Raw genomic sequence first — 72,089 nt, forward strand, 5'->3', positions numbered from 1 at the left:
AAAAAAGAAATGAGGAAACAATCCCAGATATAGTATCATTAAAAACAGGAGCCAGTGTCCTCCAGCACTCTTAGGGATTAATAAAACATACAATCTTAACAATCTTAATAAAACATACAATCTTAACAAAAATGTCAAGGTGGTCTTTCTCCTTAGATGTTCTCTTTTTAAATGATTTATCTACTTATTTGAAAGGCAGACTTACAGAAAGAGGGAGAAAGCATACTTTCCATCCACTCATTTATTTCTCAAATGGCCACAACAGCTGGGGCTGGCTTGGTCCTTCCATGTGGGGTATAGGAGCCCAAGCACTGAGGCCATCTTCTCTTGCTTTCCCAGGCACACTGGAAGTAGCTAGATTGGAAGTGGAACAGCCAGAACTCATATTGGATGCCAGTGTCTCAGCAGTAGCTTAACTTGCTGTACCACAATGAAGGCCACTCATTTATTTTATGTGTGGTTTCTTTCTTTCTTTCTTTCTTTCTTTCTTTCTTTCTTTCTTTCTTTCTTTCTTTCTTTCTTTTTTTTTTTTTTTTTGAAAGATACACTTATTTCTTTGACAGGCCTTATGTTATTAAAATTGATGAAAATTATTTAAAACCAAAGCAATAAGCTATCCTAGAGAGAGAAGGAGAGACAGAAAAAGAGAGAGGTCATCCACCCACTGGTTCATCCCCCAAATGGCTGCAACAGCAAGGGCTGGGCCAAGTTAAAGCAAGCAGCTTCATCTGGGTCTCCATATGAGAGCCAGATCCCAAGTACTTGGACCATCTTCTACTGCTTTTACTGCTTTCTCAGGCATATTAGCAAGATCTGGATTAGGAGTGGAAGAATCAGGGTTCAAACTGGTGTATGATATTACAATATGTAATATTGGCATGGCAGGTAGTGGCCTGACCTGCTATCCCACAATGCCAGCTCCCCCCTTGGATTTTCTAATCAGTCCTTACATGACTGACAACTAAGTAGTCAGGTGTTCTGAAAATGCCAGTAATGTAAAACTAACCTTTAAGCCAGATGGAAGGATCTTTACACTGTTTAACTCATTGTTAATACAGTTGTCAAATTACTGGCAGGATGTTCAACTCTGCATCTGTGGCTCACAGTTAAAACACAGAATGGGGGTGGGATTTAGCCTAGCAATACAGAAGCCTGTGTTCTTCACTGGAGTACCTGGGTTCAATTTCTGGATACAGATATGGCCCATGACTCCAGCTTCCTCCTAATGCAGATCCTAAGAAGCCATGGTGATGGCTCAAGTGGTTAAGCTCATGAAACCCACATGGAAAATATGGATTTAATTTCCAGCTCCCAATGTTGTCTTGCCCCTAACATGGCAGTTGTGAGCATCTGGGGAGTAATTCTGTGGATAGGAAGTCTCTGTAAGTCTCTCAAACAAATAAACAGAAAAGGAATTAATTCCAGAAAAAGAGAAACATAATCTTAGATGTCAGATCACATAAAGCAGGTTTTTTTAAGATTTATTCATTCACTTGAAAGGTAGACTTAGAGAGAGAAAGAGAGAGGGAGAAAGAAATCTATTTGCTGGTTCACTCTCCAAATGGCCTCAACAGTCAAAGCTGGGCCAGTCAAATGCCAGGATCCAGGAAATTCTTCTGGTCTCCCATGCGGATGTAGGGGCCCATGGACTTGGGACATATTTCAATTCTTTCCCAGGCACATTAGCAGAGAACTGGATTGGCAGCAGAGCAGCTGGGACTCAAACTGGTGCCCCTAAGGGATGCCAGTGTCACAGGCAGTGGCTTTACCTGCCTGCAATGCCAGATCTTATAACCCCATGAGCATCAATCCAATTCTTGGCTGCTCCACTTCTGGTCCTATTCTCTGCTAATGACCTGGGAAAGCAACAGAGGATAGGCCAAGTGGTTGGGCCCCAGCATCCACATGGGGTAACCAGAAGAAGCCCCTAGACATTGCAGTCATTTGGGGGTGAACCAGCAAATGGAATGCCTCTCTTTCTCACTCTAATTCTGCCTTTCAAATATATTAAATAAACCTTAAAATAGTGAGAAGAGAGGAGTAGGCATAGCATAATTACCTGAAATGTCCTCATCCCATATTAGAGTATCTGTTTGAGTCCAGGTTCTACTCCCAATTCCAGCTTCCTGCTAATACACACTCTGTGAGAAGCAAGAGATGGCTCAAATACTTTGATCCCTGTCTACTCTAAGATCAAGGCATTGGCCAGGCCCAGCCCAAACTATTGCAGGCATTTGGGGAGTGACCCAGCAGATGGTGCATCTCTCTATCTCTCTATGCTTCAAATATGATAAATAATGAAACAGAAATGTGTTTTAAAAATAAAAATAAAGGCAGAAATTATTTTAAAAACAAAAACTGTAGTGGGTGTTTGGTATGTTAGTTAAGATGCCCATTTGTGATGATCACAACCTATATTGAAGTTCCTGGATTTAGTTTGGTTACATGGTTTCTGATTCAACTTTCTGTTAATGCACATCCTAGAAGGCACCAGGTAATGGCTCAAATACTTGGGTTATTCCATACAGGTAGGAGTTTCTGTCTCCTGACTTTACTGGCCTAGCCATGACTGTTGGAGTGATATGGGGGGTGAAATAGCATATGGAAGATCTTTCTCTGTCTTTCATATAAACAAAAAATAAGATTTTAGGAAAATAAGAACTAGAACAAAAATAATTATGGGAAATATTAATCCAACTATATCAATAACCTTAAATGTATATTATCTAAATGTATCAAAAAATACAGTAGCAGGTGCCAGCACTGTGGCACAGTGGTTAAGTCAATGCCAACATCCCCTTTGGGCAGTGGTTCAAGTCCAGCTGTTCTACTTCCAATCCAGTTCCCTGCTAATGCACCTGGAAAAGCAGAAAAATATGAAACCAGGTACTTGTGTTTCCTGTACCCACAATGAGAGACTGAGAGGAAGCTTCTGGCTCCTGGTTTCATCCTGGCCCAGCCCTGGCCATTATGGCCATTTGAGGAGTGGACCAGCAGATGAAGATCTCTTTCTCTCTATCTTTGCCTCTCTCTGTAAACTCTACCTTTAAAATAAATACATCTTTAAAAAAGTAACAAGAAAATTAAAAGTACAACATTATGTTGTCTACAAAAATATTAAATATAGAGGGAATTTGAGATCACATTGGTCAAAGGAGAATGAATTTCATTTGTGTAAGAGGAATATGTTCAAGAGATCTGATGTACAATACAATGACAATAATTAATAACAATGTACTCTATTATGGAAATTAACTAAGAGATTAGAATTTAAGTGTTTTCACCATAAGAAATATAGGTATGTGGGGCTAGCATTTTGGCATAGTGGGTTAAGCCACCATCTGCCATACTGACATTCCATGAGGACTGGTTCAGGTCCTAGTTGCTTCACTTCTGATCTGGTTCCTTGCTAATTCACCTGGGAAGGCAGCGAAGATGACCCAAGTCCCTGAGCCCCTGCCACTCATGTGGGAGACCCAGATGGAGTTCCAGTCTGCTGGCTTTGGCCTGGTCTAGCCCTGTCCATGTGGCCTTTGGGGAGTTAACCAACAGAAGAAAGATTTCTCTCTCTGCCTCCTCTGCTTCTTTCTCTCTCTGTAACTTTGCCTTTTAAATAAATAATAAACCTTTAAAAATAGGTATGTGATAATATACATATAATTAGCTTAATGTATCTGTTCTACAATGTATAAGTATTTCCAAACTTCATTTTATATGGTAAACTTATGTTTGTCAACTTAAGTTATATAAATATGTATTTTAAAAGGTAAGCATAGGTGCTGGCATGGTGGCATCATGGGTAAAGCCACCACCTGCGATGTCAGTATCTGATATGGGTGCCAGTTCATGTCCCGGCTACTCCACTTCCAATCCAGCTCTCTGCTAATGGACTAGAAAAAGCAGAGGAGGATGGCCCAAGTGCTTAGGCCATGCCACCTGCATAGGAGACCTCAAAGAAGTTCCTGTCTTGGACCTAACCATTCCCAGGCATTGTAGCCATCTGGAGAGTGAATCAGCATATGGAAAATCTCTCTCTCTCTCTCTCTCTCTCTCTCTCTCTCTCTCTCTCTCAATCTTTAAAAAAAGATATAAGCATAAAGATACAAATTTAAATACATACAGAAATATAGACCATTATAACACCAGTCCAAACGAACTTGGAATATCTATATCCATTTCAGACAAATCAGGATTTAGACCAGAAAAAATTTGCAAAGGTTGCATAAGATACAGCAGGCAGTTGTCTAAAAAGGAATTACAATGCTTCATAACTATACATGTAGCAGAGCATCATACTAATTAAGGCAAAAACTTACAGAATTGCAAAGCAAAATATTGACACACCATTGTTAAACATATAAACACAACAGTACACATAACAAGCAAGTGATTCCTATTATTTAGTGTAATCATTCAGAGACGCTAGTTAACACAAGATGGGAAAATCAATAATTAAGTCCACTCTAAGTTTTGGCAAATTGTAAAACAAATAAATACATATATGAAAAGTTATATATTAATCTATCAACACTTCCTACTAAATTTGAACTTATTCACCATGTACGAAACAACAAAATTTTCCCAAAGCTTTACCATGCATTAGTTCTTCAAGAATTAAAAAAAAAAAACACTGTCATCAACATCAAATATAAACTTAAAACAAGCCAAATGCCATAAAATACAGAAGCGATGAGAGAATTTGGTGAACCACAGCCTCAAACAGCAGCATGCTGCATGTGAAAAATTTTGAGGGAAGCAGCATTACTTTAGTATCAATAGGTTAACATGAAATTGGACAGTTCACAAAAGGCAGAGGAGCTGGTGTCATGGCATAGCAGGTAAAGCCACCACCTGCAGTGTCAGCATCCCATATGGGCACTGGTTTGAGTCCGGCTGCTCCACTTTCAATCCAGCTCTCTGCTATGGCCTGGGAAAGCAGTAGAAGATGGCCCAAGGTCTTGGCCCCTGCACCTGTGTGGGAGACCCAGAAGAAGCTCTTGGCTCTTGGCTTTGGACTGGCTCAGCTCCAGCCATTGCAGCCAACTGGGGAATGAACCAGTGAATGGAAGACCTCTCTCTCTCTCTCTGCCTCTCCTCTCTCTGTGTACCTCTGACCTTCAAATAAATAAATAAAATCTTTAAAAAAAGGTAGAAACTGACAATAAGCTACAAAGAACATCCCGAAGAATCAAGATTTGATCATCTACGGGTGGAGAAATAGAAAGGATCAGGAAGACACCTAAACTGACCAAGGCCAATTTATCCTGGGGACAACACTATGGATGTTTATATGTTCTTGAAACTTGGCAGAAAAGAAAGATGTCAAGCATTCTCTTTCCCTGGGGCTGGCGCTGTGACATAGTAGGTAAAACCCCTTACTGCAGTACTAGTGTCCCATATGGACACTCAATTTCCAGTCCAGCTCTCTAATTCACCTGGAAATCAGCATAAGATGGCCCAAATGCTTGGGTCCCTGCTCCCATGTGGGATGCCCAGAAGTTTCTGGCTCCTGGCTATGGACTGACACAGCACTAGCCTTTCTAGCCATTGGGGTATGAGCCAAGTAGATGGGAGATTTCTCTGTCTCTGCCTCTCTCTCTGTAACTTTGCATTTCAAATAAATAAATAAATACATAAAAAAATCTTTAAAAAATTCTCTTTCCCTTTTCATGCCTTATTGAATAAACTCAGGTTCCATGCAAGAACATAAAAATCTAACACTCAAATCATGGTACATAATTCCTAAATAATTGGGCAAAGTGTAATTAGATTGCAGCAAGCTTCTACAAAGCACATAAAGGAGAATGGCTCTGAGAAGCAGCCTGCTTAATCCACAGTTCACAAAGGAACCCAAATGCAGAAGCTTAAACAGGTTTCCAAGCCTTGACAATCACTCTGACTGTGGAGATGTGAAGCTTATGTCAGCTGGAGAATGAATGAAACATTAACAACCAGAAAATGTAACTCTGGAGGCTGCACACTTTCAGTAATGCGGAATCATCCAAAACTAGAGTAGCAGCTCAACACTCACCCAAAATGAGTTTAAGGTTCTGACCCAGGGTGTCTTTGACATTAGTTTTAACATCAAACATGAGATGTTTGTTGAACACTAACCAATTCTCCAATACCTATTAATTGCCAAACAATTCAGTTGTACCACCATCTAGAGTCAGCAGAGGCCTCAAGGCTAAGTGCTTGGTGCCACAACAGTCCTCCCGCAGATGCCAGTGGAAAAGCCAGTGTTTGCTTTTTCTGGTTACTGGTCTCCATTGTGATGTTATCTAGGGATCCTTCCCAGTCACCTCATTAGCATAAACAGCTACTATCTTAAAAGTATGTGTCATGCAGAATCAAAACCACCCCCTTCAGATCAGAGCACAGCTCCACCTGCTGTTGTGGTCATCCGAGGGGTGAACTAGTGGATGGAAGACCTCTCTCTCTATTTCTCTGCCATTCCTTCTCTCTTTGTGTAACTCTGACTTTCAAATAAGTAAATAATTTTTTTTTAAAAAAAGCCACCCCTATCACTCAGGAAATTTCCAGTGTCTCTGGATCTGGATGTCTGTGCCAGAAAGTTAAGGCAAGTCCAAACAAATATTTTATTATACCAGGAACTGAAATAAACTCTTTAAATTCACAAATTTTTCTCATCCAACAGAATCTGATCTTCCTATTCTCCATTTATACAAACCATGCTCTGATAAGATCAACTCTGTAAATGTAAAATCAAACTGCTGTGCATCCAAAGTCCATTTGCTTTCTAGGTTTCACATCACTTAGCTATGATGGTTTTCTTCTGCTTTTGTCAAAGTTTTATTTTTTCCCTTCACAAAGCTGAGAGAATACAGAGTGCATGAATTACTTCTATCTTGTCTCTTGAATATGAGCCTTTAAATTAGCTGACAGTGTCTCTGAGGAATAGGAACCACAGTAAGGAGGAAAAAGTTTTACTTTCCCAAGGTGTAAGCTATCTAGGTGGAGGGTATACAGCAGAGGCCCCAGTCTCAGGGACCCAGCTACTCCCATGACAAGTTCTTCCTCCTGCTGTTCTCCAAGTAGACTGACACAGAAGCTGCTATGCACGCCACACTCCTAGGGGCTTTGATCACTGGGGGCATCTCGGGTCATTACCAACAGATGGTTTTAAAACCCAGACAATGGCAGAGTAGAGGGTTTATTGAGAAGACATCACTTTAAATTTTCCAAGGAAAGCCTCAACTCTATGTCATGCTGATAAGACATCAGCACGTAGATAGAGAAATGGAGAGGTGCCCAGATTTTTTAAAAATTTATTTATTTTAATTTGAATGGCAGAGAAAGACAGATTTTCCATCTACTGGTTCACTCCTCCAAATGCCTGAAATGGCCAGACTAGACCAGAGTGAAGACAGGGGACTGAAACCAAATCTACAGTTTGCCTGTGAGCAGCAAAGATCCAAGAACTTGAGCCATCATCACCTACAGTCAGAGAATGAATTAGCAGGAAACTGGATTTGAACCATGGGAAGACCTCAGACACTCTGATATGGGATGTGGCTATCCCAAGCAGCCTCTTAATCAAACATCTGCTCAAATGTCCACTCCAGGACTTCATATATATATATATACATATATATACACACACACACATATATATATATATAATTTACACATTATATATACACATACATTATACATATTATACATAACATAATGTATGTGTATAATATACACATTATACACATTATATATATGTGTGTATATATATATATTACACTGGAGTTTCTACTTTTTCTCCTAGTAAATACAAACAGAAAATAAACCTTTCAAAGACTTATTGATTATTCTATAGAAAAAATCAATTAAAATACAGAAGCTTAAGCTTAATTAAATATATCAAGGGGAAAATATTTTGTAGTGTTGAAATTTCAGTAGGGAACTTGGCATTTGGCAAGGTGGGGAAGAGAGATGAACATTTAGGGATTTACTGCCAGGCTTTACAGTATGGCTTAACATGGTTTATCCCATCTGAAACCCACAGAAAAATAAATGCAATTATGAGCTATCAATGAGTGGTACCAGGTGGGACTTTATAAAAAGTGTTTAATGGGTTTTCAACAGGGTGTCTACTATAGAAGCCTTTTTACATTGGCCTCTCCCCTACTGGCCACATGGTCTCTGAGCCACCTCAGGGCTCTGTCAATAAGAAGGTCATCATCAGATGCTGCCCCTCCAAATTAGACCAAAACCGTAAGACGAATAAAACTGTTTTCTGTAACTTGCGCAGTCTGTGATACTGTGTTACTAGCAACAGAAAGTGGGCCCAGATTCCTAGAAGAGCTATGCTGGGAGGACCAGGTTGTAGGCTTGAGATCCTGATTCCCCCAACTCTGTCCCTCAGAAAGGAGGGACAGAGGATCCCAGAGATCATGGTTCCTCCTCACAGGAACACCACACATGCATTCTGAATTCTCCCTGAGGACAGTTCCGTCCTCCCCACACAAATTGAGGGGACCCCAAGCAGCATGGAAGGAGCTCTAGGTCTGAGCTGAAGTCTCTGAGTGCCGAGTGAGACAAAATGGCCAGTGTCCAGGCTGTAGGCTGAGCTCACAGCCTGCAGGCCAAGTGGAATGGCCCCACACACTCACCCTTTCCCAGCTTCCAAGGCCTCCCCCTGCACTTCTGAGGACTGCAGTTGTGCGAGATGTTCACAGAACGACAAGCCTCACCCACCTGGGGCCTTTCTCAGCAGCAGAGTTGGAAAGCCCAGTATAACCGAGCCAGCAAAGAAGATCACCATGGTTATGCAGTGTTGTCCCGGTGCACTGAATAGACAGTTCTCACAGCCAGTAAGCGCACATGACATCAGAGGAGATGCAACCAATCAGAATCACCCTTGGCATGGGGGCAGTCACTGGGGTCATGCAGAGTGAGGACAGTGAGGGATGAAGCCTGGACTAGAGTCTGAAGCCATCTCACCCTCCTATGGCCTTACTCTTCAGACAGCAGGGGGCTGGGTCACCTCCCGGTGACCCCACGCACTGGGGTCCTGTAAACTGCAACAACAAAGTGCTCATGAGTTGCAACTTACAAATGTCTATTGGATCCAGGGCCTTTCTTTGTCTTCATAGTCTTGTTCTATTCTGCCCTTAGGTCACTTGAATATATATTAAGAATATTTAAAGATATTACATTTGTTTCATTTCCCTTAAGAATTTCTTTCCTGGTCTGTATTTGGTCACTTACAATTGCTTCCTGTTTGTTTCTTGCTGGCACATAATGACCCACCTGATTGCATATATTGCTTGCTAATCCAGTAATTTTGCTTAATTCACTTATCAGTTTGGATTTACTTTTGGACTATTTTGGATTATCTTTGTAGATAATAGTGTCATCTTCATATATTGACAATTTAGCTTCTTAAAAATTTTTCCTTATATCTAACATTTTCTTTATGTTTTATTTTCCTGACCACATCTCCACTACATTTGTTGAGGAGAGACTGTGAGAGGCTCTCTAGCCCATGGAAAAGGTTTCAATGTTCTTTGTTTATTGTGCTGTTAGTTTTTTGTTTTAAAGAAGATTTTATTTATTTATTTTACAGATAGAGTTACAGAGAGAGAGAGAGAAAGGCTTTCCTTCCACTGGTTCACTCCCCAGGTGGCTGCAATGGCCGGAACTGTACTGATCTGAAGCCGGGAGCCAAGTGCTTCTTCCTGGTCTACCATGCAAGTGCAGGGGAAAGCAATTGGGCCATCTTCTACTGCTTTTCTAGGCCACAGCAGAGAGCTGGATTGGAAGAGGAGTAGCCAGGACTAGAACTGGTGCCCATATGGGATGCTGGCACCACAGAGGATTAACCTACTGTGCCACAGAGCCAGCCCCAAGACAGTCTTTTTTTAAAGATTTATTTATTTATTTGAAAGGCAGAGTTACAAAGAGAAAGAGGCAGATGCAGAGAGAGAGAAGAAGAGAGAGAGAGACAGAGAGAGAGGTCTTCCATCAGCTTGTTCACTCCCCAAATGGCAGTAACAGCCAGAGCTGTGCTGATCTGATCTGAAACCAGGAGCCAGGAGCTTCCTCCAGGTCTCCCATGTGGGTGCAGGGGCCCAAGCACTTCAGCCATCTTCTACTGTTTTCCCAGGACATAGAAGAGATCTAGATCAGAAGTAGAGTAGCCAGGACTTGAACAGGCACCCATATGGGATCCTGACACTATGCCACAGTCTACCCTCTGTTTCTTTCTATGTTTCTTATTTTAATTATAAGAATGAACCCAAAATGACTGATTTTGCCTTTGATTCCAACATATTTACTGAAGCATATAAATTTTCTCCAAGAACTGATTTATATGGAATCCCAGGTATTCCTACCTTTGCTTCTACATCCTATACCTGCAGACCCCATCTGCCTCCCAATGGCCCCAACCCCATGTGCCTGTAACTATGCCAGACTCTGTGTGTCTCTAATCATGATCCTGAAACCAGTATATTCTCTGAAGTATACCATTTTATGTGACTGTGAACCCTGTCAGTCCTTTAGCTTTTGTCATTGAAGAATCTTTGTCTGTCATCCAGCCCAGCTCTTAGAAGACTCTTTCAATTGTGCCTGCAGCATGTGCTGGCTGAATGAGTCTGCCACTTACAAGAATGACTGCTTCCCTTGTCCATATAGCCCACTTCAGGACTTCAGTGTCTCTAACCTTTCTGACCTACAGGATGACTTTTTTTTTTGTCCTGCAGTCTCTTCATTCCCTGTGTCTCAGCTCATATGAGCATTTGGTGACATATGTCCTTTGTCTGAGAGAGCATGCATTCCTTCGGTGGCTCTGTGCCATTTATCTGTGTCCACTTTATGTTTCTTCCTTTTCTATTGGTCCCCATGCCAAGTGGCTGCACATTAAGGATCTTCTGCCTCACAAGTCTTTACCTAGTGTGACAATTTGATTATCTGTTAACCTACTGAAAGAATCTTTATGTCTTAAAAGTTAGGTCTTGGTAAATAAAGCCATTGGGTTATATGTGGGCATAAGTTTGTTTTCATGAGAATTGGATAAATAAATAGGGACATGGTTGCTGCATTGTATGTTGATACTATTGTAGCCTTTATGAGAGCATGTCAAGATATCTTGTAAAGCACCACTATATATTCTCACCTGCCATGAATAAGACTTTCTGGTGTTTTGTATACTTGTAAAGCATAGTCATTGTCATTGATGTTTTATATTGTTAACACCCTTATAGGTGTGTACTTCCTCTGTTTTATTGATATGTGAATTTTCATTCACTTAATGTATAGTTCATGCTTTCTCATTATAATTCCCTAATGGTCAGCATATTTTTTTTTTTATTCAGATTTTACTAAAGTTTTATCTTTCACAATAAGAGCAAATTTCAGGTGATTTAGAACATTTGTTAAGTTGGGTTCCCAAATCACTTTTTATTGTTTCCATATAGAACTTGATAACTTCAAATTTCCATGCCTCTGTATAATTTGAAAATCCATTTTTAATTTATCAAGTGTAAGTTTATGGATAAAACTACTAACACTTTGAGTGGATCTTCACTGACAAATGAATCATGAATCTTCACAGACTCATTTTTCATGGAGAAATATGGTATTGTAGCATTTCACTGGAGTTCTATAAACTGTTAATGTGAGAAGAGAACACAAAACTGCAGTGACATGTAAATAAATACTCAGGGATCACCTCACTCAGTAGCTGTAGTAGACTCATATCTATGCTATAACCTCACACTGAGGGCCACACAACCTCATGAAAAGCAAAATTACAAGTTACTGTATATTATATACAATCTTTCAAAATTCAGCTAAATTCTTGTACTAAATCTGCCATGTCAAGAGTTTTCTATACCAGATTATATCCATCCTTGAGATTGTACCTCAGAACAGTTTTTCCCCATTTTGATTAGCATTGGGTTTATTCACATAGGATGTGTTCCTGTGTGCCCTTTTACCCTGTAATGTGCACAACAGACATTTCAATACTTTCAAAGTTTCCCAATGCTAGCATAGCAGATTACATAGCAATTGCTCTCTTCTCCCTCTTTCAGTGGAAGGACTTTGAGCTGCTAGTCTCCTGTGAAGAAGACTTTCAGAGATTTATATAAAGCATTTTTGAATGATGCAACAAAATTTCAGCCCTTTCATTCCAAGAGGGTAGAGCTGATTTCTGTGATCTCCTCTAGCAATTTGCTCTTTGTAGCACTCCCTCTCTGTCACCAGGCCTTTGATAGTCTTCTGAAATAGACTTATAAATCTCTTTTTTTAAAAAATGATTTATTTATTTATTTGAAAGTCAGAGTTACACACAGAGAGATAAGGAGAGGCAGAGAGAGAGAGAAAGAGAGAGAGAGTGAGTTAGAGAGAGAAAGGTCTTCCATCTGCTGGCTCACTCCCTAATTGGCCACAACAGCTGGAGCTGCATGGATCTGAAACCGGGAGCCAGGAACTTCTTCCAGGTCTCCCACACAGGTGCAGGGGCCCAAGGACTTGGGCCATCTTCTATTGCTTTCCCTGGCCACATCAGAGAGCTGGATCAGAAATGGGTAGCTGGATTTGAACCAGCACCCATATGGGATGCTGGCATTGCAAGCATCAGCTTTGCCCGCTAAACCACAGTGCCTGCCCCGGCTTTTTAATCTTTTAGTTCAAGCTCTTCATTTCCTTATGTAATTGTCCCAAGCCATGCTGATCTTCCTGGTTCTTTCTTCACCATCTCACTGATCATCAGCAGTCTCTGTACTGAGACTCTTTCCTTTTCAATAGACATGTCCTCCTATGCTCTATCACTACAATTAATCTACCTGTCAATGGTTGTTCTGAACTTTGGATCATTTATAAATTTGGTAATACATGGATTATATCACAACAGAGTAACTTTTCTTTGAGGTTATAAGTTATACACAATTTTTTACATTTGTAGTATTCAAACTACAGTCAGTACTAAATGTGACTTGATAAACAAATTTTGACTGCTTCTTATGATATGCAGTCTGTATTTTGCGCTATTATTAAGAGTCACATTTAGAAATTAACCCTAAAATATGTTGAATTTCAAGTCTTTTATTTGTGTTCAAGGGGGCAGAGCTGTTTAATTTCTTGGAATTTATTATCATAGAACAAAAAGGCTTCCTTATGATACCACAATATTTCAAAATGAAGAATTTTTAAAGATGTTATTTATTTATTTGAGAGGTAGAGTTACAGATAGAGATAGGAAGACACAGGGATAAAGGTTTTCCGTCCATTGGTTCATTCCTCAAACAGCCACTATGGCTGGAGCTGGGCTGATCTGAAGCCAGGAGCCAGGAGTTTTTTGGGGGTTTCCCATACAAGTGCAGAGGCCCAAGTGCTTGGGCCACTTTCCACTGCTTTTCTTTGCCATAGCAAAGAGCTGGATCAAAAGAGGGGCAGGACATGAACCTGCACCAATATAGGATACCAGCACCACAGGCAGAGATTTAGTTTACTGCAAAACATCAATGGACCCCATAGGCAGAATTCTAAACTCCTGAGTCTCATAGAAAAAAAATGATAGCAATTTGAAAAAGAAACAATTTTCAACTTTCTTTGGAAAAAAATTGACTTCATATAACATGAGACTTTGGAAAAAGCTAATCTACAGCTGGACATGAGAGTGAAAAGATTATTTTTAAAAAGAGCATTATGCTTAAGATTGAAATGTGTTATGATTAACATTTACTTCTTTAGCAATTATTTTACAATGGACTTATAGCATGTGATATAAATCAGTCTCAACAGAATATTCTCTGGGACATTTGCTGAAGATTTATATATATTATTTATATTTATATATATTATTTATATATATTTATATATATATATATAGAAGAAACATAAAGTGGACACATATATATATATATATATATATAAAGCTAGTATTCTGGGAGTGCTAGGTGGTATTCTGCTAGACAAGATTTATCAGAGGGGATCTTGTCTAAGAGGAGATTGCTGTCAAATGTGCATGTCCAGAACTGTACCAGGCTGAAGCCAGAAGTGAAGAATGCAATCCATGTCTCACACTTAGGCATAAGACTTACTTGAGACATTTCCACTGCCTCCCAGAGTCTGCAAGTATGAATAAGCCTTGTTCAAAGTAGAGACAAATGAGACTGTCCATTTCTTTTGTCTTCATGAGATTTAGAGGACAATCTATGAGAAAGCTGGAGGGCCAGTGCCACAGCTCACTAGGCTAATCCTCTGCCTTGCAGCACTGGCACACCAGGTTCTAGTCCTGGTCGGGGCACTGGATTCTGTCCCGGTTGCCCCTCTTCCAGGCCAGCTCTCTGCTGTGGCCAGGGAGTGCAGTGGAGGATAGCCTAAGTGCTTGGGCCCTGCACCCCATGGGAGACCAGGATAAGTACTTGGCTCCTGCCATCGGATCAGCATGGTGCGCCGGCTGCAGCACACCAGCTGCGGTGGCCATTGGAGGGTGAACCAATGGCAAAGAAAGACCTTTCTCTCTCTGTCTCTCTCTCTCACTGTCCACTCTGCCTGTCAAAAAAAAAAAAGCTGGAAATCAGTGCTCAAGAGTGGTTCCAGTTTGCTGCATCTATTCACTTATTTCTAATATGTATATTTGATGTGAAAGTGACCAATCCAGCTCTCTGCTATGGCCTGGGATAGCAGAACATGACCCAGGTCCTTGGGCCCCTGCACCCACATGGGAGACCAAGAAGAAGCACCTGGATCCTGGCTTCAGATTGGCACAGCTCCAGCCATTGTGGCCATTTGGGAGTGAACCAACAGAAGGAAGACCTTTCTCTCTGACTCTCCCTCTCACTGTCTGTAACTCTACCTTTCAAATAAATAAATAAAATCTTTAAAAGAAAGTGACTTTTCACATTTTTATCAACTGTTTAAATTGAAGAGTTTATTTTCTTACTGTTGATTAAGTTTTTGATAAATTTTAAATACAATTCCTCTACTGTTTCCTCACATGGCACTTGTCTTCCACTATTTGAACTGTATCTTTTCAAATATTCATTCATTCATTTATTCATTCATTCATTTGAAAGGGATAGCAACACACATGGAGAGAGAGTGAGAGTGATAGCGCAAGAGAGAGAGAGAAAAGAGGAAAGAGGAGAGATAGGGAAATATCTTCCATCTGCTGGTTCACTCCCCAATGCCCACAATAACTAGGTCTGGGCCAAGCATAAGCCAGGAGCCAGGAAGTTTATTCTGGTCTCCTACATGGGTAGCAGCAACCCAAGAATTTGGGGCAATTTCTTCTGACTTCTCAGGCACATTTCAAGGAGGCTAAATGGTGATCATTGAGACTATAAATGTTGGCTTTTATTTCTGAGGCAGGCATTCTGAGTATGCACTGTCATGATGTCTGCAACTCTGAAGTGGTTCACAGAAAATGCACACATAAATAGATGAAGCAAAACCCACAAAACTGTAGCAAGTATTGAACTTAGTGAAGGTGCATGGGTGCTCATTGTGTTTTCCTTACTTTAAAAAAATTTAGGGTGTACAACTTCATACATTTCATATATACAAATTTGGGAGCACAGTGATTCCCTTCACCCTATCCTCCCTCCTGCCCATACTCCCACCCTTCTTCCTCCCTCTACTATTTCTATTCTTATTTTTTTGTTGAAAAGGTATCTCTGTTACAGTGCAACATTTTATAAGAAATACATGTCTACAAAGAAGTGAAACAATATAGATGTGCCTTACATCAACAGATACTCTTCTTACTCTGAAAATAATTGACCCACTGTAAATGATATGAATCAGTCAAAAATATGTTTAACAGAGTCCTACAGGGCACCTATATAAGACAACACTCAATGTAGATATATTTGACACTGTCCAAGTGAGGATATTAATTTTTGAAGAACATTAGACACAACTTGAGGTCTTTTATTCCATGAACGATTGAGGTAGGAGTCTCCATGTATCGCCATTTTCACAGATACATCTTAAGTCAAATGAAAGTTCCCAAAAAGACAGAAATCTCCAAAACTGAACCATCAGACTATGTACCAAGTCTTTCTTTCTTTAGATGAACAAGGTTAGGAATTCTACGTGCATCAAAAGATTTACTAAAGATAATACAAGTAGTAATATAGTTTGTAGACATGTTTGTAAATAATACCACAAATTTCAATTAGGATTTTATGTGTTAAAAAGCTTTGAAAGTGTTTAAAAATAAATAGCACAAACATTCATGATAAAACAAATAGTACTGTGCCTGTTGAAATGTGTTTCCATGTCTATTATAAAAGAAACAACTGCTGTTTCTTGCTGTCAATCAGCAACTTCTCACCTTTTTTTTAGTGTCATATTTTTAGGTAACCATGGCCAGTTTAATTCTAATAAAATAACCTTAGGATGTGAACTTAAACTATTTTTTCCATTTCCTTAACCCAAAGAATGATCATATGAAGCATACATCATATATACTCATTTTTGTATATTATGAAAAAGGTGAAAATAAATGAAGATTCAGATTAAATGAACTGCTTTTAATAAGTTATAAGTTTAACATTTTAATATGTTATATGTCTTAAAGTAAACATTATTAAAAGTAAATTTTAATTAATTAAAAACAAAATAGTAAAGCCACTGCTAAAATTAAAAAAAAATAAAAGAATGAAGAAAAACCACATCATGATGTAGAAAAATCTACTTGATTTGCATCATTTGGTATCATTAAGTAGAAGAATATTTAATCAGACAAGTTTCATAACAGACCTCTTCATGGTCAAAAATGCTTTCTATTAAATATTAACATGTAATGAAGGATACAGAAACTCAGGAGGTCAGACTCCAAAGAAGCATCCACACTTCCAGAGTGTGTGGTTGACCAGAAAAGTGCTTAGTCAGCTGTAATTTAAGAAGTAAGAGAACCAATAGATCTTTGCCTATTCCAGATAAAAAGACTATTACAAAGTTCAGATTTACATCTGGCTGTAAAAAACTAAGATTCAGAAAGACCATAAAAGTTTTATTTTAACCACATATTTACAAAAAAAAAAAAAGCAATTCATACATGAAAACTGGGTTTCCCTTGGCTTTAATACATCAAAAGGACATAATCTAATCTAACTCATGCAACACTTTCAAAGGTACAATGCATTGGAAATATATTTGCCATTGTAGTGGACATTTCTACAAAGCAAATGCCTATGGGTGCTTCTGAACTTGCAAAAAAAAAAAAAAATCAGGCACCACAGTTCTCGAAGATGGCTGTGTTTCATACATGGTGGAAACAATGAAGACAGCCTTCAGGAGTCTCAATACCCATTGCAACATGATTTCCTCTCCCTCAGTTTGCTTGCTGACTTCCGGTCACTTGATTAGAAGGCCTATTTTTTCATTGCTTCTTTGCTAACTGCTGTTGGTACTTTGTAGGCTATACATTTTAAACTTATGTAAAGAACATTAAAAGCTACTTCATGAAATTTAATTTTGTGCTGAATATTCTTCAAAGAACTTTATAAATAATATTTTAAATGATTCTTCAAATTCACTTTTTGTTATATCATATTGTTGCTTTCTCCAACTTTATTCACAAATGATCTAGTTCCAGGTAAATTTCAGAGGTATCCAAGCACTGGCACTCTTCTAATAAAGCCAACCACCACAGGAAAAGCCCCTGAACAAGAGAAAGAATCCATAAGTTTTGAAAAACACACCTACCAAAGGCCAACTGATGAGGACTACAAATACACCACCCAGGAAAAATCCAGTGGCTTTCATTTTATGTGTTTGAAAGAAGAATCTGAATATTCTTTCTAAACCAATTACAAAAACCAAGCCAGCCACAAACAAAATGTTTCAATAGGAAGTAACACTTTGTCAAAAAAAGAACCATTCCAATGAACAGGAAAAACACTCCAAATCCTGTAATCCCATTCCAATTTTCTGGGTGTCTGTTAAGGAGATCATGGCTGTGGTAGTAAGGGCAGCAGTGGCAGCAGCTCGGAATGCCAATGGTGGGAAGCTGAGTCAGGAGAAATGAACCCATTTTTATTTGTAATCTCAGATTCAAATGGACACTCAACACTGGTGAGTATTACACTATACTTCCCAAGGACATTGGTTTCTCCACTATCCATGTTACTTTTCCAAACCCTTTTCCTCCTCAAATTTGTATCAACCCTGACTGTCCCTTACTGTCTACTGATGACCTGGCTCATACTTCATTGAGCAAGTATAATGAATGAGTTGGGAACTCTAATATTCCTACCATGCAAGACACCTTCCCCACATATAAATTCTACCTTCTCTCTCCTCTTTCAACAGATGATGTGTTCCTAATTCTATAGGCTTCTCACTTGGGTTTTGGATGACACCCTCAACTACTTCTGCAAAAAATTCCCCTCTCTATTAAGTATTTATGCAGAAAAGAAGGAAGGAAAGAAGGAAAAAAAGGGAGGAAGGGAGGGAGGAAAAAGGAGAGGGGGAGGAGGGAGGGAAGAGAAAAAGATGTTTCCTTGATCACACCTCCTTTAGAGTTACAACTTCAATTCTCTCCTTTCTTTCCCTAAAGTGCTTTCTACAGTCATTCTTTCATTCCCTCACTTTTTATCCTCTCATCAGTCTGCTCTAACTGGACTTTATCCTCATCATTTCATAGAAGCTGTGCTAAGCAATATCGCCAACAACTTCAATCTTGTCTAAGTCAATGTCACTTCCCTGCCTTTATCTTAAACTCGCAACAGCATTCAGCTGTTTTGCTACATTCGTCTCCTTGGACCATTTTCTTTCTTTTTCTTTTTTTTTAAGATTTTTTTTTATTTACCTGAAAGGCAGAGTTACAGAGAGGCAGAGGCAGTGAAAGAGAGAGAAAGAGAGAGAGAGAGAGAGAGAGAGAGAGAGAGAGAGAGAGAGAATCTTCCATCCACTGATTTACTTCCCAAATGGCCACAACACCCAGAGCTATGCAAATCTGAAGCCAGGAGCCAGGAGCTTCTTCTGGGTCTCACACACAGGCGCAGGGGACCAAGGAGCTGGGCCACCTTCTACTGCTTTCCCAGGACATGACAGGGAGCTTGATTGAAAAAAGAGCAGCCGGGACTAGAAGTGATGCCCATATGGGATGCTGGCACTGCAGGAGGTGGCTTTAGCCAATATCCCATGGCGCCAGCCCTGAAACATTTTCATTCTCTTATTGTACCACATTATCTCAGCATTCCCCTCCTCATTCTCCTCTTCCTTATTATTTTTTGTTATTCTTCTTGCTTAACTAATTGTGCATGCACAGTTAGTTCACAACATTAGATACAACTTTTTAAAAAAGATTTATTTATTTGAAAGGTAATGTTACACATAGAGAGAGGGACAGACAGAAAGGTCTTCTAGCCACCGGTTCACTCCCAAATGGCTGAGTGCTGGAGCTGTGCCCATCTGAAACCAGGAGCCAGGAGCTTCTTCTGGGCCTCCCATGCGGGTGCAGGGGCTCAAGGACTTGGGCCATCTTCTACCGCTTCCCCAGGCAGTAGCAGAGTGCTGCATTGGAAGCGGAGCAACCGGGACTTGAACCAGTTCCCATATGGGATGTCAGCACTGCAAACAGCGGCTTTACTCACTAGGACACAGTGATGCCTGACTTACCAATCATTTTAAGGCTGCAGGAGTAGGGAGGGGGTGGTGGTTTCTGAAGAATTCACAAATGCAGCTCATTCAAGTAAAGTGCTCCCACCCCACCGCACCACTATATACGTTGTTTTTGTTAATTAAAGGTTCTGGTGAGTTCTAAGCTGGCCAGCAGTGACAGGAGGCGAGCTTGTCTCTTTGCACTGCTAGACTCCAAAGACCTCAGTACGCCCAAGTTCGGAGCTCACTGCGCCTCACTCACCCTTCCTCGTCACCAGGACGCCAGCTCCCAGTGCTGCCAGGAGGCGATGATTAGCCCCACGGGCCCAGGAGCACAGATGTCCACCCAGAGCCCACCCAAAAGCAGGCCCACCTCAGGTGTCACCTTCAGACAGTCACTGTCTCCTGCTGCTGAAGACTACCCGGCCCCGTGTTGCAGGGTTCCTGGTTCTCCTGCCCACTAAGGAGGGAAGCAGAGGCACAGCTGTGCTTTCCGGAAATCTGCTCAGCTAGGGGGCAGAGATTCCCCAGGCTGGGGGAAAGGAGAGCCTGAGCCTGCCTGCGCCATAACTCTGTGGCCTGGAAAAATTCATCGCCTTCTGCAGGCCTGCAGGTTGTGGCATCTCGCCAGATGGCGCTCTAAGCGGTAGCTCAGATGTCAACAGCTCCCTGGCTTCCAGCCAGTTCGCGGGCTTCAGTGCCCAGCACCGGCTCAGGCTCTGCCCCTGCCATAGGCCTTCAGCCAATCATCTCTCTAGAAGGGCGGGGCTGGCCCCGAGAGACCCGCCTCCATGCCAGCGGGCTGTAAAGGCTGCAGCCCGCTGAGGGCTGCGGGTTAGTAGTCTGTGTGTGCGGGGACTGGTACCGCATGACACCAAGAGTGTGGAAAAGCTGGAGAAGATGAACTGGTCCTCGTGAGTACATGCGGCTTGCTACACACGCGGCACTTTGGGATATCCTGTAACCTGAATGTCTGCAGAAAAGCCAAGTGCACAATACAAATTTACTCTGGGAAATTGTATCTATGAGGGCTGTGCTCGCTTTGTGAGTGTGGACACTCGGGGAGGGCTTGCAAGGAGGCAGGTGGAGCGGCCTTGTGTGTGGCTGAGAACCGTTTCGTCCCAGGAACCCTGGCCACGCTGTGCTCTTGATCATCCTGTGCTGCTGCTGGGGGGGAGGGGGTGGGCAGGACATCGTTTACCTTTATTTTAAAATCAAGATTGATATATTGAGGGTCCTTGTCTATTTAGATAAGAATTCTAAATATTGGGTTTCTGTAAATGAGAAAACATGGTACAGTCTAGCATTTAGAGTGTGAGAGAAATACACAGGAAGGTGAGGGATTTACCAAGAGGAAGGGGGTCAGAAATTGAAAGCGGCTGTGGCACACCAGGCTTTTCCAGGGAGTAGACCAGAGGCTGCAAAGGAGAGAGAGCATGTGGGCAGGAGAGCAGCGGCGGGGCAAGCCAGGAGGCTCCAGAGGCAGCCAGAAGGCCCCACACCAAGAGACGTGGGGTGAACAAGGGCCATGTACAAGCCTTCACAGTCCAGAGCCACGGGGAGAGGAAAAACTGCAGGTGGGAATGACCACAAAACCACGTGGTGTGGGCAGACAGTGGAGGGGCTGCTAAAAAGCTGTGTGCCTGAAGGCTTGTGAGGGCAAAGGCAGGCCAGAGGGCTCCATGCTTTCTATGCACTCCCCAAAGGGGCGTAATTAGTTGTCTGCTTGGCAAGTTGGGAATACAGGTGGAATACATAGGGGTTGGGGCCATAGTTTTCCAGCTCATGAATCTGATTAACTTAATCTTGTATGCCTGCTCATATCAGGGGATGTGCTTTTGCTGGCTGAAGACTTCCTTTTGAGTCCTTTCTCACTTTTTCATGATAAAGCCGTTCTCACACAGTCATGACTGTGGAACAAATCATAGTTCTGCAGTGTCTTCCTCAAAGGAGTGTTGTGGGTCAGAGGGGTGCGAGGCTGGGGCCAGTCGTCACTCATCACTCCCTATGCATGGTCTCTGGTGCATCCAGGACCGAAGGTGCAAAGCAATTAACCTTGCAAAGAAACTGCCACTGTTTGTGGGCCAAAAATAGCATCTTTTTTTTTTAAGGTTTTTTGAAAGTCAGAGTTACAGAGAGGGAGAGGCAGAACAAGGGAAGTCTTCCAACCTCTGGTTCACTCCCCTAAATGGCCACAAGGACCAGGGGCTGGGTGAGGCTGAGACAGGAGTTTCTTCTGTATCTTGGACTAGGGCTTAAGGGTCCAAGGACTTGGGGCATCCGCCACTGCTTTCCCAGCTGCATTAGCAGGGAACTGAATTGAAAGTGGAGCAGCCTAGATTCAAACCATTGCCAATATGGGGTGGGTGCCTTAATTCATGGTGCCAGGTCCCATCATCTGCTGTTTGGACTGTACAATATATTAAGATATCTTTGTGATGGGGATGGTGCTGTGGTGTAACAGGTAAAGCCACTCCCTGCAGTGGTGCATTCCCATATGGTGTGGGTTCAAGTCCTGGCTGCTCCTCTTCCAATCCAGCTCTCTGCTATGGCCTGGGAAAGCAGTAGTAGATGGCCCAAGTCCTTGGGTCCCTGTACCCATGTAGGAAACCTGGAAGAAGCTCCTTACTTCGAATCAGCACAGCTCCACCTATTGCAGCCAATTGGGGAGTGAACCAGTGGATGGAAGATCTCTCCCTCTCTCTTTTCCTCTCCTCTCTCTGTGTACTTCTGACTTTCAAATAAACAAATACATCTTTAAAAAATGATATCTTTGTGATTTTAAGGTAATTCTGACCTTTACTCTTAACATTAGTAGTTACAGTCTGAGGAACTGAGGAAACTTCAGTAATTCAATGCTGAGCTTAAATATTAGGTCGATAAGATTGCTACTTGTTTTTGTCTCATTTGGTTTGTCTGTAGCTACTAGACAGCTTTATTGGATAAAAGTATATTCAGCTGTAGTTGTGCTTTCAAACCTGTCTGCTTAGTGATTTTTTTTTTAAGATTAAAAGATTGGAAGACATGATTGAGTTATTTCTTGCAAAAATTCTTCCATTCCTGGGAAGCCCAAAACCAGCAAGAAAAGCAAACAATAAACTTTCATTAATTAAATTGAGAATCCTGTGCTCACAAACCTGAACAGCTGAGCTGGAAAGGGGACCTGATATGTGCCCTCTTAACTGCAGAACTTCTCTTGCAGGCCTCCCCCAGAGGAAGCACTGCTGTGGTCAGAAGGATTCGAGGAGCTGCAGGCCAGCAAATGTGAGTAAACCTTGAATTTGATTTACTGAAAATATTGCGAGAGTCTAGAAAGGTTGTGTCCCCACAACAAATGAGCAGCTCACAAGAGGAGAAATAGACTCAACAGTCACAGGAGCCTAGAACAACTTTTTAACCCCTTATTTCTTAGCATATTGACTCCAAGTGGGGAAGACAAATTAGCCTTAAACAGCACAGTGGCTGTGTTCTTGGTTGAGCTTGAGTCTGCTTTTCCATTGCATATGTTTACAAGATGCTTAGTTCCGAGAGAATTTGTCATTCCCCTGTGGACTTTTTTTTTTTTTTTTTGCATCAACAGCAAACATAAGTATTTGTCTTTGTACTTAAGCATTTTGCCTACTGGCATCTTTGTCTTTAAGATTTGTTAAAATTTTATGTAAGTTATGTAACTTTCATGTATTTCATATGTATAGGTTTTGGAACATCATGATACTTCCCACTCTATCCTCCCTCCCACCCATTCTCCAATTCTTCTTCCTTCGCCATTCCCTTTCTTAATTTTTTACAAAAAGCTAATTTCAGTTTATTTAATGATCATTCAGTTAATCCTACACTAAGTAAAGGAGTTCAACAAATAGTACGAAAAAAAAAAAAAAACTGTTCCTCAATGAAAGAGACATGCTGTAAGTAATTATTGATTCTCAAAATGTTCACTTCACTCCAATGCATTACATTTCAGGTACTCTATAAGTTACCTCAGATCAGGGAAAACATAGTATCTGTGTTTTTAAGACTGACTTATTTGACTAAGTATAATGGTTTCTGGTTGCATCCATTTTGTTGCAAAAGACATATTTTTTACAGGTTATTAGTAATCCATAGTGTGTGTATATATATATATATATATATCTCATATATATATCTCATAATTTCTTTATCCAGTCACCAGTTGATGGAGAACTTGATTGATTCCATATCTTAGCTCTTGTGAATTGTGCTGCAGTGAACATGGTAGAACAGATAAGTTTTTCATAGGCTGATTTCTTTTTGTTTGGGTAAATTCTAGAAGTGGGATGGTGTATCATATGATTGGTATATATTCAGATTTCTGAGGTATCTCCATATTTTCTTCCATAGTGGTTGTACCAGCTTACATTCTCACCAGCTGTGGAATAGGGCACCTTTCTCACCACATCCTTCCCAACATTTGTTGTTTAATTTCTGTATGAGAGCCTGTTGAGGTGAAATATCACTGTGGTTTTGATTTGCATTTCCCTGATGGTTAGTGATCCTGAGCATGTTTTCAAATGTCTGTTGGAACCATTTGAATTTCCTCTCTGGACAAATGCCTGAAAAGTCCTTTGCTCATTTCTTAACTGGATTTTTTTGTTGTTATTGAATTTCTTGAGCACTTTATAGATTCTGGATATTAACCCTTTATTAGTTGCATATTTCTTCCCATTCTGTCAGTTGCCCCCTTCACTTTGCTGAGTGTTTCTTTTGCAGTGTGGAAGCTTCTCAGATTAATATAATCTCACTTGTCAATATTTATTTGATTGCCTGTGTTTCTGGGATCTTTCCAAGAATCTTTATCTGTGTCAATGTCAAGCAGAGTTTCCCCAATATTCTCTAAGAATTTGACGGTATTGGGTCATAGCTTCAGGTCTTTGACCCATTTTGAGTGGATTTTTGGGTAAGGTATAAAGTAGGGGTCTAGTTTAATACTCTACATGTGGAGATCCAGATTATCCAGCACATTTTTTAAGAGACTGTCTTTGTTCTAGGTTTTCATTGTAGCTCTGTTGTCAAAGATAAGTTGGTTGTAGGTGTGTGGATTGACTTTTGGAGTTTATGTTCTGTTCCATTGGTCTACACGTCTGTTTTTGTGCCAATATCAGGCTGTTTTGATTATAACTGACCTGTAGCATGACTTGAAATCAGGTATTGTGATGCCTCCAGCTTAGTTTTTGTTGTATAATATCTCTTTAGCTATTCAAGGTCTCCTGTGTTATTATGGAATTATTTTTATGGAATCACTTTTTATTTTATGGAATCATTTTTTTTATTTTTATGGAATCATTTTTTCTAGAGCTGAGAAGAATCTTACTGGTAATTTGATTGGCATGGCATTGAATCTGTGAACTGCTTTTGGTAGCACAGGTGTTTTGATGATGTTTTCTTCTAATCCATGAAAATGGAAGACTTTTCCATTTTACTTATTCTACTTATTTCTTTAATGTTTTGTAATTTTCATATTAATGCTTTCACTGCCTTGGTTAAATTTATTCCAAGGTATTTTTTTGTAAGCATTGTAAATAGGATTGATCTTAAAAGTTATTCCTCAGCCATGACATTGTCTGCTCACTGACCTTTAGGGCCCTTGATATGCTAGCTCCACTGCATGCAGTGCAGTTTTAGTTCTTTCTCACCACTCACAAATCATTGCAGTGGCCACTCTCTCGGGGCAGCATCCTTGATCTATTGAGACGGATTCCCTTTCAGATGTTCTCACAGCACCGTGTTCTCTGGAGTCACATGTTCCCATTAACTTCCATGATCATTTGATAATTTGATGTCTGTACCCACTAGACTGTGGCTGCCAGGACTTGTACTTTTTCCTGCCCACTGCTGCATCATACCACTGAGCATGGTACCTGCTACAATGGAAGCAGTGCAAATCACTGTTGAATGTATGAGTGTTTAATGATCTTGCAGACAGACTTTGGTCAAGCAAGCAATATCTACTAATGCACAGAGAAATAAGGACAAGATTTTAAGAGCCCCATGGACTCAATTGTCTGAGAATATCTGCAAGACATCTTCCTTTTGTTAAAAAAAAAAAAAACACTCATGCTCGTCACATTATGACTTCTGGGCTTTCATGGAATGAGAAGTCAGATGATAACAACAGAAACAAGAGTTTGGACTTTCAGGGCTGCTAAAAGCATATTTTCTCACGTAGTATTTCCCAGTGTTCTCTAGTATGGAACAAGCTGAAATAGATTTAATATGAGAAACCACATAACCCTGCAAGTATACACTACATAATGTTCCTGTCAATTTCTTCATTTTGGTAATGTTTTGTCACTCTGTTTGAAACAGAAATGTTTTAACATAGAGTAATTTCATACAGGCACTCTGAAAAAACAAATAGAACAGTTTATGTTATCTGTCATGACATCACTTGAAACAATCCCCAAAATTTTCACTGGAGCATATCTCTTGTACAGGTGCTGTTATTCAACCACAGTATTTTACTATTCATGGTTCAAATTTCTATCACTGTGTTGGAGAGAAGAGAAACAGTAGTGAATTTCTGGGACATGACAGGTATCATAGATGGAAGTGTACAATATATATTTGGGTGGTGTGGGACAGGGAGGTGCCTACCCTGTGCCAGGTGTCACAGTATTTCTAACTTTGTTTTCCAATGTAAGCCCAAAATTGCAGCTAAAGGAGTTAGCCTGATGTTATAGAGCATCCCTGCCATTGAATCAGTAAGCTTTGACATGTACAGATTCCTCAATTCTGGCTTAGATGCTTTTTGACAGCATAAGAAAGTAATTTACTACATGGTGACTACATTTTTTTTTCCTTTTTTTTTAAAAAAAGATTTTATCCATTTATTTAAGAGGTAGAGTTACAGACAGTGAGAGGAAGAGCCAGAGAGAAAGGTCCTCCATCTGCTGGTTCACTCTCCAAATGGCCACAACAGCCAGAGCTGAGCCGATCTGATCCAGAAGCCAGAAGCCAGGAGCATCTTCTGGGTCTCGCAGGGCCCAAGCACTTGGGCCATATTCCACTGCTCTCTCATGCCATAGCAGTGAGCTGGATTGGAAGAGGAGCATCCAGGACTAGAACCTGTGCCCATATGGGATGTTGGCACCACAGGCAGAGAATTAATCCACTGTGCAGCAGTGCTGGCCCAACCACACAAATTTAACCTGATTTTTAACATCTTAGTTAAGGTGAAGTTTGCAGTCATTCAAGGTGACTGTAACAACTCAAAAGAGCCTCTTCTTGGCCTTACAGATAAAAAGAGGAATCACCTGGAGTAAGAAATGCACTGTAATCTGAGGAAATGGCATTAAGCAAAGGTCTGATTTTTGGCTCATAATCCATCATGACCAGACCATACAATATTTGGAGATAACCCATCTCAATGCAAGTTTACAAAAATAATTCATGGAACTATTTTTATAACATGTAATTATATAATGTAATATTAAATTATAATTATTATGTCTTGCAAGATAGTCAGGACCCATTGCTCACTGATGATATCATTAATTTATTGATTGGCTGAATGATGCACGGACTCTTTAAGATTTATTTGAAAGAAAGAGTTATACAGAGGTGGGGCAGAGAGAGATCCTCCATCTGCTGGTGCACTCAATGGCTGGAGCTGGGCTCAATTTGAAACCAAGAGCCTAGAGTTTCTTCCAGGTAACTGTAGTAGAGAGATGTATTGGAAGCGGACAGCTGGGACTGGAGTCAGAGCACATATTGGATGCTGGAACTGCAGGTGGCAGCTTTACATGCTATGCCACAGTGCCAACCCCCAAAAACTCTTAACTGAAACTGCATGCCCTTGGGGCCAGTACTGTGCAGTAGCTGGTTAAGCCACCACCTGCAGCACTGGCATCCCATATGAGCACAAGTTCGTGTCCTAGCTACCCCACTTCCAATCTAGCTTCCTGCCAATATCCCTAGGAAAACAGTAGACGATGACCCAAGTGCTTGGGCCCCTGCACCCACATAGGAAACCTTGAAGCTTCTGGCTCCTGGCTTTGGCTTGGCCCAATCCCAGCCAGTGTGGTTATTTGAAGTGAACCAGCAGATAGAACACCTCTCTCTCCCTCTCCCTTTCTGTCTCTCTTTCTCCTCTCTCTGTATTTCTGCATTTCAAATATATAATCCAATCAAAAATGTATTCTCTGGCTGCTGCCGCAGCTCACTAGGCTAATCCTCCACTTTGCGGCGCCGGCACACTGGGTTCTAGTCCCGGTCGGGACGCTGGATTCTGTCCCGGTTGCTCCTCTTCCAGGCCAGCTCTCTGCTGTGGCCAGGGAGTGCAGTGGAGGATGGCCTAAGTGCTTGGGCCCTGCACCCCATGGGAGACCAGGGTAAGTACCTGGCTCCTGCATTGGATCAGCGTGGTGCGCCGGCCACAGTGCGCCAGCTATGGCGGCCATTGGAGGGTGAACCAACGGCAAAGGAAGACCTTTCTCCCTGTCTCTCTCTCTTTCACTGTCCACTCTGCCTGTCTGAAAAAAAAATGTATTCTCAAAATGTAACTGCCGGTGCTGTGGCATAGCAAGAAAAGCCACCATCTGCAGTGCTGGCATCCCATATGGGCACCAGTTTGAGACCCAGCTGCTCTGCTTCTGATCCAGCTCTCTGCTATGGCCTGAGAAAGCAGTAGAAGATGGCCCAAGTCCTTGGGCCCCTGCTCCAAAGGAAGGAGACCTGGAAGAAGCTCCTGGCTCCTGGATTTGGATCAGCCCAGTTCTGGCCATTGTGGCCATTTTTGGGAGTGAACCATTGGATAGAAGTCCTTTATTGTTCTCTGTCTCTCTTAATCTGCCTCTCAGTAACTTTGCCTTTCATATAACAAAATGAATCTTTTAAAAAACGTGTAACTGAAAACAAATCATGTAAATATTCTAGGTGGGACTGAACAAAAATATCCTCAGGCCAAAAGCTATTTTCTCCAGAAGAGCCATTGAAACAGTAGCATTGATTTTGTTCTGCTTGTTTACGCTCCAATGTGAATTTGTTCTTTCCCCTTCATATATTCACCACCTCATCAAGGCTTCATTTGTGTCATGCCAGTTTTACTTCCTAGTATTTGTGTATTCCCTTGAATTAGATTCTCTTCCAATATGCCTCAAATATGGAGTCAGATTTATTTTTTTTAAGATTTATTTATTTATTTGAAGGTCAGAGTTCACAGAGAAAAAAGGCAGAAAGAGGGAGAGAGAGAGAGAGAGAGGCCTTCCATCTGCTGGTTCACTCCCCAGTTGGCTGCAATGGCTGGAGCTGAGCCTATCTGAAGCCAGGAGCCAGAAGCTTCTTCCAGGTCTCACACACAGGTGCAGGGGCCCAAACACTTGAGCCATTTCCTACTGCTTTCCCAGGCCATAGCAAAAAGCTGTATTGGAAGTGGAGCAACTAGAACTCAAACTGGTGCCCATTTGGGATTCCAGCACTGCAGGTGGTAGCTTTCCCCACTACACCCCAGCATCAGCCCCAGATTTCTTTCCATAAACACCATTTTACCATATATTGTTCTCTATTAAAATATTTTTGAATTACCTTAGAGCACTGGATTTAAGTTAATGAATAAGATTCTGATGATACAGAATTAACTTTCTGGTTAACCAGGTGACCATCACCCCTCAGTTACTTCACTCTAAGGGAGTTGGCTGGATCCCTAAAAACACTTCCAGCTCCAAAATCCTGTCTGGCTTTGGATGTTCCTTAAAGTCTGTCCCTACCCTGACAACTTTATTTTTTCCCCAAAAGTATCTAATATAAAAACATAGCTTCAATGTTTTTGCTGTTTATTCTAATTGGGAGGGCAGCAAATACTGCTATAAAAGCCATTAGGATTTTACTCTTGATGACCTTCTGTCTGGATTGTTCCCCTTTCCCTTAATCTTCCCTTATCTGATCCATTCTTCAAGATCCAGCTCATCTTCTTAAGGCACAATAGTTCATTAATCTCTGGCCTAAGCTCGCATGCAAAATATACTCGTTGACTGCCTACTCAAACAAGGCCCTACTGACACCCAGAGGAATAAAAGAAATTCCTACCCATGTGGAATGTACAATCTTGTGGGTTCAAATGTCAAGAACAAGTTACCAAATAAAGCAACAAGGTAGTTCTAGATTATGACAAATGCTTGCAAGAAAAACAAACTAAGTGATGAGGCAAATGGGAGACTTGATTGCCTGGGAAGGCACATTCTATATGCTCCATGAATTTGTATTGACTGAATAAACTACAGGCTCTGCCTTTTAATAACAAATCCTCTTTGAATAGGATAAATGTGAAAGTTATTTTAGCTAGGTCACAACTTTCTCTTAGTTCCAAAACAATTTTTGCCTATAAAAACAATATAACCAAAATATAATATGTGATATTTTAAAATTAGGAGTCATTGGTTTATTTACTTTTTAGAATTTATATATGTAATGGGAACAGATTTGATGTATTTCATATATACAATCTTATGAACATAGTGATACATCTCATCCTCCCTTTCTTCCCTATCTCCCTCTTCCTTATTCCAAATGGTCACATCTGCCAGGGCTGAGCTGGGTTGAAGGACACTAGGAGAAAATAGCTTCATCTGGGTCTCCCACATGGGTGCAAGGACCCAGGGACTTGGGCCATATTCTGCTGCTTTCCAAGACACATTAGGGAGGTGGATTGGAAGTAGAGCAGCTGGGACCCAAACCGTTGACCATATGAGATGTCAGTACCATCCACAGCAACTTAACCCACTATGCCATAATGTTGACCCCTTTTCTTCATTTGAGTGGTTACAGTTGCATTAGAGTTTTCATTTTGTTGCCTGTAATTCATTGCTATTTTATACAAATACTACTGAATTTGCTTGTTTATCTTGAACTCTAAGACCTCAATGGATTTATTGGTTTCAGGATTTTATTTTTGTTGATTCTTGAATTTGTTTTGCTTTATGAAGACAATCATTTCTTTTGCAAATACAGGCAGCTGAATGTATAATTGTCATCTTAAACCCTGTCAGATAATTCTAACATCTCTGCTTTCTCATTGTTGGGATCTACTTATTGGGTTCATGCAAGTTGAGATTTGCCTGGTTCTCGGTATGACAAGTGCTTTTCTGAGTCTGAGTGAGTAATTATGATGAGAACCTACATCCTATTTAGCCAAACATGCTGCAGCTGGTTTGGGATGTGCTTTTTCTATAGAAGTGGTCCTGCTTTGTTCTCAGATTGGAGGTAAGTCCAGGTTCTGTGCTGGCTTATGTTGACACCCAACAAGGAGAGACAACCCCAGACAGATCTGTCTTGTGAGGGTGCTCCTTTCCTGATCATTTGGTTTAGGAAATAGAGCCTTAGTTGGGGCATTTTTTGTCTTTCTCCTGGCATTTCTGGGTTACCAGTTGTTGGGGCCCAAGTGTGACATATATTAGGCAAAAGGACAAGCTAGAGAACTTTCCACCATCTCATCTCATTCCTTGGGTCTAGTCTCTGGTTGTTTGTCCTACATCTCTCTATATTTCATCTTTTTTTCTTTTTAAAGATTTATTTTTTAATTTGAAAAATGGTTACAGAAAGAGGAAGAGAGAGATCTTCCATCCATTCGGTCACTCTCCAAATGGCCACAACACTCAGGGATGGGCCAGACTGAAGCCAGGAGATGGAAGCATCTTCAGAGTCTCCCTTGTATGTGGTGGGGACTCAAGCATTTTAGCCATCCTCTGCTGCTCTCCCAGGCACATTGGTAGGGAACTGGATAAGAAGCAGCTGAAACACCAACTAGTTTCCAGATGGGATGCTGGCATTGCAGAAGGCAGCTTAACCCACTATAACACAATGCCGGCTCCTACATTTCAGACTTTCTATGTTTGTTTCCTCCACAATGTACAAACGTTTTAGTTATATTCAAAGGGAAGAAATAGTGAAAAGTGTGTGTATTCTATCTCCAAGGAAGTGAACATCTTCTCTACCATTTTTTTTTTCTTTTTAATATTTTGATTACCATATTTCAACAAATTGGTTTCTTTTTCAATCCTGCATTTTTGTTTATGTGTTTCAGCATATCTGAATCATCAGATAGTCATAGTAGCCTATGGCTCAGGACTACTATCTAAGAGAAAAAAATTTAAAGAAGATCCAAAGGAAGCAACACATAATTATATCCAAGAGTAAATGATTGGTTCAGCCCTTTCTTTAGAGCACACATTAGCTCTTCTAATTTCCAACCTCAGCAAGGCAACTTGGAGAAGGGAAACTATAACCAGAGACAGGGTGGTGGCTTTTTGTAAAGATTCATTTATTCATTTGGAAGGCATAAGTACAGAGACAAAAGGAGACAGAGAGAGATAGGAGAGAGAGAGAAGAGAGATCTTCCATCCACTTGGTCACTCCCCAAAAGGCCGCAATGACCAGGGCTAGGCTAGGCTGAGGCCAGGAGATTTTTCCAGGTCTCCCACATGAGTGCAGGAACTCAGGGAATGGCACCATCCTCTGTTGCCTCCCAGGCTCATTAACAGGAAGTTGGATTGGCAGTGGAGCAGTCAAGACTCAAACCAGTGCCCATATGGAACGCCAGCACAGCAGGCCATGCCTTAACCCACTATGCTGGAGTGCTGGACCCCCAGAGTTATCCCTTTAAGAGGGATGGGAGCTGTCCATCACAATTCAAGGCTGTTGCCCAGAGGACCCCAGTCCTCAGACCTTCCTTCAACTCCAGAACATACCACCCATCACTTTGGTTGAAAAGGAAAGTTAGCCCTTCAGCTCATCGTTTGTGTATGGGCTTGCAGTTGTCCAGCATAGCTCTGTGTCAATGTGCTCCACTGGAAATCTCTGCAATGGCCCAGGAAGGCAAGCCTTGCACTCCACAAGGATGTGGGTCTTTGTCACCTTGATATAAAGTGGTGAGGCAGAAGGAAAAATCCACCCACTGCCATGTTACATTCCAGTTTACATCTATACTTTCACAGGCTGTGAATTCCTCAACAAATATAGACTTGACCTTAATTTTCTTTTCATGCCCAATGTTAAGCACAATAAGAAGCACAAGTTTGATGACCAATAGAGTTCTGTAAATGAACAAATGTAGAATCTATCCCATGGAGAAATGGTATATATTAGGACTTACCAAAGATTATCTGCATATTTCTATTTTGATTAGGAAAATATTCTTGGATTACTAAAACACTGTTAATCACTTCCTGGCTTTCATTACCAATTTTTTCTAATTTATCCATGAATACTAACCTAAGCTTAGGCAACAAAACGTATGCACACTTTCCCCATTTCACACACTAGCTGGCAAAGATGACATGCATGCTGCTACCTCCCTACTGCTCTAATGAATGACATGAGGCTTCCAAGTCAAATAATAACAATGCTACTCCCCTGCTCCACTTCTCAACTCAACCCTGAGTCAAGGAAGTACATCCTGGAACAGTGTGCATAGTAGCATACTAAAACAAGATTGATTTAGTCATCCTGCAATGACTGATTTTAGAAACAGAAAAAAGACAGAAATCTTAATCAGTCACATCAATCTTTAACCCATGTAACCCTCATCAACAGCAAACTCTTCCTGAAAACAATTAACAGTACTTTTTTAAAAAATTACCTATGTGTTCACTAGTTACTAATTAGAATTAAAATAATGAAATGAGTATTACCCAGAGATTGAAATGAAATAACTAAGAATTGGGAAATAGTTCATAGCACCAGGTATGCCAGCTTGGAACAAAGACATTCCATATCTCCTCTCAGTGCAGGGCTTGCAGGATAGCCTATAGACAGTCATATAAGATAAAACTGCACTTGTCTTCCTCCAGCCTGTGGCAAAGAAGGTCCACAGTGAATCAGATAGCTGATTCTGTCAGTGAGGCTGCTGATGACAATAATGAATGAGTAACCCGCTGTAATGCATCATCAAAGATTCAGGAACCACTGAGGAACTAAGAGATTGAGGTCTCAGAGGTGATACTGTCTGCACAACCCAGACAGACAAGGAAAGAGAATGTTTAAAGACAGATAGATTGGCCGGCGCCACGGCTCACTAGGCTAATCCTCCGCCTAGCGGCGCCGGCACACCGGGTTCTAGTCCTGGTCGGGGCGCCGGATTCTGTCCCGGTTGCCCCTCTTCCAGGCCAGCCCTCTGCTGTGGCCAGGGAGTGCAGTGGAGGATGGCCCAGGTGCTTGGGCCCTGCACCCCATGGGAGACCAGGAAAAGCACCTGGCTCCTGGCTCCTGCCATCGGATCAGCGCGGTGCGCCAGCCGCAGCGTGCCGGCCGCGGCGGCCATTGGAGGGTGAACCAACAGCAAAGGAAGACCTTTCTCTCTGTCTCTCTCTCACTGTCCACTCTGCCTGTCAAAAAAAAATAAATAAAAAAAAGACAGATAGATTAATATCAGTGCTTAAATAAAAGTATTTGTGAGCTCAATGAAAATAAAACAACTTTTAAATACAAAGACTTGAAAATACAAAAATATTTAGATAAATTATAAATGTAATGTGTACAAACCATGACTGTTGTAACTGATAAAAATTTAAAACAGTCCTGCTTTGCTGTAGCATTAGCAAAGCTACATAAAATTGATAGCTGTAGTATCAAATTAAGTTGCCCAGAGAGATTAAACTTCTCAATGGATTGATTGCATTCCTAACCAGACTGTGTGTGTGTGTGTGTGTGTGTGTGTGTGTGTGTGTGTATGTGACTGGAGGTGGGTGGCAAGGTGATTAACCACATTTTAAATAACTAAAGATATAAACTTGGATTTACAATTATATTGGTACCTTAAAAACCCAGAAAATAGATAGAGATGCCAAGTAAACCTCAAAGGGTGAGAGTCAGTGACCAGTGCTCCTTTTCCTCCATACAATTTAGGAGAATTCTGGGTTGCATAATAATCTCTTTACTATATAACAAATGCCTTTATCTTTCACCAAATTGTTATACTTTCCAATTTGAATTTCTCCTTCTGATTATGTTCAATTTGCAGTGGATAATATTTTTGTTTTACAAATTTAGTTATTTATTCGAAGGCAGAGTTACAGCAAGAGAGAGTGAGAAGGAAGAGATCTTTCATCCTCTGGTTTACTTCTCATATATCTACAGCATTGCAGAGTGGGCCAGCCCAAAGGCAGGAGGCTGAACAGTGGATAATCTCATTAGTCATTAATTTAAAATAGAAAGGTTTATTGACATATGCTATGATAAAATCCAATAAAAGAAAAAAAAGCAATAAATATTGCTACCTATAATTTTAGTTAGTCTATAAATATTGTATAACTACAATATATAATATATACTTTTGTACAATATTACAATATACAATACCAGGGATATACTATCAGAAATGAAGCTACTGATACTCAATTATTATAAACAAAAAAATTGGTAGCTATACTGATTCTGAACAATAATAGAGTGATTCTATTTTTAAATTTAAACATTTTCATGAACTCAAATGATTCTTTGTAGCTCCTAATAAGCCTGGCAGTCCTATGTTGTTTAGCACTTCATCTTCAGTGCCAGCTTGATATTACACTGCTAACAATGCAGTAGAATTGAAAATGTGTCACAGTCATGTGAACCTTACCTTAAGATAGGAATGTGTAGAATAAATTCTTTAAATAGAAAGATGGCCTTCTTATGTTACAAGGGAGAAAGAATTAGAGAGATAAAATTACTTGCCGATGTCTCTTAACTGTTTTGGGGCAGAAATGAGATGATTTCTAAGATTCTGACCCCTTCCCTTTATACTACTGCCTCAACTAGATGAGCCTATAATTTTAAGGACATCAAACTTAGGCACAATGAATTCACATGGATTTTTTAAGGTTGCGTGACAAAGAAGTATCAAAGTGAAATGTAAAAATCATTGTCCGCATCTTTCTCTCTTCCCAATCCATTATGTAAGTTTGATTTACAATTATTCATTATTCAAATATCATTTACAACCAAGAATTATTTTTGCTGAATTTAACAATGAAACTGCTTTTAGCCATTAAGTCAGTCATTTTATTGGAAGACATAGACATGGGTTTTTTGTTTTGTTTTGTGTTTTAATTTGAGAGGTAAAAAAACAGGAAGAGAAGGGGTATTCACCCTCTTGTTCACTGCTCAAATACCCACAATGTCCAGAGGTGGTCGAGGAGCAGGGGATCCAATCATTTGAGCCATCACACTGTTGCCTCCCAGAGGCTGGAACTGGAAATCACACCCATTAACTCCAGTGTGTGACACAAGCATCTTAACCACAAGGCTAAATGCTGTATTCCAGACATGTTTTTTTCATCAGTAATTTGAAAATGAAAGTTAAGTCAGACCTGAAATCTGAGATTTTGGAGTCCTCAGGCATGTATAGGCAAGGTTATGCATGAGAGTTATTTAGGTGCTCAAGAGTCTGTAACTTAGAGAACAGAAGAGTCCAAACATCTGTGACAGGATATCAACATTTGGGAGATGTGTTGTGCTCCATTAAGAGACTGAGAAAGACAAGTCAACAGATAGCAGTAGCACCAAGGGAGAATGCTATTCTAGAAGCTAAGGAGAAACATATTGAAAAATAAATTTATTTTTTAAGGATTTACTTATTTGAAATGCAGAGTGAGGGAGAGAGATCCATCTCCCATCTGCTGGCTTACTCCCCAAATGGTCACATTGGCTGGGGTTGGGTCAGGCCAAACCTAGGAGCTGGAACTCCATCCAGGTTTCCCATGTGGATGGCAGGGACTCAATGACTTGGATCATCTGCTTCTTTCCAGATGCATTAGCAGGAAGCTGGATGGGAAATGTAGCACCCGAGACTCAAGAGGGTGCTCATATGGGATGCCAGCATCACTGGTGAGAGAGTAACCTGCTGTATCACAGTACCAGTGGGTAGAGCAATTCAAAATGCCAGAGAAACATAAAATATCAAAAAAATGTCAAATAAACTTCAAGTGATGGCATTATGGTGCAGTGGGTTAAACTCCCACTTGGGATGCCTACAACACATATCAGAATGCCTGGGACTGAACTCTGCTTCTGCTTCTGACCCAGCTTCCTATTAATGTGCATGGGTGGCACCAGATGATGGCCCAAGTACTTAGGTCTCTAACACCCTTGTGGGAGATCTGAATGGAATTCCTGGCTCCTTGCTTCAGCCTGGCCCAACCCCACCTGTTCTGGGCATTTGGTGAGTGAATCATCAGATTAACCCCCCCAACCCCTGGTTGCATGCGCACTCTCTCTCTCCCTTTTCTTCCCTCTCCCCCTCCCCTTCCTTTCCTTCCTCCTTGCTTTTCTTTATCTCCCTCCCTGTCACTCTGCCTTTCAAATAAATAAGCCTTTTTTTTAAAAAAAATAAGTTAACAGGCCATTGGATTTATGATATCCATAATCATCTGACTAAAGATTTTGTATTTTATTCTTAATGAAATATGAATATTTCTTTTTGTTTTCTTAACCACTTTTGTACAGGAGAGTAACAACATAAAAACTGTTCTCCAAGAAGTTTGATCTAATCACTTCACATAGGATAGACTGAAATAAGAAGAAATTGCAAGACAGAATACAGTTGTGCAGATAAAAAAATGAAAATCAAACTAGAATGATATCATTGGGGACAAAATGAGGAAGGAAATACAATCAGTGTTTTGCAAGAAATGCAAATATATATTATTTATAGAAAATAGAAAAAAATGAGAGGTTTTCAAAAACTTGTGCAGAATTGAATTAAAAGACCTTTTCTTTGTGCAACCAATTTTGAAATCCATACATGTAACAGTCTTCAAAAACTTCATGGAAAATGCATATTATGCAAAAATGGTACATGAATATCAAAAAAAAATTTAAAGTCTATTTGAATGGTGATTATACTGAGGGTTGGGAGGGAGAAGATACAGATATTCCATTTAATGTTTCACTCCCAAAATGGCCAGAATAGCCAGGTCGTCAGGATGAAGCTGCGGATCAGAATTCCATCTGAGTGTCCCACATGAGTGGTAATGGCTCTAGCAGTTGAAACTTCTTCCTCTGCCTTCTCAGGTACACTAACAGGAAGCTGGATTAGAAGTGGAGCAGCTGGGACTCCAACCGTACTCTGATGTGGAATGCCAGCATCACATGCTTAACCTACTGCAATTAATGGTAAAACTTGTCTTCAAACAGTACTTTATACTTTGTGTGTTTATGTAGGTGCAAACAGTTGAAGTCTTAGTATAGAGTTGACCTTTTGTATATAAAGATAATTAAAAATGAATCTTAATGAAGAATGTGATGGGAGAGGGAGTAGGAGGTGGGACAGTTTGGGAGTGGGAAGGTGGGATTGGGGTTAAGAATTGTTATATTATAGAAGTTGTACCTATGAAATTTATTTATTTAAAGCTTTCTAAAAAACTCTATTAACTTCCAACTGGGAAATCAATAATTAAGTCAAGGTGGAGTTAGCCAAAGTTAGTTCAAAGACAGCTACAGAGAGAGGGAGAGAGAGAGAGAGAGGTCTTCCATTCTTCTGGTTCACTCCCCAAATGACTGCAACAACCAGAGCTGAGCTCATCTGAAGTCAGGAGCCAGGAGCTTCTTCTGGGTCTCCCATGTGGGTGCAGGGGACCAAGGAGTTGGACCATCTTCTACTGCTTTCTCAGGACATAGCAGAGAACTGGATCAGAAGAGGAGTAGCTGAGACTGGAACTGGCACCCATGTGGGATGCCAGCACTGCAGGCTGGGGCTTTAATGCACTGCAGCACAGCGCTGGCCCCAGAGTTAGTCATTTAAACAGGCATGTAGTCAAATCAGTAATGGCAACTTCTTCATTTCCAAACACAGAAATTATTTTAAATGGCTTTAGAGATGTACTTATCTAATACTGTGGGTGAGACCCCAGTAGTCAAAATTTGTAATGACCACAGGCCAGCACTCCCTGAGGCAGCATGGAGACTGCAGGAGAAGAATGCAAAACACCTGAACCAGTCAGCCCTAGATAAAAGTGTGTGTGCAGCTAATGCAGGACTCACAATCTTTAGATGACAGATGCATGTTTCACAACCAGAAAGAAAAGAAAACTACCTGAGAAGAAGCAGAGAGATAGGAACAGGCACAGAACCTGGGGATTCTAGGGTGTAGCTTCTTTGGCCCTCTATGGTTACCTTCCCTTAGCACACAGGCAGAGCCTGAAGCCTTATGCTACCCATACCCTCACCCCCCTTAAAGAAAAAGTCAGGGGGCTGGCACTGTGGCATAGCAGGCTAACTCTCCATCTGTGGCACCAGCATTGCATATGGGTGCCAGTCCAAGTCCCAGCTTCTCCTCTTCCTATGTGGCTCTCTGCTATAGCCTGGGAAAACAGTGGAAGATGGCCCAAGTGCTTGGGCCCCAGCACCCACATGAGAGGTCTGAGTGAAGCTCCTGGTTCCTGGCTATGGATGGGAACAGCTCCAGCCATTGCAGCCATTTGGGGAGTGAACCAGCAGATGGAAGATCTCCTTCTCTGTCTCTCCCTCTTTCTCTCTGTGGCTCTACCTCTCAAAAAATGAATAAAATCTTAAAAAAAAGAAGTTGGAGGGGCCCATGGAGAAGTGGTACATCCAGGATGGGTCCTTGGAGAAGAGCAAGCACAGAGCTCACCCAGAAGTGCCTGGGGACAGTGTTTCCACTACTACATTTTAATGGGGACATCAGCCACCAGACCACCCTCCCCCACCACACACATACATATACACCCACACCCACACACACCCACACACACCCACACACACTGCCGAGGCTTCATTGGTGAATTCTTCCAGACACCAAGGATTGAGCCGGTAGAGCTGCAGCTGAGAGAACAGGTCCCACTCACAGATGGGGACAGGCCACCCCCCACCAAACACAGGTCATGTCAGAAGCCTCTGACCAGCTGGGAGCTTTCTTCCCAACCTCATGGCCTGGGAGGGATGCACTGAGAAGATGACTTTGTAGCAAACCTAGGAGTTTGACTTGAGATAGTGGACAGTACATTGTGCTCCCCAAGTCTAACATAGTCATGGGCAATGTTAATAGAGGTGTTGCATGCTGAGGGAAGTGACAGGCATGCTCTGCTGCAGACCTGTGACATAGGAGCAGGGACTCCAGGCCAGGGAAGGGAGTCCCTGAGGTTCCCAGCCTTTCCTCTCTCCTCAGTGACCACTGTCCAGGCCACCTCTTCTCTGTGGCCACAGACAGTTTTGAAAGCAGTATCCTGGGGCAGGGGCATTTAGTCATTACTGAAGGCTACTGCAAGGGCAGGGAGGGAAGGGGGCAGAGCATATCTCTGAGTGTTTAGTCCAGAGGGAGCATTCCTCCTAAAACATTATAGAACTGTCTGCTACAAGCAGCCCCACCATGTACCCATGGCCTTGATGGCCATTTGTCTGTTAATGTCTCATTCAGAATATACTTCTAGCCATTGCTATTGAACAAGGGATGGTTGGTGAGAAAATTATTCCCAGACTTTTTAAAGATTTATTTATTTGAAAGGCAGAGTGACAGAGAACAAGGAGAGATCGTCCATTTACTGGGACATTCCCCAAATGTCTGCAAAGCCGGGGCTCAGCCAAATTGAGGGTAGGAACTCCATGCTGGTCTTGCACATGAGTGGTAGGAACCCACATACTTAGTCCATCACCTGTTGCTTCCCTGGTGGATTAAGCTCCCCATGGGCGAGTCCAAGTTGAGGGACCAGCACAGTCAGTCCTAGCAGGATCCACCCATTCCACCTCCCCCTTCGCAGACACTGGGCCCTAAGCTCTCTACATTTCCTGCTTCTCAAGTCTCCAGCTCCCTCTTTGCAGAGGGGAGAAAGCTGAGCCACCACAGGGACACTTTGCCCAGTGCAGCCCAGAAGAGATTGTGACATGAGAATCTCATGAGAGTACGTGGTTGCCTCTCCCCCAAGGCTGCCTGGTTGGACAGTTTGCAAAGCAGGTAGGCATGGATGATGTCATAAAGCAGTAGCCAATCAGAAGGCTCCCTGGCATAGTGGGCGTGGCTGGGCTGTTGCCAGGTGAGGGGAGTGAGGAGCTGGGTTGGGGTCTGAAGCTGCCTCCTCTACTGCCAGATTCCCCAGTGGCGGGGTCACCTCCATGTTCCTGCACAGCCCTGGTGATCTGAAGCCACACTCAGGTGAGAGAGAATTTCCTGACCTACTGGCACTTCATTGACATCTGGGTCTTTGCTTTCTCCATGTTGTGGAGTCATTTCTCTGTTTTGTCCTTTGTGTGTGTGCATGTGTGTTTAATATGCATTTGAATAATGTTGAAGATATTACATAATTTAAATTCCTCTTGTAGATACGTGTTTGCTAGTTTGCCTTTTGTCCTTTAATGTTTTCTGTTTCTTGCTGTGACTTATAATGATTGTCTACCTGGTAGCATTGCTAAATTCACTTACCAGTTGTGTTTGGCTTGGGGTTAGAGTGCATTCTCTCTCCATATAATGGTGTCATCCATGTATATTGAGTTTTATTGCTTGAAAGTTGATATTTAAACTTTATGTTTCTTTTTTGTTGATTTCCTGACCACTCCTCCAGTACAGAGTTGAAGGGATGCGGAGAGAAGACAGTCACATCCGTCTCTTCCCAGGATAAAGCTTTCACTGGCCCTGTATTAAGTAGTGTGCTGTACTCCATTTTAGACTATCTTGATCACATGAAGGAAGTCTGTGTTTTCCTGTTCTGCTACAAGTAGATTTATTTTCTGGTCAGATATTGAATTTTATTCAATGCTTTTTAGTATTTAAGTGGTCCTGTAATTTCTCATATTTTTCACCTTTCTGGATGATTGATAGGGTTTGTTTGAGAATGCTAAAAATCTTCAGTTTTTAGTGTAGCTCATTTGTTCTTGATTTGGTATGCTTTCCTATATGATTGAACTCATAGAATCATATTTTTCTTACATATATGTACCTCAGTTTATGAAAGACATGCTTTTTGATTTCATTTTCATTGTATACCCTGGTCTATTTTTCATCATATGTGTAACACTAGCTTCCCAAAACAGATTCAAAAACATTCTGTGTATGTCCACTTGGAGCAAGTCAGGGAAATTCAGTGGTTTTCTATCTATCTATCTATTTATTTATTTATTTTTCTCTTAGAAGTGTATAATGTTCCACAAGTCTGGACCCAGATTTTTCCTTGTGGAACATTTTTCTTGATCAGTTGGTTTGGATTTCCAAAAATTGGTTCAACTTATTAAATTATATAGGAATTTTTCTATTTCATCTTATATGTATTTTTTTGACAGGTAGAGTGGACAGTGAGAGAGAGAGACAGAGAGAGAAAGGTCTTCCTTTGCCATTGGTTCACCCTCCAATGGCTGCCATGGCTGGCGTGCTGCAGCCAGTGCACCGTGCTGATCCAAAGGCAGGAGCCAGGTGCTTCTCCTGGTCTCCCATGGGGTGCAGGGCCCAAGCACTTGGGCCATCCTCCACTGCACTCCCTGGCCACAGCAGAGAGCTGGCCTTGAAGAGGGGCAACTGGGACAGAATCCAGCACCCCAACCGGGACTAGAACCCAGTATGCCGGCGCCGCTAGGCAGAGGATTAGCCTATTGAGCCGCAGCGCCGGTCTTTATATTTGTTTTTGAAAATTGGATTTCAATATATAGCAGATTTTTAACTCTGGAGTCAATTTTTAAATAATTTTCTAGTTATTTAAGGTAAATAAATGTCATGTATTTCATAAATACAGATTTAGGAGCATAGTACTACTTCCCACCCTACCCTCCCTCCCACTCATGCTGCCATCCTCCCTCCTGCTTCCTGTCATATGAGGAATCCCCATACTGTTTTCCACAACAGCTTTCCTAGTTTACATTCCCACCAACAATGTATTAGGGTACTCCCCCCCCCCATCTCCACCAGCATTCATTGTTTTTTGGTTGCTATATGAAGCTGTTCTAACTGGGGTGAGGTAAAAACCTCAATGTGACTTTTATTTTCAGTTTCCTGATAGCTAGTGATCATAATCATTTTTTCATGTGTCTGTTGGCCATTTGAATTTCATCTTTTGAAAAAAAATCTGTTCATGTGTCGCTCCCCTGCTCGCAGAGGAACGACACCGGACCAGACGCTGTTTTCTTTCCTGGGTCCTTCCCGGGTTTGCTGCCACTCCCCCGCTTTCATGGAGGAGCGGCACCGGCGAGCTCTCCAACCAACTCTCTCAGGGGGGCTCGCATGTTGTCTCTCTCTCTTTTATAGTCCTCTCTCACCAATCCATGCTCTGCTACCCACGTGCTGAGCATGCCGATCAGGAATCAGCTAATTGACAAAGCAGCTGTGTAAGATTTGTTTACTCCCTCAGAGCACCATATGGTGGGAGATCAGATGCATAGAGTTAGTCTTAATAGTCTCAGTGGTCTAGTCTAGTCTCGGTAGTCTCAGTACTCATTTTGCCATGATGCAGGAGACAGGCCTTGCTCCCCACGTTCAAGTCCTTTGAAGCATTTCTTTTTTTTTTTTTTATTTTTGACAGGCAGAGCGGAAAGTGAAAGAGAGGGAGACAGAGAGAAAGGTCTTTCTTTACCATTGGTTCACCCTCCAATGGCCACTGCAGCCGGTGCACCACGCTGATCCAAAGCCAGGAGCCAGGTGCTTCTCCTGGTCTCCCATGTGGGTGCAAGGCCCAAGGACTTGGGCCATCCTCCACTGTACTCCAGGGCCACAGCAGAGAGGTGGACTGGAAGAGGAGCAACCAGGACAGAATCCAGCACCCTGACTGGGACTAGAACCCAGTGTGCCAGCGCCACAGGTGGAGGATTAGCATATTAAGCCATGGCACCAGCCTTGAACCATTTCTTAAGTGGATTGCTTGTTTTGCTGTTGTTGAGTTTCTTTTTCAGTTACATAGTTTGGGAATATTTTCTCCCATTCTGTTAGTTGCCTCTTTGGAGTCAAACTTTTACTCATAAGAATTTCACAAAACCTTAATATCTTGGTGAGTTCTATAAGCCCTGTAAAGAATAGCACTGTTTCAATATCTTAAACTCAGCTACTGGCTTATCAATTTTGTTAATAATTTAAAAAATGCTTTTCTTTGCTTAAATGTCTGTGGTACTTTTGTGAAACCAGCATTTTATTGATGTTTGCTATTAGCCTTTTCCTAACTTTATTTAAATATTCTTCATGCATTTTCTTTTTTAATTCTTACGAAGGAAGCTGGGATGATTTGTTTGTTCTGTCCTAACATATTCACTTAAGGATGCAGATTTTCTCTCAGCACTGATTTTTCTGCAATCCTTTAATTTTCTTACATGTTTCCAAACCCTGTGTGTGCAGGTCCTGTCTGCCCCAGTATCTCCATCCCCATGTGCCTGCAGCCATATCAGGCTTCATGTCTCTCCATTCCTATGTTTGAAACCCATGTATGTTCTCCAGTGTCTATCTCTCATTTAACTGTGACCCCTGTTCACCCTTGGGGTGTTGTCATTTATAACATCTCTGACATTCATGTCAGCTTTCAACATTCCCTATTCCTTGTGCCTGCAGCACGTGCCAGCTGCATGAGTCTCCATCCCCTGTGTCTCCAGCACATTTTCCTGAGTGTCTCCCTGCATCATGTCAATCATCATGTCCTCCAGCCCCTCTTACATGAAGCCAAGATCTTCCCTCAACTGTCTGCTTCCCTTCCCCAGAGTGATCTTTCTACTACCCTGCAGTAACTTCACTGCCTGTGCTTCCAGCTCATGGCAACCTTTATATACCTCTCTGCTCTTTGATTGAACCCACTGTCATACTTAGGTTTCTAGAATGCCTCTGACTGCAGCCAGGTGTTTCTCTATGTCCCCATGCCCAATCCCCATACCCTATGCACCTCCTATTTCTGCATCTCCTGTTTTCCTCCCATGGTCTATCTGCATGTTGAATATGTGGTTATCTAACTACTGAAGAACAAATTGATTCTATATGAGTTTTATCCATTATGAATAAAGTTGCTATATATATATATATATATATATATATATATATATATATATTCGCATCAGTTTTTATCTACTCTTGTTTTAAATATATTGGAACCTGTGTGCTGTATGATATGGTTATACTATGGTTGGGTTTCTAATAACACATCAAGATGTCTGGTAAAATTTCTGTCCCACTATGCATTCTCACCAGTAATGAATAAGATATACTGCTATTCTGTATTCTGGCAAAAATTTGTGTTTTCATGTTAATTTTTAAGCCCCCAGCACGGCGTCTGTGGCCTCGCGAGGGTCTCTCACTTTCTCCACCCCGCCATGGCTGCGCCAAGGCCCTGAGCCACATCCACCCTGTGCAGGTGGCCAAGCTGGCCCGGCTGAGCTCAGAGTCCCTGGGAGCCCCTGCTGCTCTCCGAGCACTGGGGGAGGGGCAGATATTGGGCCTCTGACCTGGGAGATGGAGGGGTCTCACTTGGGCAGGCCACTCATTTATTCATTCATTCATTCACTCACTCACCCGCCCCAGGGCCCAGCCCAGCCCCCATCTGCGCAGTGTCCAGGACGGGGGTGAGGAGGTGCCCGTGGCCCCGGGACACACTCCATAGTTTGCAGCAGACTGGCTGGCTTCTCGGAGCCTCAGATGTGGGCACAGTGTGCGGCGGCCGAGAGCCAGGAGATGGAGCACCCCAACCCCCACCCCAGCGTCAGCACACAGCAGGGGAGGCGATGGGTGGCACTCTGATGGGCCTGGAGGGCCCCTGTCTGCCTAAACTCTGCCATGGCTCCCTAGGGCCATGCCCACCTATGCACAGCTCCATCCCGCCCCAGGGCCTTTGCCCAGCCATGCCCTAGGCCCCCAGACCTTCCACCAGTGCCCCCTCCTCAGCACCGGCCCCATGCCAACGAGCCCCCGGCCTGGCTGCCAGTTCACTGCAGAGCCTCCCGGGGTCTGACCATGGCTGCCCCCGTGTGCCCGGCCCACAGTTCTGGCCTGGGCAGTGGCCTGGCGGCGGGCAGAAGAGACCAAGGCTGGCGGCAGCCAGTGCCTGTCCTGGCCCGCGAACCCTCGCTCTCGCCTTCTCCGTGGGACCCCTCCACAGAAGGGACAAAGCCACGGAAGCAGCTCTCAGGGTCACGCAGCCACCTGCAGTTCCAATTTTCCCACCTGGACCCCGGCCAGCCCCGTGTAGATGCTGCTCCTGTAGATGCCATGGTCCCGCTGGGCTCGGATGCCTCCTGAGATGGGGACCTCAGCCCTGCACCGCGAGGCTGGCGCGGCCCTGGCGGGCACGTGGCCCCCTCCCAGGTGCCAGGGTGGCCACACGACCCTGCTGTGCTGGGGGTCTGTTGGCAGGGTGATGCAGCTCTGGGCTCCTGCCGAGGGCTGGGGAGGGGTGAGCACACAGGTGCCCCCAGGCCGCACCTCTGCAAGAACCCCACACACACACTGACATGTGCCCAGGGCTCACTGGGGGGGGGTGTAACCCCCCTGAACGGGAACCTGGGCCTCTGCTGTGGGCCCCCCGCTCTGCTCCAGCTGCACAGGCCTCTTGGATCCGTGCTGCCCTAGGGCCTTTGCCCAGGCCCTGCTCTCAGCTCCTTTTCTTTGCCCATTTTGCCAGCTGCTGGGTTTTGGCTCTGCAGCTGCCCAGGCCCACGTGGGCCCCTGCCCCCCACTGCCCCTACTTGCCCTTCTCTTGAGCACCAGAGACAGGGCTGGGATACAGAAGGCACATGATAAATGCTGGCCAAGGGGAGACCCAGAGCTGAAGCCGACCCTGGAACTCGGGACCGGGGACCCCCACCCCGCCCAGCAGCTGCAGGGGACAGGGCCCCGGGAGCCACGGCCATGAGACCCAGGCCGCTTCCCAGAGGGGGACGAGACCTGGTCCCCGGCCGCAGGCTCTGAGCCCCCGGAGGATGGCCTGGGCCTCTCCCGGCCCCCAGCCCAGCCCCAAGGCCCCCAGCCCCACCTGGAATCTCTCCCTCCCCCACGGCGGGGTCACAGCCCCAAGGGCTGCGGCCTGCCCCCCTAGAAGCTTCCAGAAGGGCGCCCAAGCTTAGTGGAGCTGCCCCAGCCCTGCCCTATGTGGCCGCCCCAGGCCCTGCCTGGAGCCCCCCCAGGGGCCGCCTGCCTTCAGACCCCCCCACCCTGGGGCCACCAGGGCCTGGCCAAGCCAGCCGCATGGCCCTGGGGCCATGATGCTGGCCCACGTGGGCCCGGCGCCCACTCACCATCCACCACATCTTGGTTGTCATGTCCTAGTACAGCTGCCACTTCACCGCGGCCTCGTCAGCCTTGCTGGGTCCCTGGGCACCCGGCACCTCCATGCTGGCACAGGGCGCGGGCTACCCTACCCCACCCTGCCACAGGCTCAGCGCGCGCAGCCCCCATGGCCTGGGACCCTCGGAGCTGGAGGGGGAGAGGGAGAGAGAAATGGAAGTGGCGGCTGCGAAGGGAGCTCGGCGAGTGGCTACCCAAGGCACCGGGGTGCAGGGGCAGCAGCAGCTCTGACTGGGAGCAGACCCCCACCCCCGTGAGGAGCGGCTGCTCCCATCCCCGCCTCCCGCTCACCAGCTCCTGTGCTGGGCCTGGCAAGCACAGGGCTCGCGGAGCAGCTGGACCCCTCCCACCACCTCCCAAGCCCCCTTCCTGGAGGCTGAGGGCTGGGGCTGCAGCTGGGGGAGGGGGCGCCCTCCGTGCAGGTAGGAGGGTCCAGGGCCCCGGCTGAGGGCGCTGGGGCGGCTGTGTACGCATGGGGTGCCAAGGGTCCCCCCGGCCTGCAGGGCAGGACCTCAGGGGACCCCGGGGGCTCTGGGGCGGCCACGGGGCTCTGGGCAGGAGGGCGCCCCCTGCTCCAGTGCCCTCCCCCTGTCGCATCTCCCTCAGGACAGGTACCTCCTCCCTCGGGCCCGGGGACTCCCATAGGAGCTCCAGAGTCCACCCAGAGGCCCAGGAGGCAGTGGAGGCCAGGGAGGGAGGAGGCGCCCGGCCTGCACGCGGCCCCGCGAGGAAAAGCCGCGGGCTTGGCGCTGGTACCTGGGACGCCGGGACGCGGCGCCTGCGGGACTCCTTGCAGAGTCCTGGCCTCCAGCAGTCATTTGCCTCAGAGCCTGGTGGTGGCTGCGCACGATGACCCCAGGGCTTTGCGGGCCCAGGGAGGCAGGGCCGGGGCGGGAAGCGGATGCGGTGGGTGGGAGAGGAAGGGGAGAAAGGTGGAGGCCGAGGCCGACCCCTCTCACCTGCCCCACCCAACCCGCGGAGGCAGTGGTTCCCCGGCCAGGTCGGGCAGGGCGAGGACCCTTGCCCAGGGCTTAGCCTGGGCCGCATGTTCCCCTGGGAGACCGCGAGTGTCTCCTGGCGGGGGAGGAGGGCGGCCCCCACTCCGCAGCCTGACGCCCTTGAGGGATGGAATCCACGAACCGGGGAGGAGACCCCAGGCCACGCTCAGGGCCCAGGGTTTCAACAGCGCCTGGACCAAACGCTGGCCCAGAGCAGAGCGCAGGGCGAGCAGAGGTTTGATTAAAGAGGCAATGACTTGGGACGCCTGCTGGGCCGCATCCCACGTAGTTCCCGGTTCCAGTCCCGGCTGCTCCATTTCCGGTCCAGCTCTGCTGTGGCCTGGGAGAGCAGTGTAGGATGGCCTGGGTCCTTGGGCCCCTGTGCCTGTGTGGGAGACCAGATGGAGCTCCTGGCTCCTGATCGGCACGGCCATCTGGGGAATGACCTGGCGGATGGAGGACCTCTCTCTCTGTCTCTGTCTCTCTTTGTCATTCTCTCTCTCTCAATTCCCACTTTCAAATCAATCTCTCTTTAAAAAGTCAGATTATGGCCAACAATTCCCAGTCACAGACCCCAGAAGCTGTGGAAACGCGGATGGTAGAGGCCAGAAACTTCTGGGGGCTGGGGGGGGGAAGAGGGCTGTCCTAGGACCCCAGGCCCCTTCCAACCAGGGCACCACCCGGACTGGGAGCCCGCAGGGAGGTTGGGGGTGATCGCGGCTGGACAGGACAGGGCGGGGGCGGGATGGGGGTAGGTGTATAGCGGGGGCAGGGGGCTCCTCCCCACCCCACAGCTGGCAGAGGGCTTCTCCTGGGAGGGCAGCGCAGGTGGCTTTGTGAGGAGCTGGCTCCCTTGGCACTCAGGTGGGCGTGGGGCTGGAGCTGATGTGGCCAGGGCCCAGCCACCGGCCTCTCTCTCCCTGGCTCAGGATGCTCTGGATGGCGGCCCCCAGTGACCACAGCCCCTCAGCCAGCTCTGCTCAGCCTCAGCCGGGGCATGGACATAGGGCCCTTTAAGGAAATGCTGCTGAGGCAGCTAGAAGTCAAACTGGCATTCATTATGATGTTGGCATTATGGGTGGTGGCTTAACCTGCTACACCATGATGATGGCCTTTTATCCTGCCCTCTTGCTAGGTGGCAGACATTGTGGTTCTGCCAGGCACACTTACACAGTGGGAACTCAGTTCTCTTCACTTACACTGTCAACATCTATTTCCCAAAGTATCCTTAGCAGGGATTAACCTGAAGCATCATAAAGTCTAATGACAAAGGATATATTTTTTATTTAAAAATGTTATTTTGATAGGGCCGGCGCCGCGGCTCACTAGGCTAATCCTCCGCCTAGTGGCGCCGGCACACCAGGTTCTAGTCCCGGTTGGGGCGCCGGATTCTGTCCCAGTTGCCCCTCTTCCAGGCCAGCTCTCTGCTGTGGCCAGGGAGTGCAGTGGAGGATGGCCCAGGTGCTTGGGCCCTGCACCCCATGGGAGACCAGGAAAAGCACCTGGCTCCTGGCTCCTGCCATCGGATCAGCGTGGTGCACCGGCCGCAGCGCACCGGCCGCGGCGGCCATTGGAGGGTGAACCAACGGCAAAGGAAAACCTTTCTCTCTGTCTCTCTCACTGTCCACTCTGCCTGACAAAAAAAAAAAAGTTATTTTGATAATATATTAACAAGTAATGACTCCCCTATGTAATCCCACTTAGATTTCTCCTTTTCTCCTCAGATTCTAGAATTTTCAGAGTAGCTATTAGTTTTGCTGATGGAATGACTGAAATGATCTGAAAGGAAAACAATACAGTGTTCTATTGGAGCAACATCATTGTGACATCTTTTTTAAAAGACTTATTTATTTATTCAAAAATCAGAGATGCAAGGAGAGGGGAGGCGGAGAGGGAGAGAGAGGTCTTCCATCCACTGATCTATTCCCCAATTGGCTGTAATGGATTGGAGCTGCACTGATCCGAAGCCAGGAGCCAGGAGCTTCTTCCAGGTCTCTCGTGTGTGTGCAGGGGCCCAAGGACTTGGGCCATCCACTACTGCTTTTGTGTCACTTGAACACTCTCTACATCCACCACTTTATCACATATATGGCTTTGCTAGAACTTTCTCTACTGGATGACAATGATGCAGGGGAGAAAATGAGAAAGTGATAAGCAAAAATTTCCCTTTACCATTACAACTCTGATAGGCACTGCTGCCCTGCAGCATCCAAACTGATCTAGTGTCCCACTTTCTGTATTTCCTAAGGTTCCTAGCATTAAATAAAACCAACCACACTGTTTTACTGTTTAGATTCTGAAAATTGATGATGGTAACTGCCAGTATTTTTTTAATCAATTATTTGTTTATACTATGATTTATTGGGTCCAACAATTAGTTTAAAATTTAGTGAACCCCTGCTCTCTTTTCTTTGCTCCTCCATCATCCTGGGAAATAAATACAAAAGTGTGTCTTTAAGTCATTTGCAAAGATTCCTTTTTCATCCAATCCAAACTTGAACCTCCAGTGTACAGCTGGAGTCTGCCATACTCATAGTATATGTTCACAATTTGGAAGGAAGAAATTCATCCTACCAGCACCTCACAGGTGCACTCTGCATGCTCAAGGTGACAGCATATAGTTGCTCTGTGGTGATGTGATGCTATTCAGCACTATCAAAATTTCTTGAAAAGCATACACAGGAAATTTTCTCATTGTGTTGGGGACACATAATGACATAGGGATTTGCCTCACTTATGATAAATTTTTGTTAACTAATATTTGAAATGACAAACTCAGTGTTTCCTCTATAATCTCATTCCCAATACACTGGAGAAGTGAGTCTTCTGTGAATATTTGCAAGGAAACTATGTGCTTGTATTAATTATATCACTTTCAGTTATGAAATTTTCTGCTCAATCATTTATACCAAATAGAGAATAAAGTCTGAGATTTGTATAGCAGCATTTTGACATATTTGATAAAATTGTACTTGGACAATAGAATTCCTCAAGAAGCATTTTTGAAAGGTTTTAATGGTATTTTGAAAGACTTAGAAATACTTAACTAGTCCTGTCAATTGTTTTTCTTTTTTTAAAGGCAGAGTGGACAGTGAGAGAGACAGAGAGAAAGGTCTTCCTTTGCCGTTGGTTCACCCTCAATGGCCGCCGCAGCCAGCACACTGTGACTGGCGCACCGCACTGATCCGAAGGCAGTAGCCAGGTGCCTCGGCTTCAATGGGGTGCAGGGCCCAAGCACTTGAACCACCCTCCACTTCACTCCTGGGCCACAGCAGAGAGCTGGCTTGGAAGAGGGGCAACTGGGACAGAATCCGGCACTCTGACCGGGAGTAGAACCCAGTGTGCCCATGCCACAAGGTGGAGGATTAGCCTAGTAAGCCATGTTGCTGGCCCTGTCAATTGTTTTATCATCATTCATTGAATGCTCTCTGCCTAGACATAAGGGTAATTGCCAAATCATACCATTGAAAAAACTTTTGCTGTATTTATTTTGTACTTTTTTATTATGATTAGCTGAAAGTTGCATATAATTAGCCGATTTCTGAGTCAAGAAACCAAGCCATTCATACATTTCTTGATGCCCCTCTTCCAGTCCAGCTCTCTGCTGTGGCCCAGGAGTGCAGTGGAGAATGGCCCAAGTCCTTGGGCCCTGCACCCTCATGGGAGACCAGGAGAAGCACCTGGCTCCAGGCTTCGGAGTTGAACCAACAGTAAAGGAAGACCTTTCTCTCTGTCTCTTGCTCACTGTCCACTCTGCCTGTAAAAATAAATAAATAAGTAAGTAAATTTACAATATTTCTCCTGGACATTTCTTTTTTAAAATATCAAGGTGAAACCTTGCTTCCCATTTACATTCTTATATCAGTATTTAGAAATGAATAAAATATAAAATATAATTACTCTTCTATTACAATTGAAGCACATGATAAAGGGTGGACAGCATGCTTTCCCATAAAACCCTCTCTTGGATTTTCTTCTTTTACCTTGATCTCATTGAGTTGACTGCTGAAGAACTTGACTTTTGCTTATGTTTTTGCTTTGTTCCCTGGCTACAAACTGTAACATAGTGGTTTCAGTTAAGCTTTTGATAATGTCATCAAATCAAAAGCTGTCATTGATGTGTGACTTAGTTAAGTCATGTTTCCATCTCTAATTTCCATCTCTGCTGATGTTGGTCACTCAGATGCCTTATCTGTTTGACCCTAGGGGCTCCAGGCTTTCATAGGGCTCCTGTTCTTCCAGGCATAAGGAGTCAGTAAGTTACATCTTTCATAATCCTTTGAGATACTATGGTTTACTGTATAACGTCTGGAGGGCAATACCTTAAAAATCTATCATTCACTTGGGAGATGCCTTTAACTTGCTGTGGTTTCAGTAGTTATCTGTGGCTGTTGAAGTCAGATGTTATTTTATACTTCCTTTGAATTATGTTTGATTTTATAAAGCAATATGTAAAGGATACTGTGCTATCAAAGAAAATCCATCAAACTACATCTATTCCAAAAGGATCCCAAAAACACCACTGAGAGAATGCTGGACTCATAAAATAGTTTCATAAAGTGGCAAGATATAAAACCAACACAGAAAAATAGTCATTGTATACACTGACAAGGTAATGGCTGAGAAAGATCAGTTCCATTCACAATAGTTCCAAAATAATCAAATATCTTGGAGTAAATTTAACCAAGGATGTCAAAGATATCTAAGATGAAAATTACAAAATGCCAAACAAAGAAATAGAAAAAGACATAAATGGAAAAATTATCCATGTTTATGGATTGAAAGAATCAATATAATCAAAATGCCCATATTAGTAAAAGTATTTTGAAGATTCAATGTATTTCTAGTGAAAATATTAAAGACATTCCTCACCTATCCAGAAAAAAATGATGCTAAAATTCATATGGAAACAAAAGAGACCCTGAATACCTAAAACAATCTTATGTAATAAGAACAAAGGCAGAGGCATCACAATACCTGATTTCAAGACATACTACAAGGAAGTTACAATCAAAACAGCCTGGTACTGGCTGAAAAATAGACTGGTAGACCAATGAAACAGAATAGAAATTCCAGAAGTGAATCCATGCATACAACCAATTTATCTTTGATCATGAAGCTAAAATATACCACTGGAGAACTGAGTCTCTTTAACAAATGGCTCTGGGGAAACTAGATCTCCATGTGCTGAAGTATGAGATTAGACTCCTACTCACACTTCACACAAAAATCCACTCAAAAATGTATCAAAGACAAAAATCTATGACCTGATACCATGAAATCTTCAAAGAACAATGGGGAAACTAGGCAAGATTTTGGCATAGGAAAAGGGTTCTTGGAAAAGACTCCAGAAGCACAGGCAATTAAATCCAAATAAGACAAATGGGATTACATAGAGCTGAGAATCTTCTTCACTGTAAAAGAACCAGTCAGCATAAGTAAGAGGTAATGGACAGAATGGAAGAAATTATTTGCAAACTACAAAACTGATACAGGGTTAACATCCAGAATCTATAAAGAGTTCAAGAAACTCAACAACAACAGCAACAACAACAACAAACTAAGTTAAGAAATGGGAAAAGTAGTTGAACAGGCATTTTTCAAGAAAGGAAATTCAAGTGGCCAACAGACACTTAGAAAATGTTCAGGGTCACTAACTATTAGGGAAATGCAAATCAAAACCACACTGAGGTTTTGCCTCACTCCAGTTAGAACAGTCCACATACAGAAATCAACAAACAATAAATTCTGAAGAGCATGTTGGTAAAATGGTACCCTGGTACACTGTTGGTGGAAATGTAAACTGGTGCAACCATGATGGAAGACACAGATCTCAGAGATCTGAATATAGACCTACCATACAATTTATTCATCAGACCATCACACTCCTGGGAATCTACACAAAACAAAACAGTAGATGAGTTACCTGAACCTCCATGTTTATTACAACACAATTGACAATAGCTAAGACAGAATCAATGCTGATGCCCATCAACTGATGACTGGCTAAAGAAATTTTGTTATAGTTACACTATGCAATTCTACTCAGCTGAGAAAAAGATGAAATCCTGTCTTTTATAACGAGATGGTCACAACTGAAAACCATTATCCTGAGTGAAATAAGACAATCCTGAGATGACAGATACCATATGTGTTCCTGGACCTGGGATAACTAACATAGTATCTGAAATATAATGTAATGGAGTGAAATAGATATCTTGAGATTTAAAAAAAGTTATAAAAACTTTAAATCAAATTATAATTAATGAGAAAATTAATAAGAGATAGATATGAATGAATAATGAAACTCCAGAATGCAGATAAAGCTGAGGACAAATGCATTCATGGATGAATTTTAAAAAAATACAAAATAATTAATAACAATTCTTTCCAAACATAGAAAATTAAGGAAGGAAACATTTCTAATTTATTATAGGAATAAAACAATACCCTAATAAGAATGGCAGGCAAAGCTGCTAGAAAAAGAGGGAGCCCAAGCCAGTGATGCAGCTCAATAGGCTAATCCTCAGCCTGCGGCACAGGCACCCCAGGTTCTAGTCCTGGTCGGGGCACCAGATTCTGTCCTGGTTACTCCTCTTCCAGTCCAGCTCTCTGCTGTGGCCCAGGAGTGCAGTGGAGGATGGCCCAAGTCCTCGGGCCATGCACCCACATGGGAGACCAGGAGAAGCACCTGGCTCCTGGCTTCAGATTGGCATGGTGCACCAGCCGCAGTGTGCCGGCCGCAGCAGCCATTGGGCATTGAACCAATGGAAAAGGAAGACCTTTCTCTCTGTCTCTCTCTCTCTCACTATCCACTCTGCCTGTCAAAAAAAAAAAAAAGAAAAACAAAAAGAGGGTTCCCAAAAATTAATACCTATTATGAATTTTGATACAAAACATCTGTACAAAACAATACCAAAATAAATGCAACTGCTTGTTTAAAATATTTTACAGAAAGGATTTATTCTTAGAAAGCAAGGTTAGTTCAACTTATGAAAATGAATCATTGTCATAATGCCACATTATCAGAATGAAGGGGAAAATATGACCATTTAAACTGATACAGAAAAAAAAGTCACAACACCTTTTCATGATAAAGAGACTCAAAAAATTAGTACTAGAAAACTATCTCAACACAATAAATAATGAAAGAAAAAACAAAGTTACCATTAACTTTCTCAATGAACAGGTACAAGGTAAAATGTACACTTTCACCATTTGTAATCTACATGGCCCTAGGAGATTAATGAGACTAATTAGGCAAGAATGAAAACACATTCAAACTGAGAAGGAAGATATCTTTATCTATATATGCATGAGAACATATATTTGTATAGAGAAGCATTCCTGTTTATTAATCTGAATTATAACACAGATAACTTGAAATTCTTCAATAATCACTCAATTACTATAGAAGCTGAAAGTTAGAAATGATTAACATGTGCATTGGAGTGTGCAGAGTGCTTTGGAGCCTATGTGGATGGTATAGAAAGACCTGGGCAGAGTAGTGGTGATATCCTCATGGGCTGTGAAGAGACACATCACCTGGGAGTGTGCATGTTGTTCTGGGTGGAGGAGTGTGGTGGCATAGAAGAAATCTGAATCTTCATGGGCAGTCTTCAAAGTTAGGTGTGTGAGACCAATCCCCTGGACTTGCTCTACAAGTGGGGCATATCTGGGAGATGGTGCTCAAGGATCTGCATGCCTTGAGATCCTCTTAATGGGCTCCAGGGACCCATCAGATACTGAGGATACAATTTATGGAAGGAATGATTAAGATTATGGTCCATGTCACCATCAGGTGGAGTTTCTCTGCTTACCAACATTGGGCTGGTTGGCCCCATGGTGGGAGGAATGGTCAGTCTCTAAGATCTGATATCTGAATTGTTGATTTAGGAATTCTTCCATCATGAAGTTAATTGGACCTAAAGGATCAAACTCAAGAAAAGGAGGTGCATGGGCTGGAATTTTGGTTTAGTATGCTAAGTCTCTGCCTGTGGTGTGGGCATCACCTATGGGTTCCAGTTTGAGGCCTGCCTGCCCCATTTCCAATCCAGCTCTCTGCTAATGGCCTGGGAAACCAGTGTAAGATGGCCCAAGTACCACCTGCACCCATGTCGGAGACCTAGAAGAAAGTCCATGCTCCTGGATTATGATTGGCCCAGCTCTGGCTGTTGCAGGCATTTCAAGAGTGAACAAGTAGGTAGAAAACAAATCTCTCTGCCTCCCTCACTCTCTGTAATTTTGACTCCCAAGTAAGTATAAATCTTAAAAAAGAAGAGGAGCTGGCCAGCGCCGTGGCTCACTAGGCTAATCCTCCGCCTAGCGGCGCCGGCACACCGGGTTCTAGTCCTGGTTGGGGCGCCGGATTCTGTCCCGGTTGCCCCTCTTCCAGGCCAGCTCTCTGCTGTGGCCAGGGAGTGCAGTGGAGGATGGCCCAGGTGCTTGGGCCCTGCACCCCATGGGAGACCAGGAAAAGCACCTGGCTCCTGGCTCCTGCCATCGGATCAGCGCGGTGCGCTGGCAGCAGCGCGCCGGCCGCGGCGGCCATTGGAGGGTGAACCAACGGCAAAAGGAAGACCTTTCTCTCTGTCTCTCTCTCTCACTGTCCATTCTGCCTGTAAAAAAAAAGAAAAAGAAAAAGAAAAAAGAAGAGGAGCTGTCCATATAAAGATGTACAGATGGATGGAATGGGGATGATTAAGTGTCTTAGAAAATACGGAATATATCCTTGATAAACCAGATGACACCAAATTCTGTTCTGATATGGGTGTAACTTCCTGCATTGGAGTTTATGCTGACAGAAGCATCAGCAAGGGCTACTCATTGTCTGGGATTGGAATAAGGAGCTGTGACATTCCACACCATTATAGACATAATCTACAGTAGCTCTCTTCCTTAAGGCCCTACCGAAATAGGATGCTTCCTTTGTTTTTCTTTTTCTTTTGATTTTGGTTAAATCACCAGTTTTGTGCTTATAATATATATTCCAGATTGATGATTTAGTGGCGTAGGTATTCTTAAGGAAATAAAAATGAACTACATAATTTCTACAAGGGCTATATTAGTAGCTTAAGCTTGTAGAAAATGTAGTTTTTGTTCAGAAAAGAAGTTGTATACTTTCAATCAAAATCATGGAGAGAAAAACCAAGCTATATCTTTTGTAGGTTGCTCTGCTATAGAGCTCAGTATTATTGTGACATAGTGGGCTCTGTCTTTGCTCCAATTTTTTTTCTTAGTTTCATAAATTTTCCAAGGCATTTCTTACAACTACTCACTGTATTTATTTTGGATATTTCCATGCACTTCGCAATTTTCTTTCTCCCTACTGTATTATACATTCCTTAATATATATTGTAATATCTCTGATCATTCTGTCATATAAAGTTTCTTCAACACATGTAAGAATGCAAGTTGTGAATAGACAAAGCCACCTAAAATTGCTTTATGCAGAATTTCTCTTGACAAAAATTGTTTATAAAAGTACAAGTTGGAGGGGATTCAAAGATGGTTGACTAGGAAAGAGAGGTGCTGATTCTGACAAGAGGAAGTACTAGAAAAAAATAGAAAGTAAATTCTCAGGGGAGAGTTGGAGAGAAGCTTGCAGTGGAAATTTTACAGAAAGAATAGGAATGCTGTGGAGCAGCATGGAGAGTGCAGATACACAGCAGCAAGTGTCACACTACATGTGAATCCCACAATCCTCAAGGAGACAAAAGGTTCTAATATCAAGGTGAGGGCACACTGTGGCAACCTGTACCACTGGTGATATGGCATGAGGGAGAACCTCTCAGACTACACTGAGTTTGAATCCATCTGGAACCCGAGGGAGAGGGAGGATAAGCACCTCATCCAGTGAAGGAAAAGCACATTTCTTTCTCCTCATCCCCACACAAGGGTGCTCGCAACAGGGAGAAGGTACCATCTTGACACCAGCAGAAGCTGCGGTGGCTGTCCTGTGTGTGACTGGGGGAGATTCCTAGAAGAAAAATACTGTGTTCTCCACGACTTTGAGTCTGGTTGGAAGGGCTGAGAGGGAGCTGTGCTCCTATTTAGGATTTAGAGGCGCCCCCAACCTCTCAACATATCACAGGCTCTGGGGCTCAAATTGCCAAGGCAGATCACCCCTAAGCAGCTGGCTCTGAAAACAACTCTGCTTTCTACATGGATGAGGCAGGCTCATGGGGCATAGGGTATCTTCTTCACTCCATGACTGTTGGAAATCTGTGACTGCAAGATATGGCATGGGGCCTAACTGGGTTTCTGGGCAATCACTGTGTCTGGCATCAGAATCTCAGATCACCCTAACTGCCTGAGATAGGTCAGTACAGAGGGTCCCATGCTCACTCTGAGGACTGCACAGATCCTGTTTTGCAGTTCATGCTTCAGCATGGGTGAGGTTTATGCCCATCATGGGCTGATCCTGAGCATTGATCAACATGGAAGAGAGGAGTGAGGGTGTGATATGGCAACAGGCATGATCCTACCCTCAACCATACTGACTATACATATTCACCAGGCACAACATGGGTGTCGCCTTGGATTCTTGTCCCACACTTGAGCCCTGACCAGAGCTGACTTGCCTTATCAAGCACCTCTGTATTCAGTGAGGGAGCAATCACTCCACTCAGCCACAGAGGCACAGGTTGAAGATAAAACATACCACTGAAAAGAGTTTAGAAGGATACTAATCACATTTTTCAAATACGAATGTACATCCTCCTCCAAATAGTTGCTGTTCATACTTGTATCTAAAGTATCACAAGTTGATTCCTTTTACTGAGGTCAGGTGCCATGCTAAAAAATGCAGAGAGTACCTTGGAAAATGGTACTGGGAATGAAGGGAATGAAAGCACATACAAACAGAAATTAGAGACATCTATACTCACCTAAAATGACATGTAGTCTTCAGAACCAAAACCAAATGTATTAAAACGGCCTTACTATAAGGCACATTATATTTCCTAAAGCACAAGAACATTTCCATAATAAAAAATTGATACAACCTTTAATATGCAAAGAAGAGAATGATGTTTTCAAAAATATTGTATTTATTTTCTTAAGTAAAACTTGACCATTTGGTGGCTGTGATAAAAAGATTCCTTAAAAATCTGAAAGAGAACAAGAAAAACACTGCCATAATTAAATTACCAGACTGGCATCATTGGATCTTTGACACTAACAACAAGAATGCTATCGAAAATAACTAAACTTAATTCTGAGGAATTCCATATTGTAAAATTAAATCTCTGAGCATGTGATACTTTAACATCAATGAAAGGATTTTTATTGAAGATCAAATTTTCAATTCAATCATCTGCAAAAAATGAATGTTGTAAAATTGAAAATATGGTGCTGGCTCTATGGCACAGCAGTTAAAGCCATGGCCTGTGGTGCTGGCATCCCATGTGGGTACCAATTTGAACCTCATCTGTTCTACTTCCTGGCTCACTGATGGTGTGCCTGGGAAAGCAGCAGCAGATAGCCCAAGTATTTGGGCCACTGCAGCCATGTGGGAAACCTGGAAGAAGCTCCAGGCTCTTGTTTCAGATTGGCCCAGCTCCAAACACTGTGGCCATTTTGAATGTGAACCTAAAAGTGGAAAACACCTCTCTCTCTCTCTCTCTTTCTATCTCTTTCTCTCTCCCCCCTTCCATTTTCCCCCTTCACTCCCTCTCTGCCTTTGCATTTCTGTAACTCTGCCTTTCAAAGAAATAAATGTCTTTAAAAATAGAATTGTGTCTTTCAATCTTAAACTATACAGAGAAAAATGAATAAAGCACAATGTAAATAAAAGGAAATAATACGAATCATATAAACCAATGAAACAGAAAACAGAAACATGATATAGAAAAATGAATGATATGAAAATATGCTTTAAAGATGATCAATAAATTGCATCACAGTACAGCAACACTTGTGAGGAGAATAGATAATTGACATAATTTAACAATATTAGGAATTGAAAGAGATAACATCCATATAATGGGTAGATGAATAATATAAGGTAATATGATAACACATTTCTGCAAAAAATGAGAATTTACATGAGATAGATAAACTGAAAACTGCCCAGGGACAAATGGTTCTCAGGATTAGTTGATTCTTTGTGATGGTAAAAGACTGGCTTGTGAATGCAGCTTTCTAGGCAAACTTCACAATTCATTGCACAGCACCAACTGCCTTCTGTATAAGCTTTTCACATTTTAGTCTGGCATTCCTCTGCTCAATCACTCCAAAGCCAAGTGACAGAAAATCAGAGATACCCAGCTACTGCATTCTAGACTTATATGGAACTAAGTCAAAGAAGCTAATCCTAAGCCTCTTTACCCTACTTACCCTTGGCATTCTCATTGATTCTCATTAAAAGCACAATAAAAACTATTTCTTGTAAAATTTTATTGAATTATACACTTTTACATGTCACAATGCAATATTTCTATGCACAAACACAGTGAGAACTGATCAAAGAAAGCAATCAACCTCTACTGCTCCACCACTTTCATTTAGTACCTTAGTCCTCTCCTTCAGTTCCTTATGAAACATACACCAAAATTTATGCATGAAGATATAGAAAATTTGGATAGACCAATAAAAAAGGTTGAGATTGAGTAGTAAAGCCTTGCTACAAAACTAAGCTCAGAAATTGGTGGCTTCATTCATGCATTCTCTCAAACTTTCAAGGGTAAACTAACATCAATTCTTCTTAAACTATTCAAAACAATGGATAGGGAGAAAACCATTCAAAACTTACTCTATGAGGCTGAATGAACTTACCTTAAAGATAAAACCAAACAAGAATACAATATGAAAGAGAACTAGGAACCATTATCCCTGATAAATGTAGCTGCAAAAACATTTAAGAAAATGCAAGCAAACTGAATTCAATGACACATCCACACTGACCAAACAGAATTTATACCAGGGATTCAGGGCTGTTATAGCATACCCAGATCAATAAATGTGATACATAACATCAATAATATAAGGATTAAATCCATACAAGTTCTTCAGTAAATACCGAAAAAGCATTTCATAAAATGCAATATCCTTTTATGATAAGTCATAAAAATTGGGTTTAGAAGGAATGTACCTCAACACAATAAAGGAAATATATGTCAAGCCCACAGCCAATATCATATAGAATGGGGAAAAACTGGAACAATTTGGACAAAGATCTGCAACTAGACAAGGCTCTCCACTGTCACCACTTTTATGCAATATAGTTCTGGAAGTTTTATTTAGAGCCACAGGCAAGAAAAAAGAAACAAAAAGGATAAAAATTGGAAAGGTGGAAATTAAAGTATCACTATAGTTGACATGATTCTGTATATTGGGAAACAAAAAGACACCCCCCCCCAACCAGACTATTAGAACTTATATGAGAATTCAGCAGTTTCAGGATGCAGATGCAAAGTGAACACACAAAAATCCATATCACTCATACATATCAACAATTATCTGGCTGAAGGACTTATAAGAAATCTTCCATTCACAAAAGCTACCAAATATTAAATAATGAAATAAATTTAACAAAGGATGTGAAAGAACTCTACAATGAAAATTGTAAAACATTAATGAAAGAAACAGAAGGTATAACAATGAAAAAATCAATGGTTCAAGTATTGTAGCAATTAATATTATTCCAAATGGCCACATTATTCCCTGAATTTACAGATTCAGTGCAATGCCCATCAAAATTTCAAGGACATTCCTTACAGAAAAAAAAATCTTGAAATTTATACAGAAATGTAAATGACAGTAAGTGGCCAAAGTTGTTTAAACAATAAAAATAAAGCTATAGGCGTCAAATATCAGATTTCAACACACTGCAGGACAATTATTATTTAAAATGTATGGCACTGTGTGAAAATAGACATGTAACCTAAAGGGACAGACTATACAAGGCAAAAATAGCTGCACATCTACAATCAATTAATACTAGACAAATGTGCTAAAATTTTTCAGGTATTGGGGAAATTGCATCTATGCATGCAGAAGTTTGAAATGAAGCCAGTACATTATAATATATACAAAAATTTACTTTAAATGAATCAAGGATCTAACCTTAAGATCCAAAACCATCAAACTATTAGAGGAAAGCATAGCAAAAATGTTGCAACATTGGCCTAAGCAAAGATTTTTTTTTGTAAAGCATCCCAGAAGCACAGGGAATAAAGAAAAAAATAGAGAAATGGGATTATATCAAGCTTAAGATGCTTCTGCACTCCAAAGGAAAAAAAATGAAGAGAAAAATGACAGAATAGAAAAAAATATTAGCAAACTATGCATCTGATAAATGATTCATATCCAGAACATATAAGGAGCTCAAGAAATCAACAAGACAATATGCATAAGAAACAAAGGATATCCACGGTTATTTTACAAAAGAAATACAAATGAGCAACAGACATATGAAAAAATACTTAGTGTCACTAGCCTTCAGGGAAATGCAAATAAAAACCACAATTAGATATCAACCTACCCCAGTTAGAATGGCTATAATGCCAAAATCAAAATTAAAAAATACTGACAATGTTGTTGAGAAAAGAATACCTTAATATACTATTGGTGGGAAAATGAATAACTGTTATGGAAAACAGTATAGAGATAAATAAAAACTCAAGGTGGATTTACTTTATGATTCAATTGTCTGATGCAGGGGGATATATCCAAAGAAATAAAATCAATGTATAAAAACTGTTTATGGCAGCAAAATGCACAATAGAAATAATATGGAGTGAGATTAGTTGTCCATAAACTGAAGGTTGGATAAGAAAATATTATATAGCCTTTCCTCCTTTCTCTTCACCCTCATCTCTTGCCAGTAGGGTGCTGGCTGTAGCCCTGCACCTTCTGGGCACATTGCCTTCGGACCAACCAGTGCTATGCTTCCTGGCCTGGGTGCTCTTCCATGTGGCTGGTTCCTGGTACTTGGACCTAAAAAGAGCCTGTAAAAACTGTGTAGCTCTGCATGCATTCCTATGGCCTTACTTCTTTTTTTTTTTTTTTTTTTTTTTGACAGGCAGAGTGGACAGTGAGAGAGAGAGAGAGAGAAAGGTCTTCCTTTGCCATTGGTTCACCCTCCAATGGCCGCTGCGGCCAGCACGCTGTGGCTGGCACCCTGACTGGACTAGAACCCGGTGTGCTGGCACTGCAAGGCAGAGGATTAGCCTAGTGAGCTGCGGTGCCGGCCTGGACTTACTTCTAAGGGTACAGTTTATAACTTGCTATGGGATCACAAATACCCTTGGACTAGATGGTAATGGTAACATCTTAAATTTTAAAGTGATTATATAGGTGACATTGATTATTAAAAGTGATCATGTCAATAATATTTTGTGTTAACTACTACTACTAATAATATTTTTAAAAATGGAAATACTCCAACATGGGAAGGAGTCTGTACAGCAGACTGTACAGAGTGGCAAACACCTTAAGTAGCACTCAGTGACCTCAAAATCAGCTCTAAAGGTATTCTGGTCTGGCTAAAAAGGCCCACAAGAGCATTTCAGGCATAGAAAGCCAGGTCCCTTGTGCAAAAAGTGTCCCTACTTGGAGAACCTCCCTGGGTGAGACGCCAGTGGAAACGAATGGCCATTAAAGAAGAATGTAGGTTTCTCTGGAGGGAGGAGAGAACTTCCACTTTGCTTATGGCTTTTCCTGAATATTGATGGAGTTTGTGGGACTCAAAAGGCTTCCATGGCCTAGGCAGTTCATGTCAAGAGCCTCAGGTGATCACTGACATCACACATGAGAGTGTTAATTGTTAAATTAACAAGAGTCACTGTGTACTAACTTCCCATGCAGGACCTCTGTTCTCAAAGAGCTACAGTATTAACATCAATGGTAAAATTTGATCCCTAAGATTTACTTTATTTGCATGTGTTAAGTTCTAGTTATTTCTAAGTGTCAAACTCCATTGCCTGTATTCTTAGGTATTTCTCCAAAGTTTATTAAATGCCTCAAATGTAAAATCTTGGATACATGTCTCTCTCTGAAATTCCTATCTCGTATGTTTAAACATAGGGTCAGATATTTAAAGGCAGCCAAGGAGATTTCTGGGAATAACAAAATTCTGTGGAATTTGGATTCCAAGCTTTTGTATATAGCTTTATTATTTATTTATTTATTTATTTATTTATTTTTGACAGGCAGAGTTATACAGTGAAAGAGAGAGACAGAGAGGAAGGTCTTCCTTCCATTGGTTCACCCCCCCAAATGGCCGCTGTGGCCAGCGAGCAGGGCCAATCCGAAGCCAGGAGCTAGGGTCCCCTCCTAGTCTCCCATGCAGGTGCAGGGCCCAAGCACCTAGGCCATCCTCCACTGCCTTCCTGGGCCACAGCAGAGAGCTGGACTGGAAGAGGAGCAACTGGGACAGAATCCAGTGCCCCAACTGGGATTAGAATCTGATGTACCGGTGCCACAGGCAGAGGATTAGCCTAGTGATCCATGGCGCTGGCCTCTATGTAGCTTTAAAGACACCCTGATGCAGACTCTGTACTGAAAGGTAGCTGCCAAAGTTATTCCAGATAACTAAGGAGGTTCTAACTAAAGCTCCTGTATTGAGAATTGCAGATGACAGGATTCTATACAGTTTGGATTCCAAGCTTTTGTATATAGCTTTAAAGAGGCCCTGAGGCAGACTCTGTACTGAAAAGGGTAGCTACAAAAGTTATTGATTGCAGTATTTGGATTCTAAGCCTTGTGTTTCCTTAAAGCCCCTGACACAGACACACTGCTGGACAGGGGAGCTACAGAAGGTGTTCCAAAGAATCAAGGAGTTTTTGACAAAAACTCCAACATTAGAAATTCCTGAGCAAGCCATTCATAAGAAGACCTCTTCAGATGAGAAACGGCTTAAATTAAAGGGACCTTACCAGGTGCTATTGAGCATGACTACCTCTATGAAATTAGGATTAACTTCTACCTCTTAAGTCTTCACAGGTGAATGTGAAAGACATGCCTAATTATTCCTATTAGCCAATCAGAAACCTTAGTACCTCTTCAAAGCAAAAAGGATATGTAAAGTTTTGCCTTTGTCACATCCAGACTGCTGCACCTTAAGGCAAACATGCTTTACCTGCCTTTCTTGATTATATCTGGGAACTGTTATTGAGGATAAAGCTACCTAATGAGTTCTATATAATTCTCCATACTCAAGCTAAAAGGGTTTATAATCTACATAAGGGTAGCCTATAACTAACCACTATCTGGAAATCTATAAGATATGTTGTTTTCATCTTAAGGGGCACCCCACTTATAATTGGATTTGTTCCAGTTTTGCTTATAGGAATTAACAAACTTAAATGTTTCAGAACGTGACTTCAGGAAGTAACTGACCATGCAGGGGACACAGATGTTGGCAATGACCGAGACTGCTCCATCTCACAAGACAAATTTGCTAGATAGACAGAGACTTCCAGACCCTGGATAGGCAATGCTTGCACTACACCCCTCATAAGCAGGAAGCAGTTACAAAAGAGATGATTCTACATCCTTCAACTTCCCTTAGGATTAAGGGATGGAGTCTCTGAGGGGGGAATGAAGTAGACAGACATACAGATTAAAATTGATTAGGTTTGAGGGGCCGGCGCCATGGCTCACTTGGTTAATCCTCCGCCTGCAGCACCAGCATCCCATATGGGCACCAGGCTCTAGTTCTGGTTGCTCCTCTTCCAGTCCAGCTCTCTGCTGTGGCTCGGGAAGGCAGTAGAGGATGGCCCAAGTGCTTGGGCCCCTGAACCTGCATGGGAGACCAGGAAGAAGCACCTGGCTCCTGGCTTTGAATCGGTGTAGCTCCAATCCTAGCAGCCATTTGGAGGATGAACCAATGGACAGAAGACCTTTCTGTTTCCCTCCCTCACTGTCTAACTCTATCTGTCAAATAAATAAATTTTAAAAATTTATTAGGTTTGAGAGCTGGAACATCACGCCTTCACCATGCCCCTTTGTGACCTCATATCCCTACCTTGCCACACCTGAGTGCCCACTGGCCAATCAGGTTAATGAACCACTCCCCTTTGAAAGTGGATCAAAAGCCTGGGACAGGGTATGTCTGGCCCTTTCATCCTTTCTCTTCACCATAGCCTCTTGCCAGTAGGGGGCTGGCTGTAGGCTGTGCCTTCAGGGCACGTGGCTTTGTGCCACCCATCCCATGCTTCCTGACTTGGATGCTCCTCCATATGGATGGTTCCTGGTACCTGGTATGAACCCAGATCTATCTCCCTCCTATAGATAAAGCCCTCACTTTCCTATGCATCGTTCGTACTGAATCAAAGCTTAAACTGTAAAAAGAATAAAATATTATATATATATATGCATATACATGATGGAATATGACAGGCACAAAACAATGAATTCCAGGCATTTGCATCAAAATGGATGCAACTGGAGATTATTATGCTTCTGTTATTTGTGGACATTAATATAGAAAGAGTATAAAAATTGCATGGATATATTATTTTTATATAAATAGTTCTTTACAGAATTAAGCCATAATCCCATATGGGAATATACCACATTTTCCCATGTTATGATTATTGCAATAAATCTATTTTGTGATATAATTGATTTGTTTTCAAAAAAGTAAACATCAACTTTATTATTATGAGCTGTAGTCATCCCAGTGTACTGTGCAACATTAAAATTTATTAATTCTATGTTTTGACACCTTATCAAACCTTTCTCTACCCTGACACCATAATGCCAAGGCTTCAGTACTTATTATTCCAATTTCAGATATACTTTTACTAAACTTTCACGTAACAGTGATAAAATGTTGTATTCAACTTTCTGTTGTGAAATATTGGCTGATTTCACCTAATAGCCTCCAGTTGGATCCCTTTTTTGGGTGATGGTAGAATTTCATTCTTTTTATTCTTTTTATATTCTGTTGCCTCTATGTACTGAATTTTCTTCACCTATTTATGAATCAATTGACACCTACATTGATTCCACACCTCATTACTGTGAATAAGGCCAGGCATGAGAGCACAAGTTCTCTTTGATGTATTAATTTCACTTAATTCAAACGTATGACTAGATATGGAATAGCTGCATCATTAGTCAGTTTTTTTTTTAATTTTGGGGGGAACATCCACACTGGTCTCCAAAATAGCTGTACTAAAGTTCATTCTCATTAACAATTTATAAGGGCTCCTTTTTCTATACATCCTCATGAGCATTTACTTATGGCCTCAGAATAGTCGCTCCAACTGTTTTAATTTGCATAATTGGTTCCTAAAGGTCTAGAACTCCTAAACAGACCAATAACCAAGAGGGAGTTTAATTCAGTAATAAACAACCTCCTAACAAAGGAAAGCCTAGTACCAGATGGCTTTACTGCTAAACTCTATCAAATTTTTAAAGAGGAATTAACTCCAATTCTCAAACCATTCAAAACATTTGCAAGGGAAGCAATCCTGCCAAACTACATCTATGAGGCCAGCATCACCTAAAGTCCTAAAGCAGAAAAGGATAGAAGAAAGATACTCACAGATGAATATCCCTGATCAACAGATATAAAGACCCAAACAAAATAACAGTTAATTGAATCCAATGACACCTCAGAAAGATCATTCACTGGACAAGTTGAATTTATCTCTGGTTTGCAAGAATGGTTCATCATATAGAAATAAATAAATATGACACACCACACTATTCATATGATTATTTCAATAAATGCTAAAAAATCAGTTGATAAAATACATCATCTGGTGATAGAAGTCTTTATTCTTTAACACAGTCAAGGCAAAATATTACAAACCCACATCAAGCCTTATGTGGAGAAGTATGAAGCATTTCCACTAAGATCCAGAACCAGACATGGATGTCCACTCTCAACATTGGTATTCAACATAGTTTCCAAAGATTTATGCAGAGCCATTAAGTAGGAACAGGAAATTAAAGGGATACCAAATGGACAGGAGAAAGTAAAATTTTCCTTGTTTGCAGATGACATGTTCCTATATATAGTGAAACCAAAGGACTCCACCAAGAGACTATTGCAACTCATAACAGTGTTTGGTAAAGTTGCAAAAAATAAATTCTACACACAAAAATAAATAACATTTGTATACATAGAAAATGTCATGACAGAGAATAAATTTGTAAGATCAGTATCATTCTCAATATTTTCTAAAAATTTAAATCCCTTGGATAAACTTAAACCAGAATGTGAAAAATCTGTATAATGAAAATTACAAAACATTTAAAAAAGAAATAGAAGAAGACGCACAACAAAATAGAAAACTCTTCCATGTCTGTGTATTGGAAGAATTAATACAATCAAAATACCCATATTACCCAAAGCAATTTACAAATTCAGCATAATCCCTATCAAAATATCAGCCATATTATTCTCATGTCTAGAAAAAAATTATGCTAAAATTAATATGAAAACAAGAGATCTATGATAGCTAAAGCACTAGTAAAGAAATAAAACAAAACTGAGGGCATGACAATATTGGATTTCAAGACACACTATACAGGGAAGTTATAATCAAAACAACCTTGTACTGGCACAACAGACATGACAACCTACAGAACAGAATAGAAAGTCCAGAAACTAACCCACACATCTACAACCAACTAATCTTTTACAAATGAGCTAAAATCAATCCCTGGTGAAATGAGAGTCTACAACAACTTATGTTGAAAAATTATATCCACACTTACAGAAGCATGAAACAAGACGCCTACATTTCATCTTATATAACAATCAACTCAAAATGGACTAAACTTCTAAATCTATGTCCTGATATAATCAAATTATAATTCCACTCTCTTCAACTTGTCACTTCACAAATGCCTAAAAATTCAACAATGATTTAGATATGACACCAAACGCAGGTGACAAAAATGAAAATAAGGAAATAGGACTATAAAAAAAACAAACCAAAAAACTACATGCTAAAGGAAAAGATAAAAACATAAAGCAAATAATGGGAGAAAATATTGGCAAAGAGTATGATTAAATAAAGAATACATAAGACATACAGAAATCAAAAGCAAATATAATAAAAACTGATAAATGACCTAAACAGTTTGGACAAATGATCTGACCAGTTGTTCCAGTGAAGATATGCAAACAGCCAACAGGTACTTGAAAAGGGGCTCAGCACGGATTATCAAGACTAAAATGGTTATCATTTAACATATGTAAAAATGGATATTATCAAAAAGTATGAAAAAAGGTAACAAGTATTACACCAGGTGTGGAGAAATGGGAACATATAAATTGGTTGTAGGAATGTAAATTGGTACATCCACCATGAAAAACACTATGGAAATGCCTCTAAAAATGGAACAAATGACAAAACAATCTCATTAATTTATGTGCATCCAAAAGAAATAAAATCACTATTTCAAAGGTACACCTGCACATCCATGTTCATGGAAGCATTATTTACAAGAATAAGATATTGAAATAACCACATTGTCTGTCAACAGATCAAAAGATAGAGCATGATACTCACACAATGGAAACACATTCAACCTTAAAAAATAAATCCTGACGTTTTGTCACAACATGGATCCCAAAGTTAGAATGTGAACATTAGGCTGCTTGACATAACACAGAGTAAAATAAATGCTACTCATTTGTGGAATCTAAGAAAGTCAATCATAAGCACAGAATATAATAAGGTTTGCGAGGGGCTAAGGGTGAAAGAAACTGGAAGATGTTAGATGAATGACACATTTGCAGTTAGGAGATAAATTAACATCGAGATGTATAATAGAGCACAGTAATGATATGAATACAGTATTAGATACAACAGGTTAACATCTGAAATATCTTTTAAAAACTATGTAAGGTGATGGTTAGTTAATTGTTCTAGTCATTTCATAATATAAATGGATAAGGGGACACCAAAAGGTTTTTGATAAAGGGCTTAAAATATAATGTGAATATTCCATAAGCTTTTAAAAGTTCCCCACATGGCAAAACAACAAGTTGCAGGCCTTGCATGTATACAAATTTTGTTTGTCAATTATACTTACATAATCTTTAAAAAATCACCCTCTATCAAAATGAAAAATGAAAAAAAAAAAACTAACTTAGGAATGCAGGCTTATATCTTTGAGGTGAGAAGATAATCACGAAACATAAATAGATTTTAAAACAGATAAATATGTGACCAGCTAAAATTTGTATTTTGAAAGTTCAGAGACAGATGACCGCCTGTCCATGTAATGAGCAGGGCTAAGATGACATCCAAACATCAATGTACAGTGTCCTTCTGCCCCCCCCACAACCTGTACAAAAACCTGAGTCAAATAAAACTGCTTTGTTTTTAATTTTTCTAGTCTAGGACACTGTTATTGTGAGCAGAAAGCGGAGGCAAGATTCTTAGCATGAGCTATGCTGAGGCCCTGCTTCTCACAAAATCAGAAAACAAGGGAATGAAGTCAGTCTTGGAAAAAATAACAGAGCACTCCATGAAGGACAACTCCTCCCCTGCATGAACCCCACACACAGGGTCTGGGTTCTCCCTGGTGTCCATCGCGTGCTCACCGCACAATCTGGGAGGTCGGGGATGCCACCAACACTGGTTCTCAGAAACTGGTCCAGCCGACAACTGGCTGTGAGGAGACAGGACTCCAGGAGTCCCAGCTGCCAGCCCAGCCCCGACACCGCAGACCAGAGTGGGCCGAGGGAAGGGCCGTGCCAGCAGGGAGATGCGGCCCACAGATTCCCAGAGAGGACCCTGGGGAGGCCCGCCTCAGACCAGCCTTCTCCACAACTTTCCCCAACTCCTCCTTCCCCACATCTGCATGCCGGGACTCTCACACTCACCATGACAGCTTCCGAGGGGAGCGCTGTCCTGACGCTGAGTTACACCAGAATTCACTAAACACCAGAGGCCCTGCCTTGGACCTCTCTCTGCTGTGACGCTGGAAGACTATTATGGAGTCAAGATCTCGCGTGATTACGTAGCATTCACGCCCCACACCTGATTGGACAGTGTGGATATCCTTGAGCGTGCACAACGTTACCAAAGTCGCATCAATCAGCATCCTCCACAGTGCTGACAAACAACTTCAGATGTTGCAGGAAGGAATAATAAGAGGTGAGCCCTGTGTTCCGTTCTGAAATTGTGTCCTGCCACGGGGGTTTTCACCTCCCTGGTACACCACCTGCTGGGCCCACTCCTGCCTCCAGGGTCTTTCCTGGGAGGAACCTACCTGGGCTCACAATAACCTGCTTCAGATCAGTAACAATTTAAAGGCTGTTTATTAGCTCCTGAGTACTTTTCAGTTGTTCTGTTTTTCATATTGCTTTAAAGAACATTTAGAGACAGATAATTTAATCTGTCTGTTGGTTTCCATTTCTCTTGCAGATTTTTTCTAGTCTGCCTATTGTCCTTTAGTATTATTTTTATTTGTTTCATACTAATTCTTAGTAATCACTGGATTTTATGATCTTTCTAGTAATCTCATCAGTTATTTTTTTAAGATTTTCATCAATTATCTGTATATAAGCATAATCCAAAATATTCACGTTGCATTACATAGGAATTGATCTCTACAACTTATGCTTGATTTTTGCTGCTTACTTCCCTGACCACTCTTGCAGCAGAAAGTTGGAGAGAGAAAGTGCAGGCATTGTCTAAGTTTACTTCCAGGGAAAATACTTTCAATGATCCTGTATTAGCTGTGTAGTTTTTTATAGGTTCCTTTTGCTCTTGATCATATAAGGAGATCACTGACTTTTCTCTTGTTCTCCTAGCAGTTTTATTTTGTACTAGATGCTGAACTTTATCCAATGCTTTTCAACACGTAATCTACATGCTTGTGTGATTTCCCTTTACTGTTTGCTTCCTGGATGCCTGGTCTGGAAATCGTAACCACTATTGCATTTTTCATTACTTCTTGCTTGCTATGGATATGTTATGTTTTTATGAAGTGAGTTCATTTATTATATTGATATGTTGCTTAAGATACTTGTAGCTGTGTTTATTGAAGGGGTACTTTAAAAAAAGTAAGTTCTGGTCCATTTGCATCATCTTTAATGTAATGTTGATTTTCCAAAAGAAATTTTTAAATTTTTTTTCTCTGCTTATTTCCACTTTGAGTATGTATGGGAAATGTAGATTTGCATCTTCCTCTTTGAAATTCTGGGGTATTCTTTAAATCTGTATCTGAAATTTAGATTTGTGAGACTTTTTTCATTATTGGTTTGTTGGAATTTTTAAAATGTGATTCAACTTACTTGGTTTATATGAGTTTTTCTAATTTGTATTTTGTTTTGGAAACTGATTTTCAAAATACAATGAATTTTGAACTCTGTAGTCACATTTTTACCTCTAAGGTTTTCACAGCTTTCTCCTTATATC

General features: G+C 42.0%; 1 long non-coding RNA gene and 1 pseudogene across 1 annotated transcript; one reads left to right on the top strand and one right to left on the bottom strand.

The window, feature by feature from the left end:
- Positions 1-17,516: 17,516 nt before the first annotated feature.
- Positions 17,517-17,928, bottom strand: LOC149119473 (vesicle transport protein GOT1B pseudogene; annotated as a pseudogene).
- Positions 17,929-22,759: 4,831 nt separating this feature from the next.
- On the top strand, positions 22,760-40,672 carry LOC149119474 (uncharacterized). Its single transcript, XR_016228741.1, has 3 exons — positions 22,760-22,842; positions 37,579-37,680; positions 40,608-40,672. It is a non-coding gene; the product is annotated as an uncharacterized LOC149119474 (long non-coding RNA).
- Positions 40,673-72,089: the final 31,417 nt, after the last annotated feature.

The sequence above is a fragment of the Oryctolagus cuniculus genome, chromosome Y, assembly GCF_051225735.1.
Source record: "Oryctolagus cuniculus isolate XC-2025 breed Fujian yellow rabbit chromosome Y, ASM5122573v1, whole genome shotgun sequence".
NCBI classification, from domain to species: domain Eukaryota; kingdom Metazoa; phylum Chordata; class Mammalia; order Lagomorpha; family Leporidae; genus Oryctolagus; species Oryctolagus cuniculus.